The sequence below is a fragment of the Mustelus asterias genome, chromosome 1 (assembly GCF_964213995.1).
Source record: "Mustelus asterias chromosome 1, sMusAst1.hap1.1, whole genome shotgun sequence".
Lineage (NCBI taxonomy): Eukaryota > Metazoa > Chordata > Chondrichthyes > Carcharhiniformes > Triakidae > Mustelus > Mustelus asterias.
This window is the reverse complement of record NC_135801.1, coordinates 30323406-30395494: the sequence shown is the minus strand read 5'-3', so window position 1 is coordinate 30395494 and position 72089 is coordinate 30323406. Positions and strand designations below refer to the sequence as shown.

At 43.3% G+C, this 72089-nt stretch overlaps 1 protein-coding gene across 1 annotated transcript; it reads right to left on the bottom strand.

The window, feature by feature from the left end:
• Positions 1–15294: 15294 nt before the first annotated feature.
• usp38 (ubiquitin specific peptidase 38) lies at positions 15295–47069 on the bottom strand. Its single transcript, XM_078210897.1, has 11 exons — positions 46565–47069; positions 43110–43835; positions 40132–40267; positions 36779–36908; positions 35121–35222; positions 31726–31884; positions 25234–25427; positions 23622–23715; positions 22782–22888; positions 17450–18821; positions 15295–16910 (listed from the first exon to the last, which is right to left on the bottom strand). The coding sequence occupies exons 2-11, from the start codon at positions 43792–43794 to the stop codon at positions 16743–16745; spliced, it is 3147 nt and encodes a 1048-aa protein (XP_078067023.1). The 5' UTR covers positions 43795–43835; positions 46565–47069; the 3' UTR covers positions 15295–16742.
• Positions 47070–72089: the final 25020 nt, after the last annotated feature.

Here is a 72089-nt window from a genome sequence, read left to right as displayed (position 1 = left end):
ATGTGCTGGGCTGAATTTCAATTGTGTCATGTAAGTATGTGCAGTGTACCTAAATTCTCAGCATGCATTCGCATCTGTTGATGATGGAATATTTTAAATTAAGCTCTAGCACATTGTGCATGGTTGCTATTCTTCAAATGATTTTGAAAAACCAGCGAACATGTATTAAAAGGTTCATTGGTGAAATGTATATTGAGTGTTTTCAAAACTGCAGAGAGGCTGGGTTTAGAACCCACGCAAACATGGGGAGAACGTGCAAAAGACACACAGACAGTCACCAAGGCCGGAATTGAACACGAGTCCCTGGCACTGCGAGGCAGCAGTGCTAACCACTGTGCCATGACAGAGAAGGAAAGTGAGGAAAATGGCAGTCCTTTGAATACTCAGCTGCTGTAGCCTTGGTTTTGTTATTGAGAAATTTTAGAAGGTATTGAACTGAGATCAGTGGAGTGCAATCAGGAGAAGTGAGAGAAAGAGAGAAAAGGCCAGGTAAGATAGGAGGATATGGCAGAGAAAGAATTTCCATGTCTTTTAATGTTTAGAAATAAAAAATGTTGAATTTTGAAAGTAAACAATGCCTCTTTGAAGATAGTAAAGTGGCAGACGATGGGGAATGGAGAAGGGAAATGATTGAAAGGTAAGGGAACTTTTGTCTCTCACTACCTGTTCTTGGAGAAAGCTGGTGGTAGTGGCTGAAGCTACCACCTTCGTCAATTATTTCTGTCTAAATTCCTATGCCCACATTTATAATAGCTGCTGGCTATGTAAACGCCTCACTCTGATCATGTAATCTATCCACCGGCTCCTCAAAATAGGCTCAAAATGTTTTCTGGCAATGTTTTTACAGTCATGGTTAGTAACTGAAACTCTAAATTCCTATGCCCACATTTATAATAGCTGTTGGCGAAGGTGGTAGCTTCAGCCACTACCACCAGCTTTCTCCAACGCCTTGTTAAGTGGGAGGATCAACTGAGGATGCCGGGTTGAGCGGGTATTGTTCGGAATGAATGGTGGTAAGAAGGAGATTGGTGATCAGGAATGTGAAATCATAGAATCCCAACAGTGCACAAGGAGGCCTTTCGGCCCATGGAGTCTGCACCGTTTCTTATCCAGGCTTACCCCATAAACCCACATATTTAATCCGTTAACCTATATATCTTGGGGCACTAAGAGGCAATTTAGAATGGCCAATCAACCTAACTTACACATCTTTGGACTGGGGGAGGAAACTGTAACACCCAGAGGAAACCCACGCAAACATGGGGAGAACGTGCAAAAGACAGACAGACAGTCACCAAGGCTGGAATTGAACACGAGTCCCTGGCACTGCGAGGCAGCAGTGCTAACCACTGTGCCACCATACTGCCCGGGAACATGGTGGGAATGAAGGGATGAGGGGCAAATATAGGCGTCCAGTGGAGAAAGTGGAAAGTGAGCCATTGAGGGCCATATTTTCCCTGCAAGTATACCATAAATATAATTGCAGCTTTTCATCCTTTCCCAATCCACCATGCAATTATCACTCTATCACCTTCCACTTGAAAGACAAAGGTAGGACAAGAAGAAATAAGAGGAGTTAAGTACTACAGAGAGAAGTAGAAGAGAAAGAAAGAAACAAAAGTAGAGGAAGTGAGACTGAGAAGGGGACAGGTGAAAGTAAACCTATGTAACATACCACAGATCAACTAATATATAAAATAACATTAAATATACTAAAATAATACTGAGTTCTATGTCCACATTTATAATGGAAACCATCAACGTCAAATAATCACAACATAATTACACTTTCCTGCCCCTGATGATAACAGTTTGGTTTTGCACCTCCCAGTTCCTTAACTTTCACTAAAGCCTGGAACAACCTATTCTTCCTCTCAGTTTCCCAAATTACATATCTTTTGTGGAAAAGTGATAAATAATATAAAATTAAAGAACATAAAAATGAGGAAACTGTGGTAGCATGGCTGCTTTAAGAGGTGAGCCTTTGTGGGCTAAGTGACCGAGCTGGAACAAATGGAGCACGAGCGCGTGAACCTCAACTAATCAGGATTGAGGATGCGCATCCCTGGGGCTGGAAGTCGGCATGGCGAGTTGGGGAATTGTTGGGAGCAGACTTGTGTTTTTGTGTTGCAAATCCTTTAGTTGTAAATAGTTTCTTCTTGTTGAATAAATCTTCTTGTTTTAGACCTGCCATACTGAGTCACCTCGAGCAATCACAGAAACAGTGTATCAACTCAAAATGGGGAATAAATTTTATTTGCATGTCTCAGCCCAAATATCACCAACCTTTTAACCAAGTTTCATCCTAAGATTTCATTTTGCTTGAATCCACGTGCACAGCACCACTGAATATTAACTACTATTATACTAAACTTTGTATTAAGAATCTAATATCTGTGCAGATTTGCTTACTAATCTTACTTCTTGCTGCCTCTTTCTTTGATCATTTTGTCAACAGTTGCTATTATAAATTCATGTGTCCATATTTCCCATGTAAACTCTCACAACATCCCAAAAAATGTTGATGCCGCTGCATGATTCACATTGCGTGCCATCTTGTTGCTCCTTAATTGTCCCATGTCTGCTGGCACGATTGCTCTTCAAGGACTCACCCCAATATCCACTTGTACAACTCTTTTCTGAAGTGTGTAGATTGCTAGCTGACTTTAATAAACTGTCACCCACTTCAACAGCTGTTACCCTGCTATTTTATGATTAATACAAATTCTGAATATCTGCCTGCCCCACTGTTGATATAACTATATCAACGGGTGGCACGGTGGCACAGTGGTTAGCACTGCTGCCTCACAGCGCCGGGGAGCCAGGTTCGATTCCTGGCTTGGGTCACTGTTTGTGCAGAGTCTGCACATTCTCCCCGTGTCTGCGTGGGTTTCCCTTGCGTGCTCTAGTTCCCTCCCACAGTCTGAAAGATGTGCTGGTTAGGTGCATTGACCCAAACAAGTGCCGGAGTGTGACGACTAGGGGAATTTGACAGTATTCATTGCAGTATTAATGTAAGCTTTACTTGTGACGAATAAATAAACTTTACTTTACTTATGCCCGCCTGATTATTATCTCCCCGCCCTAAGTATTTTTGAATTGCGCTTGCCCATTGATTTTGTAAATTGTGCTCTGAACGCTCCAATATCTGTCTGCTCCCCTTTCTTTATATTGTGCCTCACCCACCACAATATTTGACTGCACAAACATTTTTAAGACTGTGTCCCTGCCTCAAATTTGCCTGTCACACTATTTTATAAATGTTACTATTCCACAAATGTTATTCTTCCACTGTTCATACAAAGTATATTCCATCCAACCCATTTAACCCATTAAGGGGTCACCCATCTAAGACAGAGATGAGGAGGAATTTCTTCTCTCTCAGAAGGTCGTGAATCTGTGGAATTCTTTACCACAGAGGAATGTAGAGGCTGGGTCATTAAGTATGTTCAAGGCTGAGATAGATTTTTAATCAATAGGGGAATCAAGGGTAAAAACAAAACACTGTGGATGCTGGAATCTGACACAAAAACAGAAAATGCTTGATAATCTCAGCAGGTCTGACAGCAGAGAGAATAGAGCCAACGTTTTGAGTCTGGATGACCTTTGGGTTGAAAGGTCAAAATGTTTGACCTTTGCGTCATCCAGACTCAAAATGTTGGCTCTATTCTCTCTCCACAGATGCTGTCAGACCTGCTGAGATTTTCCAGCATTTTCTGTTTTTGTAAGGGAATCAAGGGTTATGGGGATAAGGTGGGAAAGTGGAGTTGGGGATTATCACATCAGATCAGTCATGATCTCATCCAGTGGTGGAACAGACACGATGGATTAAATGGCTTACATCTCCTACATCTTATGGTCTTATCTCCCTGCCCCACTGTTTTTGAGATTTCTGCCCCACTGACCCCAATATGTCTGCCCCATTATGTTATACATCTTACCCCAGCCACCCCACTGTCTCTCTCTCTCTCTGAACTGTTGATTTATAAATTGTACTCTACTCATCCCAATACCTGCCTACCTTACTGTTTTATAAATTGTTCCCTGCCCACAATACCTAGCGACCCCACTATTTCATAATATGTGGCCCGCTGCAATATCTGCCAAGGCCGCTTGAATTCATCTAAAACTTTGCTGCTTGCACTCTTACTCACGCCAAATCTTGTTGACCCATCATTGCCCTATATTGACTCTCGGTTAAGCAGTGCCTTGTTTTAAAAATGATCATCCTTGTTTTCAAGTTCCTCTGTGGCTGCACCCCTCCTTATATCTGTAATCTACAGCCCTACAGCACTCTGTGATATCTGCACTCATCTGATCCTGGCCTCCTGAGCATCCCCAATATTAACTGGTGGCAGTAACCTCAGCTGCCGAGGGGCTAAGCTCTGGAAATTTCTTCCCAAGTCTCTCCACCTCTGCTTTCTTCCTTTACGATACTCCTTAAGACCTACTTGTTACCAAGTTTTCCTGACCATCAGGGTGTCATGGTGGCACAGTGGTTAACACTGCTGCTTCACAGCGCCACGGAACCGGCTTTGATTCTGGCCTTGGGTGACTGTCTGTGTGATGTTTACACGTTCTCCCTGCGTCTGTGTGGGTTTCCTCTGCATGCTCGAGCTTCCTCCCACAGTCTGAAGATATGCAGGCTGGGTGGAATAGCCATGCTAAATTGCCCCTTAGTGTCCCAAGATGTGTAGATTAGGGGGCTTAGCAAGGTAAATTTATGGGGTTACGGGATAGGGCAGTTTGTGGACCTTGTAAGTTGCTCCGTCGTAGAGTCGGTGCAGACCTGATGGCCTAAATGTTCTCCTTCTGCACTAAATGGATTCTAATGTGTCCTAATATTGCCTTATGTGTCTCAGAGTCAATGTTTGCTTTGTATTGCTCCTATGAAGCACCTTGGGAAGTTTTATTATGTTGAAGACATATATGAATACAGGTTCTTGTTTTTGTAAATTGTGCCTCACCCACCTCAGCATCTATCTGCCCCATTGGTTTATAAATTGCTCCCTGCCACAATACACCTGCCCACCCAATGTTTTGTAAATTGTGCTGTGACCACCCCAACATTTGCCTGCCCCACTCTTTTATAAAGTGTGCCCCTCCCTAAATCTGTCTGGCCCACACTTTTTATAATTTGCACCTCATCCACTGCACCATTTGCTTGCCACACCATTTTATAAATTTTACTATTCCTACATGTGCCTCTCCCACTAATACACAAGGTGTATCCCATTTAACCTGTCCCACTGCTTAGTGAATTGTGCCTGGTTGACTCCAATATCTCTCTTGAGTAATTGTTTTTGTTATAATGTAACAAATGATAATGTTGGATTTGTTATAATGTAACCAATGATAACATGCTTTGAGGGTCAGCTGACCAGCTGACCCAGTATAAATAAAATGCAGATGGGAATTGTGGGGAGCTTGAATGGCCCAGGGTGGGGCCTCAAGTTTTGGAGTAATGGTTACTAAACCTTTTTCTTTGATTTACTTCCTGAAGTGAGTTTTTTTATTGCTTGCAACTGAAGTATCCCGACTGCTGAATGAACAGCTTTATAAGTTGTGCACTATCCAACCCCAATATCTGAAATCAGAGCAAAATACCACGGAAACTGGAAATCTGAAATAAAAACAGAAAATGCTGGAAAAACCCAGCAGGTGTGGTGATGGTTCGCAACAGAAAAGGTGTCCATTTGACCCAAAATGTTCACTCAGTTTCTCTTTCCACAGATGCAGCCAGAGCTGTATGAGTTTTTCTTGCATGTTCTGTCTCTATATCACATCAATATCTGCCCACTCCAAAATCTGGTGGCCCCACTGTTTTTGAAATTGACCTCCCCAAATCTGCCTTACACATTATTTTTACAAATCATTCACTACCATTCCCCCATCTCCCCCCATTAAAACTAACCTGCCCCAGGGTATTTATAGATCACACCCAACCCCAATATTTAGGGTGCTTAGGTGAAGAGAGGGAGGCTGGGGAATGAGATTTCGGGTGAAAAGCTAGACTGGGGAATGGGCAGCAAGGGGAAAAGCGGAGATTGGGGAATGGTGTCTTGGGGAGAGAAAGAGAACATGGTATGGTGTTAGGAGGGTCATGGGAACCAGCACTTCCTGGAATCCAAGATTGGCAGACAAAAAAATTCAATGAACAATGGGCTGCCTTTAAAGTGGAAATAGTTTGGGTGCAGTAGAGCGATCTTCCCAAGAGGGCAGAAGTAGGGCCAAATAAGCCAGAGCGCCGTGGATGATGGAAGAGACAGAGGGTGAATTGAGACACAGTAAATGTGCAAATGACAGACATTAGGTTGATAATCTGAGTGAGAACCAGCCTACAATTAGAAAGTTCAGAGAGGGATTTAAAAAAGAAATGCAAAGCAAAGCAACAACATTAAAAAAAATGAGCAGCCAACAGAAAAGGGAATCCACAAGTCTTCTATAGACACATAAATATTACAAGGATAGGGAAAGGAGGGTTAGAGCCATTGAGAGTTGGAAACGATTTACACAGAGAAACAGAGGGCCAGGTTGAAGTACTTGCTTCTGCCTTTACCAAGGAAAATGCTGTCAAAGTTATAGTGCAAGTGGAGCTAATTGAGACACTGCATGGACTGAAAATTGATAAAGAGGTATTAGAAAGGCTGGCTGCACTGGGCACCAGGGCTGGGTCAGATACATCTGAGGATACAGAGGGAAGTAAGGGTGAAAATTGCAGAGGCAGTGGCCATAATCTTCCAATCCTTCTCAGATACAGGGGCGATGCAAAGGACTGGAGAATTGTAACTGTCACATTCTTGTTTAAACAAAGGATATAAAGATTAATCCAACAACTACAGGACAGTTAGTTTAACCTTGGTGGCTGGAAAGCTATTAGAATGATAATCCAGGACACGATTCACAATCGCTTGGACGAATGTGGATTAATTATAGAAACTCAGGATAGAATTTGTAGAATCCCATAGAATCACGACAGTGCAAAAGGGGGCCATTCGACCCATGGGGTCTGCACTGACACTCTGACAGAGCATCTTACCCAAGCCTACCCCTTGCCCTATCCCAGTAACCCCACATATTTACCTCGCTAATCCCCCTAATTTATACACCTTTGGACACGAAGGGGCAATCTAACATGGCCAATCCACCTAACCTGCGTGTCTTTATTATGTACTTAACTAACACGGTTTTTGGATGAAGTAACAGAGGTTTGATGAGGGTAATATGGTTAATGCTGAAGGGGTTAAAATCATTGAATGCGGTAGAGTTCCCCTGTGAATTGAGTACAGCAGAATTCTCCTGGGAAGCTGCTGTGAAGTAGTTTCTCTGCAGTTCCCACAGTTACAGATGTGCTGCACTAACAAGCTGAACAAGGAACAAGAGAATGGGAACTTTGATAAACTAGAAGGTGGTATCCATAAGAGCAGGCATGGATGTTTGGATGGTGTAGCTCAATAGGTTTCCTTAGTAGTTGAATATTATAATTCGTCAAGCGTTTAGAGACAGTAACTGGTTAACTATATTCATTTGTCATAAATTATGTAATTAGAACTATTAGCTGTAATTGGATATCAATGACTTCAGAACAAATGTGTACTTGTGATTGATATATGAAAATTAGTTGTAAGATAACCAAAAGTATAATTGTTCGTGCCATGGATCACTCAGGAAGTCTGTGTACGCTACCTTGTGGAAGGCAGACTTCCTTGTTGCAGCTTGAATAAAAGCCGTTTTAAAACTCTGAAAGCTTTGTCTCGTTGCTCGAGGGGAACAAAATACAAGTTCGAAGTTCCTTATCAATGTGGTGTACATGGACTTCCGAAATGTATTTTGATGAAGTGCCACATAAAAGGTTTGTAAGCAACGTTCAAGTCCATGGAATAAAAGGCACAATGGCAGCATGGATATGAAATTAGATGAGGAAACAGAGTAGTGATGAACAGTTGTTTTTCGGGCTGAAGAAAGGTATAAAGTAGGGTTCCCCAGAGGTTGATTTTAGGACCACTACTTTTCTTTATTGATATTTACAACCTAAATTTGGACACACCTTTAAAATTTGCAGATGACACAAAACTGCAATTATTGTGAATTGCGAGGAGGATAACGATATACTTCAAGAGGACACAAGCTAGTGGAATAGGACAGACATATTGTGATGACACTGTGCCTTTAAGAAATGTATTTGTGTCACGCTTCTTGTGCAGGATTTCTTTTAGGAGTCAATTCTATTATCAGTGCCGCTTTGCCTACAATCCGCAGCCCACATGTTAATGCTGCTGTAACATACTTGGTCCTAACTGCTGGAATATTTGTTTTTAATCTGGGCTAATGCAGATTTGTTATTTTAGTGTTTCCCCCCGGGGTTTTTCAGAGTGGGGTTTGATTAGGTTGATTGACAGGAACAGTCAGGCTACTGGGTGAGGCTTGGCTCACAAATTAAAACAAGCTTGGTTGCTGTAGAGAAAAGTAGCTCTTTCTCTCTCTGAAGATTGGAGACTGGGATCTGCCAGAAAATAGGTCTCCTTTTCTGAAGTTCTGCTATTTGAGAATATACCCATCTCTAGGGCTGCTGTATGGGAGTCAGAAGACAGGTGTCTTTCTGTGTCTGTCCAGAGGGGTTAAAAGCCTGGAAATCTAGCATCCATGTGACCATATCTGTTTTTGTGCTAACTAATTCTGAAGAGGGATTTATGCCTGTGGGGATATTGAGATAGATAGTTGTTAAGAATTATACCATGTCATGTTTAAATATTTCAATTGATAAAAGTTATGCTAATTCTTTTTGTTAAATTTTTTAATAAAAGCTTCAAATCATACCTGGAGCCAAACGCCTTATGCTCACCATAATGCCAAAATCAAATAATGTTGGGGTTTAGGCTAACTTCATAATACACCGTGGAGTTTCTGATCTGGTCCATGACAACTTGGTGAGTTGGGGCGACATTGAGGGAGGAGCAGCCAATAAAGGGCCAAGTGAAACCTGGGGACTTAACTTTGTGTAAATAGTGAATGATTATTTCTTTATTTTTTTGCTTAGTGCAGAAGGAGGCTATTCAGCCCATCAAATCTGCACTGACTCTCCCTGTAATCTGTGCATTTTACCATGGCTAATCTACCAAACCTGCGCATCTTTGGGCAATAAGGGGCAATCAAACATGGCAAATCTACCTAACCTGCAAATCGTTGGACTATGGGAGGAAACCGGTGCACCCAGAAGAAACCCATGCAGACACAGGAGAACATGCAAACTCCACACCGATCGTTACCCAAGGCCGGGAATCGAACCCAGGTCGATCCCTGATGCTGTGAGGCAGCAATGCTAACCATTGTGCCACCATGCTGCCATTTCTGCTGGTGAACAATGTGGAACTAGGGAATGGTAACAAAGAATTCTTACTGGAAGACACAAGTGTGGAGGGAGAAGGACGACTCTTGAACTGATAGTTATGAGACCATAGCATTCATTTGGACTGTGGCTATTGAATTAGGAACTAAAACTGGAGGAGAATGCAAAATGTATTTGAAAATAATATAAAAAAGACCTCAGGGTGGAATAGAGTTACAGGCCAAATTACCTCCTGTATTGCAATTTCTATAATATTTTGAAAACCCTTTTACTGAGTTTGAGCTCAAGGAGTGGTTTAGTAATACTAGTGTTTAATTAAATTTAAGCCAACCTACCCTGTAATAATTGCTTCAAACACTGAGCCAGCTGCAATTTGTACCATCTCTTGCTTTGGTTCAGGACAGTCTGTGAGGGCCAGCATTACCTTGTGAAATGCAAGCCTGGATCAGCTATGACTGAGGATCCAAGTTCAGAATTGTCACCTTCACATGGGACCAGAGTTCAAACCAGACTTCAAGGAGATCGGGAGAGAGATCAGACCTGCTGAAAGTGACATTGATTGGGAAGCAGAATATCCCCCATGGGCATCAGGACACATCTCAAATGGGGTCAGAAACCTGCACAATGTGGTGAAACTATTCACCTGCAATTTTCCCTGAATTAGCCAATTTAGCGCACCCAATGCACCTAAGCTGCACATCTTTGGACTGTGGAAGGAAACTGGAGCACCTGGACGAAACCCACAGACACTGGGAGAACGTACAAACTCCACACAGACAGTAACCCAGGCTGGGAATTGAACCCAATCCCTGGCGCTGTGAGGCTAACCATTGTGCCACTGGCAGTCACGGGCATTCAGCCTCTGATCTTCGGGTAAGCGTTCTCCAAGGCGGCCTTCGCAACACACAACGCAGAATTGCTGAGCAGCAACTGATAGCCAAGTTCCGCACACATGAGGACAGCCTCAACTGGGATCTTGGGTTCATGTCACACTATCTGTAACCCCCACAACTTGTCCTGGCTGGAGACAATACACACCTCTTTAACCTGTGCTTAACCCTCTCTCCACTCACATTGTCTGTGCCTTTAAGACTTGATTACCTGTAAAGACTCACATTCCAACCATTATCTTGTAAATTGAGTTTGTGTCTATATATGCCCTGTTTGTGAACACAACTCCTCCCTCACCTGAAGAAGGAGCGACATTCCGAAAGCTTGGGCTCCAAATAAACCTGTTGGACTTCAACCTGGTGTTGTGAGACTTCTTACTGTGATTGGGGAAGCCCAGCACAGGGGAGCTGTGGCTGCAGCTGAATCCAGGCAGGAAGGGAATGCCTCCAAACCTGCCTGGAGTGCTGGCCACTCTGTCTGCCCCTGCAGGGAGGCTGTGGCGTTGTACTCTGCCACTGATGGGGATATGGAGGCTGACTGGAATATCCCAACTGGCCTTTATCGACTCTTAGCCAATGAATTGGGTATGCACATCGAGTTGGCTACTCAGCTTGGGGGCAGGAGACTAGTCGCACAACTGCTTCCTAGCGCCCCCACTTCCCCAAATCCCACCTCCAGGAAAATGGCCTGGGGTGGGGAAATGTAGTGGAAATGCAGAAGTATACCGACAATGTAGAAGTGTACCGACAACTGAACAACGAGGAACACTACAGACAGTTACCCGCAGATCCGACCAAAGAACACACCCGTCAACTCAGCACTCTGATCAAGACCTTTGGTCCGAACCTCCGTGCTCTCATCCCACGTACTCCGCGCGTTGGAGATCTCTACTGCCTCCCAAAGATACACAAGGCAAACACACCCGGCCGTCCCATCGTATCGGGCAATGGGACCCTGTGCGAGAACCTCTCCGGCTATGTCGAGGGCATCCTGAAACCCATCGTACAAAGAACCCCCAGCTTTTGTCGCGACATTACGGACTTCCTACAGAAACTCAGCACACATGGAGCAGGTGAATCAGGAGAACTCCTTGTCACAATGAATGTCTCGACACTCTATGCCAGCATCCCCCACGATGATGGCATTTCTGCAACTGCCTCAGTGCTCAGCGCCGACAACTGCCAATTTCCAGATGCAATTTTACAACTCATCCGCTTCATCCTGGACCACAATGTCTTCACCTTCAACAACCAGTTCTTCATCCAGACACACGGAACAGCCATGGGGACCAAATTCGCACCTCAATATGCCAACATCTTCATGCACAGGTTCGAACAAGACTTCTTCACCGCACAGGATCTTCAACCGATGCTATACACTAGATACATCGATGACATTTTCTTCCTTTGGACTCATGGTGAACAATCACTGAAACAACTATATGATGATATCAACAAGTTCCATCCCACAATCAGACTCACCATGGACTACTCTCCGGAATCGGTTGCATTCTTGGACACACGCATCTCCATTAAGGACGGTCACCTCAGCACCTCACTGTACTGCAAGCCCACGGATAACCTCACGATGCTCCATTTCTCCAGCTTCCACCCTAAACATGTTAAAAAAGCCATCCCCTACGGACAAGCCCTCCGTATACACAGGATCTGCTCGGATGAGGAGGATCGCAACAGACACCTCCAGACACTGAAAGATGGCCTCATAAGAACAGGATATGGCGCTCGACTCATCGATCGACAGTTCCGACGCGCCACAGCGAAAAACCGCACCGACCTCCTCAGAAGACAAACACAGGACACGGTGGACAGAGTACCCTTCGTTGTCCAGTACTTCCCTGGAGCGGAGAAGCTATGACATCTCCTCCGGAGCTTTCAACATGTCATTGATGAAGACGAACATCTCGCCAAGGCCATCCTCACACCCCCAATTCTTGCCTTCAAACAACCACACAACCTCAAACAGACCATTGTCCGCAGCAAACTACCCAGCCTTCAGGAGAACAGTGACCACGACACCACACAACCCTGCCACAGCAACCGCTGACGGATCATTGACACGGATGCCATCATCTCACGTGAGAACACCATCCACCAGGTACACGGTACATACTCTTGCAACTCGGCCAACATTGTCTACCTGATACGCTGCAGGAAAGGATGTCCTGAGGCATGGTACATTGGGGAAACCATGCAGACACTACGACAACAGATGAATGAACACCGCTCAACAATCACCAGGCAAGACTGTTCTCTTCCTGTTGGGGAGCACTTCAGCTCGCCTCTGATATTCGGGTAAGCATTCTCCAAGGCAGCCTTCACAACACACGACAGCGCAGAGCCGCTGAGCAGAAACTGATAGCCAGGTTCTGCACACGAGGACGGCCTCAACCGGGATCTTGGGTTCATGTCACACTATCTGTAACTCCCACAACTTGCCCGGACTTGCAAAGTCTCACTGGCTGTCCTGTCTGGAGACAATTCACATCTCTTTAACCTGTGCTAATGCTCTCTCCATTCACATTGTCTGTACCTTTAACACTTGATTAGCTGTAAAGACTCGCATTCCAACCATTATTTTGTAAATTGAGTTTGTGTCTTTATATGCCCTGTTTGTGAACAGAACTTCCACTCACCTGACAAAGAAGCAGCGCTCCGAAAGCTAGTGGCGTTTGCTACCAAATAAACCTGTTGGACTTTAACCTGGTGTTGTTAGACTCCTTACTGTGGGGAAATGTAGCCAGGAAACCTTACCCACATCCATGCACTTCAACAGGAGCCTCCCACAGTCCAGGGAGATTCTGGCTATGGTTCCAGGGTGAATATCAATGGGTTTTGGGTTATTACTAGTTAAACGTAGGCTATCAGGACATTGTGCCTGGGAAGGAAGTGGCTTGTCACTGAAGGAGTAATCCAGAGACCGAGGGTAACACTCTGGGTATGCCTGTTCAAATACCACCAAAACAGATGGTGAAATTTGAATTTAATAAAAATCTGGAAGTAAAAGTCTAAGGATAATCACTGTTGTTGATTTTTTAAAAACCTGGTTCACAAATATCCTTTAGGGAAGGAAATCTGCCAACTTTACCTGGTTTGGCCTACATGCGACTGCAGACACACAGCAATGTGGTTGACTCTTAAACGCCTTCAGTTCAAAGGTAATTAGGGATGTACATAAATGCTGGCCCAGCCAGGGATGCCCACATCCCATGAATGAATAAAAAGATATCATCAGTTGCGTCAGCAGTGGATTATTGTATGGTATTATTGTTGGTTAGAAGGGGAATGTGGATGTTACCACTATTATTGTTTAGTTGTATAATTTCAGTGAGTTGCCATTAGTTACCAGTGGAATCAACATTCCTTTCACCTCTTCTAATCTCTCCACCTTTGAATCATTCCAGTCCATGACACAGTTTGCCCTCTCCCTTCTCCCCGACGACTTCCTACTTCTTAGAGCTTATTGCACAACAGACACGGACTCTAAACCATAAGCAGAAAAACACAACTTCAGGGACCATCAAGGTGAATGTAATTGTGTAATAGCCATTGTATCAGCTGTTTTATGGTCACATATCATGTGGTCAGACTATCCCTTGCTCAAAGCACCAGGAATGTCTCCAACCAGTGTTCATGGCCATCATTGTAGGTAATGGGTAAGTTCACATTCAGACCACAATAACTGATTCTTATTCTAAATTATAATTGTTATTCAATCTTTGTGATTTGAGAGATAATTGCGTTGACACAATTTCTTTCAGTTTGAAAATTGATTGTATATGGATGGGTGGCTCCCCCTGCTGTTTTTGGAAAATGCACACACTAGTTTTTTCTTATAAATCAATGTTTGTTATTCCTTGTATCAAACATGATCATTGAAACCAAACAGGGAAGCATTAAAATAATTTTCTATCTTGTGTATAGTTTCCCTATTTTTTGCATCTCTCAGTTACACAGGGACATTAAGATTGTCCATCTTCACCTCTGTAACATGATTGGAGTCTAACCCTGTCTCAGTTCATCTGCTGCTGAAACACTCCATCATGCTGTTGCTACCTTTTGATCCAATGCCCCCCTGGCTGGCCTCCCATCTGCTGCTCGACCTAAACTTCTGCTCATCCTAAACTTTGCTGCCTGTATTTAACTCGCACTGTGTTTTTCACCCAGCACCCATGTGTTTGCTGATCTACATTGGCTCCTAGATCTGATAAAGTCTTTATCCTTGTCTTCAAGTCTGTCTGTAGCCTCACTATTCCCAATCTCTGCAACATCTTCCAACCTAACAAGCCTTTAAAATGTTTGCATTCCTTCAGTTCTGGCTTCTTGTGCACCCAGTTTTAATTGCTGCACAATTAGGAGGCATTCTTAAGCTGCCTTTGTGTTAGGCTCTGTAATTCCCTCCCTAAACATCTACGTCATTGCTATTCAACAGCATGAACTTATACTCACTGGAGTTGAGAAGGATGAGAGGGGATCTGATGGAGGTATATAAAATTTTAAAAAGGATTGATAATCTAAATGCAGACCAAATGCTTCCTCTTATGAGGCAATCTAGAGCAAGAGGTCACAGGTATAGTTTGAGAGGTGGTAGATTTAAAACTGAGATGAGGAGGAACTACTTCTTGAAGAGGCAGGTGAATTTGTGGAACTCGCTGCCCCATAGTACGGTGGGAGTCTGAATTGTTGAATTGTTTCAAGGAGGAGATGTACATATATATTTTTTCAATAAAAATAGGGATAAAGGGACATGGGGAACAGGTGGGGAGGTGGATCTGAGACCGGGAAGAGATTAGCCAAGATCTGATTGAATGGCGGAGCAAGCTCAATAGGCTGAAATTTACCTACTTCTGCTCCTAGTTCCTATTGTTCACATGAATTGTGTGTTAATGTTATGTCACAATCAAGTGTCAATTTAATTTGGCACTTACTGAAATTAAAGATCACACAACTAGGGCGTGCGATAAATGCAGTAAGCTACCATAAAGTGTACGAAGACTTATCTATGAGAGTGATCTGAGATGAAGAAACCAAAAGAGAATGTAACAAGCAGTTCTGTTTTATTGTTCAAGGCCCTGTGATACAAAATGGGCATGACAAAATAAAAACTGCACATATTAACATTTGCAAGATAAAGATTTTACAAAAATAGCTGGGGAAAAGGAAATCAAACTGATGAAGCTATTTTTAAAATAAGCCAAAAAAAGGAGAAAAAGCCATACAAAATAGAATGAATAGTTTTGCTGCACCCGCAGTGTTTGATATTAGTTATCGACTGAATGCAAACTGGCGCAAAACAAAAATGACAATGATCAGTCACTAATCATTGCTAGTCTCTAAATGAATTTGAAAATAATTTAGAAAATTGTGTTTACATTTTTTTTCAAAAAAAGTTACATCCTAAAGTATAGCAGTGTATTTCTAAAATTAAAAAAAAACAATCAATAATTTAGTGAAAAGATGTTATTGAATAACAGGCAATACTAAGTTGTTTGTTTCCTAATCATATGTCCTATAAATTTAAATATTTATAAATATTCAGTTCTATAGTAAGTTCTGTTAGCACTGTAGTCCAAGCAATGCCGTGAACAATTCTCAACATATTGACAATGCTTGGAATTATTCAGTAGTTAAATCACTGCATCAGCCAGCAACTTCTCACAGGGGCAAACACTTGGTTAGCCTTTTATATTTAGTATATATGTGCAATTAATCTCATCTCTTCAAGTGATGGTAGGGTTTCTTAGAAACTTCAAAACGTAAACAAGATTTAAGATGTTAAGTTACATCTGTGACAACCATATAAATAATTCTCCTCCCTCTCCCAAGGATGTGCATTTTCAAATAAAAAGTTTGAAAATATAACTCTCAAATATTGTTCTTGCATCCTTGACGTGCCTCGACTATACTGACCTCAAGGCACGCATGCACAGTTGCACAAAAAAACCCCAAAATGACTATCAAATCTGTAACAAACACTGCTCCCTGAAATTGCAAGATGTTTGCACATTCAAAAATAACAAAGAAATGCAATAATAGAAAGATGGCAATTTAAAAAAATTACCAACTCCATATTTTGATTAGTTGTGGGTTTTAAAGTTCACTGAATGTATTTACAGCCTTTGTACAAATACACATTACAATGCCGAATGTCTTATTTACAAAACTCATCCAAACATGCAAATGTAGTTAGGGTGAAAGTCAGTTGCAAGGTTAAGAAACCTACAAACATTAAAAATTATTGCAATCATGAGTGTTTTTCCCGTCTTTGTCCCCACGTTAAGAACTAACAAGGAAACGGGAGTTAGTACAAGTCAATTTTTCCTCAAAACGCCAAGTGGTCCGGGAAAACAAAACAGAAACAGTTGGAGGCATCTCGAGATTTCACCAACAGATTCTGATCCATAGAGAGTGATAAGTTACATAATTTCCCCATTTATCAGCAGGAGGAAAGGGGAAAGAGAAAAACTATTGCACTGATTGGAGGAGTCTCAGAAGACAAGCCGGCTGATAGTGTTAAAGCCACCACTTCCTCCTCCACCACCTCCGCTTGGGCCGCAACTCCCTGGTGGATCACTATCATCAAAACCGCGAGGACGAAAGGAACACGTAGTCGAGGATGCTTGCAATGCTCTGGTACGGGCGTTTAGCTCTTGTTCCTGCAGGAAGCAAAGTAAAAAGTCAATTTCTTTTTTTCCCCTTGAATAGATCAACATTTATTTTGACGAACGTTCCAAAACAGTAGTCACAGCGGCAATCAGTCCCGTTGTAAGTTTAAGTTTATTTATCAGTGTCACAAGTAGGCTTATATTAACACTGCAATGGAGTTACTGTGAAAATCCCCTAATCGCCACATGCCGGTGCCTGTTCAGGTACACTGAGGAAGAACCTAGCATGGCCAATGCACCTAACCAGCACGTCTTTCGGACTGTGAGAGGAAATTGGAGCACCCGGAGGAAACCCATGCAAACACAGGGAGAATGTGCAAACTCCACAACAGTGACCCAAGCCAGGAATTCTGTCAGGCAGCTATGCTAACCACTGTGGCACCGGAAAGGGAAGGTGCTCTTCTAATGAAATTATCAAAGTAGGTGAAGTTTTGTGGTGGATCTAGTTGTGTTTGCTGCCAACACACTGCATGAAATTTGATAATATTTTGTTCCCACTTTCAAGAGCACAAAAATTCACTGAAAAATACCTGCAGGTAAAGTTTGTTGTCTTTAGTAATCGCATCCAGGAGTTCCTTCTGCAGTGGGGGCTCCCCATTTACCCACAGTCCATTTATCGTACTCGGGTAGACTCCACAATTAACACTCTGCTTCCTGTAAAACAAGACATATGCCGTGTCCTTAGGGAACCTGCTGGTGATGTTCTGGACTGACTGGAAGGACGTGAAAGTCACTCTGCTGTCATTGAACAGAAACCACTCCTTTGACGTCTCTTTGCAGTTAGGGTCGTGCCAAATGACCGACGTTTTGGAGTCATCATTATCCGCTGCACAGCCCTGAGAGGAGGCCAGACCTGCGAGGTTAGTCTTGTAGCATAACTGACCCACAGATCCGGAACTGGTGTTTCTGGCATAGCAGTAATAGTGCCCGCTCTCAGACGACATTCCGGAATGCACCACGATAGATGAGAGGAGATAAGATACGGGCTGTGAATCACTCGAGTCCACCGAACCGGAGGATTTCAATTTTTTAGGCAGGTTTTCAGGCGAGTCGGACAGCAAGGGTTGGCTGAGCGCTGGCGATTTTGAGGAAGTCTTTTCGACTGGCAACTGCAAGACCAGAGGAAGTGCCACATCATCTAGAATCTTCCGCCTGATGTGACTCTTTGAGTCATATGAAAATCTCAGGAGGGTGAGAATGAGGTATTCAGGTTCGTCGACCACCTGCATCACCTTCTGCGCATTTTGCAGCGAGGCACACTTTTCACAGTAATACTTGTTCTCTCCATTGAGAATCTCGGGGGCCAGAAAATAATTGATCAGATGGGGGACAGACTTGGTCTTGTCACTCTGCTCGATGGACTTATTGCTGTGGACCGTGACCAGTTTATCAGAGGGCACTGGCAGGCCACAGGAATCGGCAGAAGCGATGGGCGGCAATGGAAATGTTTGCAGCATGTCACCCACCATCTCCGGCCCGTGTCCAATTTCTTCCACCTGTAGGCCGTGAATTGCAGGAGGCTCGCTGCGCAGAGCATCGGCGATGACGGCGGTGCGGCAGTGAGGCACTGTGCTTTCGTAGTCCGCTGGGGCGAGCAACTGTGTGGGTCCAGCTTCTACAACATCTTCAAGGCACGGCGGGAAGGCTAGAGAAAGGTCAGTGAAAGCCTCCTGCTTCTGCGAGGTGCTCTTGCAGTTTAGACAGCGGATTGTGGTCTGCAGCTTCCCCCCAAACATTTTCTCTATCAGCGTTTTTCCATCATCGTCCCGTGACAGGTTTGCTTCAGAGACGGGTGGCGCTTCCTCGGGATGCTCTCGAGAGCTGCCATCACGTGCCGAGCTGCCGCTGCCACGGGGGGAATCCTCATGAAGAATTCGGCAAGTTTTTTCTTCTTCGTGTAGCCTGGAGGGAGGAGAACAGGAAACAAAGGGAGGTTTACTGGGCAAAACGGTGGGATTTAAAAGACACACGGTAATTTTCTACCAAACATGTTTCGGATTTGTTTACAAGTCCATCATAGAAAACTCAGGAATTAAACACTAAGATAAAGGCAAAATAATGCAGATGCCGGAATCTGACAAAAAGAGAAAAAGCTGGAAAAGCTCAGCAGGTCTGACAGCATCCGTGGTGAGAGAGAGAGACAGAGAGAGAATAGAGCTAAAGTTCCTCAGAGGAAGGCTCACCCTGACTCGAAACGTTGGCTCTATTCTCCCTCCACAGATGTGATCAGGTCTGCTGAGTTTTTCCAGCACTTTCTGTTTTCGTGTTAGAGGAATTAAAACCTCTTCTAACTCTTAGGTAACTATTGTAAAGACTCAGACCGACCTCCCCTCACCAACCCCTCAAGGAAACCCCCCCCCCACCTCCCTCTCAGACTAACCCCCTCTCAGGGTATTCCCCAACCCAACATGAGATTCCTTCCCTCCCCCACCCCCCCCCCCCCAAAAATTGCTCCACTTCCTTTTGCGTAGACTTAATGAAGGATTGCAAGGTATATACAGTTCAGCTGCAAGGAAAATTTACCTTTGTCTCTCGGCATTATGAATATATGACATTTTACAGCACAGGTCATTATTACTTGGTCCACTGTATTTGTGCAGCTCTTTTTGAAAAAGGAAATGTACAATTAATCTTTCTCTCTTGTTCTTTCTTCATAGCCCTGCATTTTGTTTGTCCCTGTTCTGGTAAATATCCAATTTTTCTTTGAAAGTTATTGTCGAATCTGTTTCCACCGCCCTTTACAATAGTGCATTCGATCGTACCACCCCAATACATAAAATTCTCCACATCCCACCCCTACTCCTTTAAGTTATCTTCAATTGGCGTCCTTTAGTTATCAGCTCTGCAGTCAGTGGAAAAGGTTTCTCCTTATTTACTCCATCAAAACACCTCATAATTTTAAATATCTCAAATAAATCTCTTACTTCCTCTCATCTGATAACAAACCCAGCTTTTCTAGTCTCTCTACATCATTCTGGCTCCTCCTTTTTATTCATTCATGGGATATCGGCGTTGCTGGCTGGCCAGCATTTATTGCCCATCCCTTGTTGCTAGGCTATCTGAGAGAGCAACTGCGAGTCAACCACCTTGCTGTGGCTCTGGAATTGCTTGTAGGCTAGACTAGGTAAGGATGGCAGATTTCCTTCCCTAAAGGACATTAGTGAACCAGATGGGTTTTTCCAACAATCGACAATGGTTTCATGGTCATCAGTAGATTCTTAATTCCAGATTCTTTTTGTAATGAATTCAAAGCCCACCAACTGCCATGGCGGGATTTGAACCTGGGTCCTCAAAACATTAGCCGAGTTTCTGGATTAATAGTCTAGTGATAATACCACTAGGCCATTGCCTCCCCAATCACCCCTGCTACTATTGTAGTCAATCACCCTTGCACCCTCTCCAAGGTCTTGACATATTTCCTAAAGTACAGTGCCCAGAATTGGACAGAATAGTCCAGCTGAGGTCTAATAAAAATATAAGAAAATAGGAGTAGGAGTAGGCCATTCAGCCTCCAACATATTCAACGACCCAGCTTCCACTATTCTCTGGGGAAGAAAACTTCAAAGAGAAACCAGTCCAGGAGAAGAAATTTCTCGATTGTCGTCTTAAATGGGAGATCCCTTATTTTTAATCTGTGCCCCCTCATTCTAAATTCCCCACAAAGTGAGAAGCATCTTCTCAGCGTCTACCCTGCAAAGTCCCCAAGCAGAGATTTGGGAAGATTAAGCACAGTTTCCTTGCTTGTGTACTCAAGAGCCCAGAGTTTGCAGTCAGTGGGGAAGCATTAGACGCTAACCTCAAACTAAAGCTAGTTTTTTTAGTGATCTCGCTGGTGAGAATTTCATCTCAATCGCTGTGCAGTGTGCAGCAACAGACTGTGGTTCTTTACTAGCCATGCACAGGGTAGAGCTGGAGTGATGGCATCAGGCTGTCCAAGCAACCGGTCACATGAAGGGACTTATCGCAGACACGCAAACAGAAAACAAAAATAAAATTGCTTTCAAAAAAGTTTTGCACAGGCGAGAATTAAAGATTGGGACATGGGATGAATGTAGGAGCTATAACATTGTGAAAAAAAATAAATTAGCTTTTAAAAATATTCCATTTAACAGTATAACATAATTAAATAAATATTCTGCCGATTGTTCATCGTATTCTGTTGATCACATTGCCGTTAAAAATCCAGTTCCACCTGACTGAATGAGGTGTAATATTTTTATGGGGTTCTAACTGCAATGTGCGGCTGTTAAAATTCTTGCTGATTTCAATGATTTGCAACTCCAGTTGTGTATGGGTGGCGTTGGAGCCTTTAGCGACAGTCTGCAACTTCAGGATTTCCACACAAATCTGCGCATGCCAGACATGCTGACGCTGCGGTCAATAATGGCAGTGAACGGTGACACTCAGCCCTCCCACAAAATCCAGCTCAAGACCTTGATTTACAAGCCAGAGATTCTGCATGTTTATAAAACAGCTTTATCAACTTGTCTTACTACCATCAGAGATTTATATACACGAATTCCTTTATTCTCTATTCCTGCGACTGCTTTAAAATTGCACGGTTTGGTTTATATTGCCAACTCTTCCCCCTCCAACCTTCCACTCGATCTGATACTACTATACCCCCACCCCCCCTCGACCAACTACACCCTGACCAAACTAAACCCCTGACCCAACTTTCCACCTGACGTGACCCAACTCAATCCGACTACCTCCCCTGCCACCCCACCCAAGTGCCCACTCACTCATCCACTCAGTAACCCGCATTCATTAAAAACTTATCTAAATATAGCAGCTTGGGGCATGTTCTCTCCTTTCAACTCCCCTGTGCTCACTGGACCTAGCCTGGAGGGGTTGCGGTGGGCCATTTCTGTGTCAGCTGGAATCAGAAGTCCCAGCTGGAAATGGATGGTTCAGTCGGGAAGTAGAAAACTTTGGGAGGGGGTGGTGTCAATTTGCCCAGCCGTTATCTGCCTTTCCTGCAGAGTGCCGTCTGGCCCGAGAAATCAGGCAGGGAAATTGCTTCCATCTTCTGCTAAGAATTCCACAACTCTCTCAGCTGACATGACCGAAATTGCTAACTCTCATATTCATTAAAACTATTCGGGCTGAACAAAAAGGTTCAATGACTGTAACCCGAACCAGAAGGCCACGGGTTCAAGCCCCAGTGCAGGACCTCAGCACATGGGCTGAATGGATTGTGTGTGTGCGAGAGAGTGGGAGACTGTCACACCTGTCAGTGGCAGCAGTGTATATCATCTGTAAGATACAGTGCAGCAACTCACCAAGGCTCCTTTGAAAGCACCTTCCAAACCCGTGACCTCTAGCACCTGAAAGGACAAGGGCAGTAGATGCATGGGAACACCATTGGCAAGTTCCCAAAAAGTTGTCTGATTTCAAGGAGAAATTAGATATAGCTCTTGGGGCTAAAGGGATCAAGGATATGGCGGGGGAAGGGGGGGAAAATCAGGGTTTCGAATTTGATGATCAGCCATGATCACAATGAATGATGGAGCAGGCTCCAAGGACTGAGTGGCCTACTCCCTGCTTCTAGTTTCTACGCAAGTCATTTTGCTGAAATAGTATCTCTCCCAACCCCTTGACATTTACCATTAAGCAATACAAGGCTGCAAGCTCATTGGACACCATCACCTCCAGGTTGCATTGGAAAAGTGCAGCATTACAATGCATTAGGATAGTGGAAGACTTGTTACTCTGCCTGACACCACATGGAACCCGATCCACCAGTAACAGTGTAGCATTCCATTCGTTTAACAGGCTTGTCACATAAAAAGGTGACAAGTGATCGAGTTTACAATGTTAATTCCAGAACCATGGTTACCAGACAAGAATACTGCTTACCTATCCAAGAGGAACCGGAGATATTCTGAACAGTCTTGCTGGGATCCAGGGGTGAACCACGGTGGTCTTGATTCTTCAAAGAAGCTCTGTGGAGCGTAGGCTGCTCTCTGTTGGTACAGTAACGGAAACAACACTGTATTTCTTTCAATTCAATCGCGGGACATGGGCGTCGCTGGCTAGCCAGCATTAATTGCCTATTCCTTGTTGCCCAACTAAGAGTCAACCACATTGCTGTGGATCTGGAGTCACATGTAGGCCTGGCCAGGTAAGGACAACAGATTTCCTTCCTTAAAAGGACATTAGTGAACCTGGCGGGTTGTTACACCATTACAGATTATTTTACATCGACTGAAATGCTTGGAAACCAAATGTCCAGAAATGTTGCTATTTTTGTCACATTTTGGTTCTTTTTAAAAAAGACAGCATGTAAATTTGCAAATACATTTTACAAATGCATAAACTCAACCACAGCAAATATGGAAATGTCAATCTTCAACATTTGGCCAACTGAAGTGTCAATTTTAAATATTTCTGTGCAAGAAGCTCCAAAGGTGAGCATCAAAACACAAAATTCAGTTCTTAATTTAACGGCAACAATTTCTACCAGTGTTTAAACAATAGTCATTTTTTTCTTTTCTGCACATCTGCAAGTTAACGGTTAAACAAAACCTTGCTCATGTCACAAAAGTTGTCATATCCATTTCCCCAGCCAAAAATGAAGAACTCATGACCACAAAGGTTTCTAAATGAGCAATCACTGGAGAAAAGCAGCCAATGCTGACCCATCAGACTGAACTGCAACGCTTCATGAAAGGGTAGTGTTTTTTTTAAGAACAGTACCTGAGTGTGAGCCAGAAAAGCGAAAAGAAGTTGCAGTTTTCTCATCAAAGAACGAGCTCCATTTAGATTCAGCGATAAAACAGATCTTCTGAAACTGAAGGAATTGAGAGATAATTTAACAAAGCTAATTGCTGAAATGTGCCCCCTACAAAAGGGCTAAGTACTACTTTTACAGAATTGTTAAAGTTTCTCATAGAGAAGCTAAAGAAAAGTTCACTGGTTCTCATGAACGTTCATCGATACCACATGCTTGCAGTTAGCAATGTCAAACCAGTGTCTTGAGAACCGGGATTCATGGTGGTGGACAGTTCAGAGTTCTAGCAGCAACTGCACGTCTTTTTAAAAAAGTAGTATCCATTCTTGGGATCCAAGCTTTGCCAGCAAAGACGACGTTTATTGCCCATGCCGAATTGCACTTGAATCGTAGAATAGAATCATGGAATCTCTACAGTGCTGAAGGAGACCATTTGGCCCATCGAGCCTGCACTAACAACAATCCCATCCAGGCCTTATCCTATAACCCCACGTATTTACCCTGCTAATCCCCCTGACACTAAGGGGCAATTTAGCATGGCCAATCAACCTAACCTGCAGGTCTTTGGAGTGTGGGAGGAAACCGGAGCACCCGGAGGAAACCCACACAGACACGGGAAGAACGTGCAGACTCCACATAGACAGCTACCCGAGACCAGAATTGAACCTGGGCTCCTGGCGCTATGAGGCAGCAGTACTAACCACTGTGCCACCCTAAAGCAGGTGGCGATGAGCTGGATACAACAGTGTGGCTTGCTCGGGATCAGAGAACAGTCAAGGCTAAATCACACAGCAGCTGGTCTGGAATCACACATAGGTGTAGGACAGCAGGTTACCTTCTCTGGAGAACATCACTGAACTAGATGGGCTTTTACAACGACCCAGTAGTTTTATGATTAGAGGGCAGCATTTTATTCCAGATTTATTAATTGAATTTAAATTCCATCAGATTGAATTTATGACTCCAGAGCATTCCTCTGGGCGTCTGGATTACTGCTAGCCCAGTAACGGCATTACTGTCCCATTAACTCAGGCTGGGATCAGCAAAGGAGGAGATCTGCATGTGCAACTGATTTTTATAAGGTAGAAAACTGCAAGGTGAGAGCATCTGCTTTCTTCTATTGCTTAAAAGGCAGTCATCTTGTGGAGCTGCCAGCATCACTCAGCCGATGAAGGATCTGCGCTCCGAAAGCTTGTGCTACCAAATAAACCTGTTGGACTTTAACCTGGTGTTGTGAGACTTCTTACTGTTAAAAAAGGCAGTGAGAACGTTCTAGAATATCTCGGAAACCGAATAGTCCTCCTGAACATTTAAAAACATTCTAATCCTGCATCCAATAGGAATCAATCTATTGCGAGATGGTCTCAAGCAAAGGATCCAACTGACTCTTCTCTAATTAGGACATGAAGACTAATCCAAAATATTTTTGCATTGTGGAAAAATGGCAATATAACTGGGTCCTTAATCTCCTCACGGAGTCCATATTATGTTAACAAGTTACAATTGGGCCAAACTTAGTACAGTTGAGTATTAAAACCTTCATTTCTATGTAACACTGAAGCAAGTTCCACGACTTACTCTGTAGCCATAAATAATGCTTGAATGACACTGTTCATATAGCACGTATTGCCCAGGTTTATCAACCCAGTTTTTCCAGTTTCAGATTTTCCTGAAAGCCTCGACAAACAAGATGCCAAAGAATTTGACTGTGATGTCCACGCACTTTGATTCAGAGTCATCTTCATCTTTTCTTCAGAAGGTTTTGGCAAATCCTACAAACACAAATTTATATTTAGTTTTCTGCCGATGTATATGTCGTCTTGTCTTTCACTATATGACCACAAAGACACAGATTCTGCACAAATGTCAATTCCTGGACAACAGATCAACACTAAAGAATACCAAATATACTGGAGTAATAGTCGACCTCTTGTAAAAGTTGACCCCCTGAACTTTTGGCTAAAAATCCAAACCCCCTTCTGCTTACCACTTACTCACCACTCAAGACAAACCCATCTTGGTGCAAACCTACTGATATGAAGGCGGATCATCAGCTGCTCACGTCCGAACAGAATTATAAAAATACCTTTTAGCTCCTTTTGAGCTGGGGGAGCGGGGTGTTTGGCGGAAATAGTCTCCGACCTGGCAATTTGGCATCAGCTGATGCACCGCCATAAACAGGTAGTGAGACGATGGGAATGGGTGGATTTAAACCGCTCAAAAACGTTACTTGTGCAATATGTTTAAGCTAAACATTTGTCTCAGAAACCCATGTATGTATAATAACAATGGCAAGAGGAACATACGGATGAAAATGAGTAAACAAAAGTTAAGCCAAGTAAATGTTTGGAAAGTGATGGCAAGGTCATAGTGTGTCAGTGCCACTCACTTTGTAGATGAAGAGTACTGATTAAAGGAGGAACATGCAGAGTGCCTGAACATATGGTGGCACAGTGGTTAGCACTGCTACCTCACAGCACCAGGGACCCAGGTTCAATTCCGGCCTCGGTCACTGTCTGTGTGGAGTTTGCACTTTCTCCCCGTGTCTGCGTGGGTTTCCTCCAGGTGCCCCGGTTTCTTCCCACAGTCCAAAGATGTGTGGGTTAGGTTGATTGGTCATGCTAAATTGACCCTACTGTGGGGTTACGGGAATAGGGTCTGGGTGGCACTGTGGTTGGTACAGACTCGATGGGCCGAAGGGCCACCTTCTATACTGCAGGGATTCTATAACTCAAAACTTAATTACAGCATCGCTAAATTTATTTATAATTAGACATACAATATGGAATATTACCTAATTTTCTGAGGAGTGATTACAGTGTCAGTGATGATTAGGTTATCATCATAGCCTAATGATCATTAGGTATAAGTATTATAATCAAGATGGTTTCTGTATTTCTTAAAAATCTTTCACGTGATGGGGGTGTTGCTGGCGAGGCCAGTATTCATCGCCACCACAAATTGCCCTCGAGAAGCTAGCAGTGGGTTTTCTTGAACTGCTGTCCTCAGTGATATAGGGACACCCAGGTGATGTTAGGAAGGGAGTTCCAGGATTTTGACCCAGCAACAGTGAAGGAATGGCAATGTCGTTCCAAGTCCGGATGGTGAGTGGGTTGGAGGGGATAAAGGTTATGAGTTTGTGAGGTTCAGTCAAAGGAGCTTTGATAAGTTGCTGCAGTGCATCTTGTATGAGGTGCCACCGTGCACTGGGAGCGAAGATAGTGAATGTTTCTGGTGGTGTATGGGTGGCCAATCAAGTGGGCTCTTTGTCTTGGATGGTGTTGAGTTTCTTGAGTGAGTGTTGTTGGAGCTGTCTTTATTTAGCTGAACACACTCCTGACTTGTGCCTTGTAGATGGTGGACAGGCTTTGGGGAGTCAGGAGGTGAGTTATTCGCCACAGAATTCCCAGCCTCTGCCCTGCTCTTGTAGCCACAGTATTTATGTGGCTGGTCCAGTTCAGTTCCTGGTCAATGCTAATCCTGTTGATAGTGAGGAACTCAGCGATGGTAATGTCACTGAATGTCAAGGGAAGATGGTTAAACTCACTCTTGTTGGAGATGCTCAATGCCTGGTCCATATAGAACCACAGAAAATTACAGCTGAGAAACAGGCCTTTTGGCCCTTCTTGTCTGTGCCGAACCATTTTATGCCTAGTCCCACTGACCTGCACTTGGACCATATCCCTCCACACCCCTCTCATCCATGAACCCATCCAAGTTTTTCTTAAATGTTAAAAGCATTTACCACTTTATCCAGCAGCTCATTCCACACTCCCACCACTCTCTGCGTGAAGAAGCCCCCCCCTAATATTCCCTTTAAACTTTTCTCCTTTTACCCTTAACCCATGCCCTCTGGTTTTTTTCTCCCCTAGCCTCAGCGGAAAAAGCCTGCTTGCATTCACTATCTATACCCATCAAAATCTTGTACACCTCTATCAAATCTCCCCTCATTCTTCTACGCTCCAGGGAATAAAGTCCCAACCTATTCAATCTCTCTCTGTAACTCATCTTCTCAAGTCCTGGCAACATCCTTGTGAACCTTCTCTGCACTCTTTCAACCTTATTTACATCCTTCCTGTAACTAGGTGACCAAAACTGTACACAATACTCTAAATTCGGCCTCACCAATGCCTTATATAACCTTGATGTGGAGATGCCGGCGTTGGACTGAGGTAAACACAGTAAGAAGTTTAACAACACCAGGTTAAAGTCCAACAGGTTTATTTGGTAGCAAAAGCCAAAAGCTTTTTTAAAGACAAAAGCTTGTGTGGCTTTTGCTACCAAATAAACCTGTTGGACTTTAACCTGGTGTTGTTAAACTTCTCATTATATAACCTTACCACAACACTCCAACTTTTATACTCGATACTCCGATTTATAAAGGCCAATGTACCAAAGGCACTCTTTACGACCCTATCCACCTGTGACGTCACTTTTAGGGAATTCTGTACCTGTATTCCCAGATCTCTCTGTTCAACTGCACTCTTCAGAGTCCTACCATTTACCCTGTAAGTTCTACTTTGGTTTGTCCTTCCAATGTGCAATATCTCACACTTGTCAGCGTTAAATTATTTTTCCCATTTTTCAGCCCATTTTTCTAGCTGGTCCAAATCCCTCTGCAAGCTTTGAAAACCTTCCTCACTGTCCGCTACACCTCCAATCTTTGTATCATCAGCAAACTTGCTGATCCAATTTACCACATCATCATCCAGATCATTGAGATAGATGACAAACAACAATGGACCCAACACCGATCCCTGCGGCACACCACTAGTCACAGGCCTCCACTCAGAAGCAATCCTCCACAACCACTCTCTGGCTTCTTCCATTGAGCCAGCGTCTAATCCAATTTACTACCTCCCCATGTATACCTAGCGACTGAACCTTCCTAACTAACCACCCATGAGGGACCTTGTCAAAGGCCTTGCTGAAATCCAGGTAGACAACATGAGGAATGAATGTTGCTTGCCACGAGACAGTGAGGTGCTGAGAGATTTGTATGGGGGTTATCACAGAACGGAATACAACTGTGTAAAGTTCTCTTTCAGGCAAATGCAGGGAATGTATGATTGTAACTATTGCATCACACAAAGAGAAAATAAATTAAACACGAGATGTGATTCTTGGATTTTAGTGAACTGCCAATTTGCAACTCAAGGAATTACATAACATCCTTTAGCTAGCCAAGCTCAACACAGTTAGAATGGATAAATGCTGGAATAACTGCCATTAATTTCCATTGCCTTTCATGAAGCTGAAAGTTGATGTGGTTATGACCTACTTTTATAAACACCAAAAAAATTAAAATCTCAAACTGAAGTCAAGGGCTAGATTTTACACTCCCCTGAACACAGTAAGAATTTTAACAACACCAGGTTAAAGTCCAACAGGTTTATTTGGTAGCAAATGCCATTCGCTTTCAGAGCGCTGCTCCTTCGTCAGATGGAGTGGAAATCTGCTCTCAAACAGGGCACAGAGACACAAAATCAAGTTACAGAATACTAATTAGAATGCGAATCTTTACAGCCAACCAGGTCTTAAAGATACAGACAATGTGAGTGGAGGGAGCATTAAGCACAGGTTAAAGAGATGTGTATTGTCTCCAGACAGGATAGCCAGTGAGATTCTGCAAGTCCAGGAGGCAAGCTGTGGGGGTTACTGATAGTGTGACAGAAACCCAACATCCTGGTTTAGACCGTCCTCGTGTGCGGAACTTGGCTATCAGTTTCTGCTCAGCGACTCTGCGCTGTCGTGTGTCGTGAAGGCCGCCTTGGAGAACGCTTACCCAAAGATCAGAGGCTGAATGCCTGTATCCGCTGAAGTGCTCCCCCACAGGAAGAGAACAGTCTTGCCTGGTGGTTGTCGAGCGGAGTTCATTCATCCGTTGTCGTAGTGTCTGCTTGTTTTCCCCAATGTACCATGCCGCGGGACATCCTTTCCTGCAGCGTATCAGGTAGACAACGTTGGCCGAGTTGCAAGAGTAGGTACCGTGTACCTGGTAGATGGTGTTCTCACGTGAGATGATGGCATCCGTGTCGATGATCCGGCACGTCTTGCAGAGGTTGCTGTGGCAGGGTTGTGTGGTGCCGTGGTCACTGTTCTCCTGAAGGCTGGGTAGTTTGCTGCGGACAATGGTCTGTTTGAGGTTGCGCGGCTGTTTGAAGGCAAGAAGTGGGGGTGTGGGGATGGCCTTGGCGAGATGTTCGTCTTCATCAATGAAATGTTGAAGACTCCAGAGGAGATGCCATAGCTTCTCCGCTCTGGGGAAGTACTGGACGACGAAGGGTACTCTGTCCACTGTGTCCCGTGTTTGTCTTCTGAGGAGGTCGGTGCGGTTTTTCGCTGTGGCGCGTCGGAACTGTCGATCGATGAGTCAAGTGCGATATCCTGTTCTTTTGAGGGCATCTTTCAGCGTCTGGAGGAAATGGCGCTCGACTCATCGATCAACAGTTCCGACGCGCCACAGCGAAAAACCGCACCGACCTCCTCAGAAGACAAACACGGGACACGGTGGACAGAGTACCCTTTGTCGTCTAGTACTTCCCCGGAGCAGAGAAGCTACGGCATCTCCTCTGGAGCCTTCAACATGTCATTGATGAAGACGAACATCTCGCCAAGGCCATCCCCAGACCCCCACTTCTTGCCTTCAAACAACCGCACAACCTCAAACAGACCATTGTCCGCAGCAAACTACCCAGCCTTCAGGAGGACAGTGACCACGACACCACACAACCCTGCCACAGCAACCTCTGCAAGACGTGCTGGATCATCGACACAGATGCCATCATCTCACGTGAGAACACCATCCACCAGGTACACGGTACCTACTCTTGCAACTCGGCCAACATTGTCTACCTGATACGCTGCAGGAAAGGATGTCCCGAGGCATGGTACATTGGGGAAACCATGCAGACGCTACGACAACGGATGAATGAACACTGCTCGACAATCACCAGGCAAGACTGTTCTCTTCCTGTGGGGGAGCACTTCAGCGGTCACGGGCATTCAGTCTCTGATCTTTGGGTAAGCGTTCTCCAAGGCAGCCTTCACGACACATGACAGCGCAGAGTCGCTGAGCAGAAACTGATAGCCAAGTTCCGCACACATGAGGACGGCCTAAACCAGGATGTTGGGTTTCTGTCACACTATCAGTAACCCCCACAGCTTGCCTCCTGGACTTGCAGAATCTCACTGGCTGTCCTGTCTGGAGACAATACACATCTCTTTAACCTGTGCTTAATGCTCCCTCCACTCACATTGTCTGTATCTTTAAGACCTGGTTGGCTGTGGAGATTCGCATTCTAATCAGTATTCTGTAACTTGATTTTGTGTCTCTGTGCCCTGTTTGAGAGCAGATTTCCACTCCATCTGACGAAGGAGCAGCGCTCTGAAAGCGAATGGCATTTGCTACCAAATAAACCTGTTGGACTTTAACCTGGTGTTGTTAAAACTCTTACTGTGTTTACCCCAGTCCAACGCCGGCATCTCCACATCATGACTACCAGGTTTGAAGGCAGGCAAAGGTGGGTGGTCATATAAAATCTAGCGTTCCTACCGCCTGCCCTGACCAGTCTTAAATTTTACGTGGGACGGCAGAGGCATCGGAGACTCACCCTTCGGCCTGTTGAGGTCCTTGAGTGACCAATTAATGGCTACTTAAGGGACTAATTCCACCATTACTGGTATTTTATCCATAGCTGGGGGAGGCCCACACTAGATGGGAAGCCTAGCAACTTTGGCTGTGCGGGCTGGTGTTTGCCAAAAGTCTTTGTGGGCCCATTGGGCTCATTGGAGGTACGTGCCCCCCCCTCCACAAAGACCATTCCTTCCCGTTAACCCTCTCCCCTGAACTCTTGAAGCCAGTATCCCCACTCGCTCCCAAAGACCCCCAACCCCGGATTTACTTGGCAGGGTGGAACTGTCTGTAGTCCCAGCAGTGGATGGCGCTCCCAATCTGATTGGCTGGAGCTTCTTTCTTAGACAGAGACGGTGGTTTTGGGGGGGGCGGGGGGTCAACCGCAGCGCCAAGTAAAATTGCACCACAAATGGTTTCCTGGAATTAGTTCTTACCTTGATGACCTCTAGAATAGGTTCATAGAGATCAGGGAACCCAGAATACTGATACATCATACAATGCACCAACTCAGTCAACTGCATCAGGAAGATTTTGCCAGTCGGCGAATCTTCATCTTTCAGGAACTGAACTAGCTTTATAATGTGGGGAACAATCTGTGGACAGATAAGTTCATGGAGTTATACACGTAAAATCTCAGATGTTTATATATATTGCTTGTTTATGGCAATATAATGTTGTCACGTTGTGGCTCGAGTCTATTATTTTCTTTCTAATTGGTTAAGTTTGTTAGTTGCTCCTTTTGTTATCCAATCATGTTACACAAAGTCCTGACTTCCAATTTAACATTTGTTATATCATCAGTGGTAGAATACTGTTCGCTTGTTAGCTGTTCACCCATCATAGTACATATATTCATAACATTAAAAAAAACTAATAAAAAGTCAAATCCATAAACTTGGCTCCAACACCTTGTCCTGCTCCGCAATGTTTCTCGTAAAGTTTGTATCTACCCTAGATTTCGATGGTATCTTGTCTGAAGGTATTCTGACACTGCTCTCCAGTTCCAAATCTCAATAGTGTTATTTGTAGATTGGAAACTGTAACTCCAAAGTAACTGGCTGAAATGTGGCCAGGATTGCCATTTCCTGGAGTTATTGTGACTTTTCCACTGCCGCTCAAAGCATTCCTGATGTGAGATCCTGTTTGCCCTTTTTTGTCTTTGGTGGCTCGTCATAACGCTTAATTCATGTCATCTCGGTTTCAAGGTTATCAGGTCCCAATCCCTACAGGCCCGCTGCTAAGCTTGGCCTTCCCCCTTTTCTCAGCTCCTGGACTTCACTGTTTCAGATCACATTGGGCCTTATTGCTTATACCCATGTTCACACTCTGCTGCACCCAGCCAGGCCTATCATCACCTACAATAAACCCAAACTTAAACATAGGGAGGAACGGAAGTGGAGAATCACATTGAGCTTGCTTCTTAGATATTGCAGCAGCAAAGGGGGAATTTCCCATGCTGACAAGGTCATAAATGTCTTGTTTCTAACAGTCAGCCTGGAGACCTTTCTTTTTTATGACGACGGGATAGCACTGAAATGGAACACCATCCACTCCAAGAATATTAAGCTGCATTCAACTCAGAGTGGAACTGATATTTTTTCTTAGAATCCTTTCAGTGCAGAAGGAAGCCATTCGGCCCATCAATTCGGCACCAACTCTCCAACCCATCCCACCCAAGCCCTATCTCCTTAACCCCCATGCATTTAGCCCTCTGATTTCCACCCCCCCAACATACACATCCCGAGACTCTAAGGGGCAACCTAGCATGGCCAATCCACCCAACCTACATATCCCTGGACACCAAGCGGCAATCTATTATGGCCAATCCATCCAACCTGCACATCTTTGGAGTGTGGGAGGAAACCCACTCAGACACAGGGAGAATATGCAAATTCCACACACAGACAGTCACCAAGGTCGGAATTGAACCCGGGTCCCTGGTGGTGTGAGGCAGCAGTGCTAACCACTGTGCCGCCTAAACTTTCTTTGGGAGTTTGCCGCAATGTAATTTCATTAATAGAGGGTGAATTGTAAACATGAAGCAATTCATTGACTGCAAATCTGGGATCAATTTATTCACAGCTATTTAGCACTGTCTTTGCGTCATGCTGGTGCAGAACAATTACCGACAAAATAGTCACTGTACTCAAAAACCTGGCAACTTTAACAAGTCAAACATTGACAAACTCTAAAGTGAGAAGCCATATATTATTTTTACTTATTATTTCAAATAGGAGAATATTTAGAGAAAGAAGCAAATAGTTTTAAGAAGTTAAAATTTTGACAAAGGATCACAACCAAAGGGTTAACCTGATTTTTTTTCTCTTTACAAATACTGAAGCGCCTGCTCTGTTTCTCCATAAGTCGTTCTTATTGCATAATTTTGTAAGGTGACTTTTTGAAGAGTACAGTGAACAGCAACAAGTTTAAAAAAATGAAATAAGGCCATTCAGCCCACTCATACTCATCTTTCATATACTAGCACTTCAATTACAGCATTCAACCATATTTTGGCACCTCGCTGATGTCTTTGGTTCTACGATTTGATATGGCTGATTATTCCAAATATACATCACTGAATAAATCCCTCCTCAAAACTGGTTTTTAAATTTACTTTTCACTCATTTTAATGATGTCCTTTAGTCTGACACTCCTGATTACCCCGAGGTAGCACTCACGTTTTGTTGTTTCTGCACTATTTAATATTTCATGTAGTTCAACAAAGTTTCCCTTTAACCACCTCCCTTCTAGAAGGTAGAACCTGGCCATGTCTAATCTTTCCAGAATGCTCATCTCCTTTGTATTTGGAGTCAATCTTGTTATTTGCCACTTCGCACTCAGTAATATCTGTCATTGTATCCCAAATGTCTCCCAAGTTGAAAGTGGTATTTTTCTTTTGTGGTATCAACGACCAGAACATAGCACAATGTCAAAAACGTGGTCAGAGATCTCGCTATAGTCTTGTAGCATAATCTCCAAAGATCCATATTTTATTGCTCTTGCTATATATATTCTAGCGCTTTGAAAATAAAATTGCTTCAGTATCTTGACAATCAGATTATTTGGGGTGACACGGTGGCACAGCGGTTAGCATTGCTGCCTCACAGCACCAGGGGCCTGGGTTCAATTCCAACCTTGGGTGATGGTCTGTGCGGAGTTTGCACGTTCTCCTCGTGTCTGCATGGGTTTCCTCCGGGTGCTCTGGTTTTCTCCCACACTCCAAAAGACGTGCAGGTTGAGTGGATTGGCCATGCTAAATTGTCCCTTTTTGTCCCAAGATGTGTAGGTTAGATGGGTTTAGCCATGGTAAATATGTGGAGTTACGGGGATAGGGCCTGGGTAAGATATTCTGTCAAATAGATGGTGCAGACTCGATGGGCCTAATGGCCTCCTTGCACTGTAGCTATTCTATGATTCTACTCTCTGTCTCCTTCACTGTATCCTCTGCACCCACTTGCAATACATTTAGCAATGTCAAATTTAAATTGTATTTAACTTGCTCAATTACTTAACATTAATAAACCCTTCGACAAATCTTTCTTCGTATTCTTTCGACTGCTCCTTATTTAGTGTACCAAGTTTCAGAATCTTGCATTTAGTTTTGATAGAACATTAACTCAAAGAAACAAGAATGGTTAATGTTCATAATGAAGCCAGTAAAGAAATAGCAAATGTCCTTCATTTTGACTAGTTTAATGTTTGTTATATTTCTTACTTGCTGCTCACATAAATAATCTTATAAATATTTTCTAAAGTTTTACAGAAAGCAAAGGTATTAACCAGCACGGAAAATGTTTCTATTCTGAACAGTGCAAGTAGAATAACTTACCAAATGAAAGGCTTCAGGAGAATGCTGAAAACTGAGCAGCATGTGGGAAAGTACCGTCAAAGCACCAGGCCGCACAATTGGATACCAGAGACGATGGAATACCTAACACAGAAAATATATTCATCATTAAGTAGCTATGAAATAATGATTTTCCCACTAATTTGTTACTCTGGACACACTTCTGTGGACCTTGAATCTTTGCTTGGATCCGTGGGGTGTCAAGTCATCTTTCAGAATGTCAGCAAGTAGTCATTACTCATGTGCAAGTTTGCACAGTAGGCACAGCTGAACCAGATAAGCCCTCAGGTCCTCTCACACTTGCACTTTTAGAAGATGACATCTGTAGCAATCAAGAGCAAAAGCTCTAGTCAATCAGCATTTTCATGATCCAGGGACACTGAGGCCGAGTAAAGAGTCTCTACCACTGCCCAGCCCAGATCAGCCACCTCATTTGCAGACCAAAGATTGAATCTCAGTATGAGAGATCGGCCAGTGCACATGGTGTTTTATCACCACCCCATCCTCAACCAAAGTTACCCATGTTAACTTTAACTTGCAATTGGCGAGCTCAATTCCATAACTGATGTATTTTTTTGTTACATTCACTGTCTCGGGAGATGCTGTTCTACAAATTATTATTTTTTTAAAAAGTAATTGGAAAGGAAAAAAAAAATCAAAGTGGGCAATCATCTTTGGAAATTTTCCCAGTTCTTTTAATGCCGAGACCTTGATCTGACGCACTTTTGGGACAAAGAAATAAAGCAAAAACGTAAATAAATTTTAGTGTTGCCCAATTAAATCCTTAAGCTACTGTTACTGCAATGCCTCGTTTTTAAATACACAAGCCTTCTACCAAACAGCTACGAGCTTGGTGATTTGCAAATAAAGCAGTGTTTCAGGATCGCAACCAAGACAAGACAATTTATTCATATCATCAGCAGCCGAAGGCACAGAATGAGCAGCGCAACAAATTCTGACCCTGAAGCAAACAAACAAACAAATGCAAGGTTAAAAAGGATATTAGATAGTGTGTCCTTTCAGGGCAAATAGATTACAACTGACACACTCCTGCTGCTATCATGCGTGCTTAATGGTCGTGCGGCTTCACAATTGTTTGAAATGACGCTGAAGTTAGAAAGTGGTTTAACTCACTGAGTAGTGTGGGGGAAACCGCTTTCAATGATATGAGATGGACTCGGGTATCAGTAGATTAGGGTTGGGGAGGGGGGAGTATAAAGTACTTCAACTGCTATGTGGCAACACTCATCATTCTGCTTTTACTGAAATCTTGGCAACACTATATTTCATCTTCTTTCACGTTTTCTGTATTACCCTAAATGTTGATACCGTTAATACTGTAATCTTCCATGTAATTAATGTAACAGGTGGTTTTAACAGCGAAAAGTGTTTCCCATGCTGAGATTTCAACAAGGCAGTTTCCTCTGAAGTGATCTTTAAATCTGAAGATTTATTATTTTCATTGGAGGTGTGAAAGTGTGAGAGACATAATTTACTCTTAAACATGCTGTTCTGTATAAATAGCTGTCTAACATTAGCATTCATGCAGTCACGTCCTGGAACTGTCATTTCCACGTTCTGTTCTTTATATGGAATAGCTGCACTTGGTTCATCCCCCCCTCCGCCCCCACCCAATTTACCTGTTCGATCTTAAGCAATGTGACATCTATGAGGATAGTGAACTTCTGGACTGAAGCCAATCCTTTGAGCAGCGCAATCACCCATGTCTCGACGTGCTGAGCTAACGGCCAGGACAGCCAATCAATCATCCTTCAGGAGACCAGAAAATATAGAATCAGAAACATTTAACTTCTCTCCATGGTTTCTGTATACAGATGTTTCAAATACTTCCTTCTCTGCTACATAGTGAAGTAAACATTTATTTATTTGTCCCAGTGTTGTCAATAAGCATCCTAGAATTTCTTTCCTAAACAAAAGCTTCCGACAGTGCTTTTTTTACTGTCAGGCCTCTAAATTTTTCACAAGGCCAATTTCCATTTGCTTAATATTTTTGTCACATTAAATATTAGACCACCATAAGGGACTGCCCCCCCACTCCCCGACACACACCCCTGGAGGCAGAGGCACAGTGGTATTGGGGAGGTGGTGGTTCAATGGCATTGTCGCCGGACGAGTAATCCAGCGACCCAGGGCAATGCTCTGGGGACCTGGGTTCAAATCCCACCACAGCAAGTGGTAGAATTTAAACTCAGTAAAACACCTGGAATTAAAAGTCTAATGATGACCATGAAACGATTGTTGAACCGTCTGTCTTTATCCAGTCTGGCCTACATGCGAGTCCCAACCCACAGCTATATGGTTGGCTCTGAAATGGCTAGCAAGCCACTCTCAAGGGCATCTAGGGATGGGCGATAAATGCTGGCCTAGCCAAGACAAAAATGAATGTTAAAAAGTCTGCTTTGCTATTCAATATCATAACTGATCTTTTGTCTCCACTTTACTTTTGCACCTTTTCCTCAAGATATCCATTGGTTCCTTAGCAGATCAGTAAGTTGTCTAGCCCAGCCTTAAATATAGTCAATAATGGAGTATCCACAACCCCCGAGGTAGAGAATTCCAAAGATTCACAATCTTCGGAGTGAAGATGTTTCTCCTTATCACAGTCCTAAATGACTGGCACTTTACCCAGAGACTGTGCCCAAGTGTTTCAGATTCAGTAAAGGGAAAACAAACACTCAGTGTCTACCCTGTCAAGTCTCTTCAGAATCTTGTACATCTCAATGAGATCACATCTCATTCTTCTAAACTCAATGTACTCAGCCTCTCATCCTAAAACAACCCTCCAAATGCACGAACTAAACTTTAAGCTAAAACAGCTGGCAGGACACCAGTACTCCAAAGTGACATGGTTTGGACTGCAAGAAAGAGGAAAAAAAAACTCCCGCAATTACTTTGCATCGTTTTGCCTTCAGTTGACGCATGTGTCTGTGCCTCCTGCTGCCTTGCCAACAACTGGGTTCCCAACTCCTCCCACTGTCTCCCCCCAAATGATTGGTGCTCATCACTGTTTCTGTCATAGTCTGTTTATCATCTCCAACATTCATATCTTCAAGGTTGAGACAGATTTTTAACCAGTAAGGGAATTAATGGTGGGAAAGTGGAGTTGAGGATTACATTGGATCAGCCATGATCGTATTGAATGGAGGAGCAGACTCGATGGGCTGAATAGCCTCTTACATCTTATGGTCTTATCGAGATCGAGAACATTTGTGGTGGAAAGATTGTAAACAGGACTAGATTTTACTTTGGTAGGATTTAGGTTGCCTGCTTAACTTGATTGTTTTTACAGGTTTTGACAAACACAATGGGTGGGATTCTCCAGCTGTTCACGCCCTGCCGTCCCTGCCAGCAAGAACAGGGAATTTGGCCCTCAGCCAAATCTCCACTCACTGCAGTGGGATCAAAGAATCCTGGAAAAGAATCCCTATCCTCACTCTCTGTTCCTGCCCATTAGTAAATTTTCTATCCTTGCCAATATACTACCTCAAACACCATGGGCTCTTTTCGTATGGTTTAACTTTTTGTGAGGTATGTTGGCGAATGGATTCTTGAAGTCCAAATAGAGCACATCTACTGGTTCCCCTCTATCCACTCTGGTTGAGACTTCCTCGAAAAATTCTAACAAATTAGTCAGACACAATTTCTCTTTCATGAAGCCTTGTTGACTCTGCTTGATTCGATTATGATTTTCCAAATGTGCTGCTATCATTGCCTTAATAATTGATTCCAACATTTTTACAACAATAGATGTTAAGCTAATTGGCCTATAATTACCCACTTTTTGCCTCCCTTTATGATGAGGGGTGTCACATCGGCAGTTTTCTAATCCTCCGGTACTTCTCCAGAATCAAAGGACTTTTGGAAAATTATAACCAATGCATCCACTATCCCTGTAGCTACTTCTTTTAGGATCCTAGCATGCAAGCCAACAGGGCCAGGGGACCTATCTGCCTTTAGCCCTATTAGTTTGCCTAATACTACTTCTCTCGTGATGGTGATACTTAATTCTTTAATATTAATGACATTACGATGCTTTCTTTGGTGGTCTTGGAAAACATATAATGAAGCATATTTCAACAAAGATCAGTGTACAGGTCTCCCTTTCAGCAACTCAAGTCCGTCATATCCAATGTTCCGATCGATGAGAAGGACTTTTTCTTCTATGAGTGAGGTCTTGGATCATTTTCTCCCAGTTTATATTCATATCTTACAATAATAGTTAGCTTCACGTCATTGGAAAAGGAGTGGACCATTCAGCCCCTTCGTAAGCATGTGCTTTGTCTGCCTCATGTCGTCTCTAGAATGGGAAGTCTTTTAAGTCTTAAGTCTAATTTAGCACCTTCAGCCTGTTCTGCCATTCAATGACATAATAGCTGACCTATACCTTGCGCCTGAGTTCCCTATCATTTGATACTCTTAACCATTAAAAATCTGCTTATCTTAGCCTTGAAAGGTTAAGTTGACCCAGCATCTAGTCTTTTTTGGGGAAACAATGTCACATTTCCACTACCCTATATTTGGACAAAATGCTTCCAGATTTCACTCCTCAATGTCCTGTCTCTAATTTTGAGATGGTACCACTTCTTCTATAACCACTTACGCACAGGGACAATCACAAAAACCACCTTCTCATAATAGACTCAAAGGGGGGATTTTCTGGCCGTGCTCACCCCAAGACCAGAAAATCCCACCAAGGTCAACGGACCTTTACATGGTCCTGTCCCACCCGCTACAATTCCTGTGGCGGATGGGATGGGAAAATTCTGCCCAACATCCCCCCCGCCCAGCGAATTGTGCTACCACTTCATTTTTAATCATTACATGGACTTTAAACAGTATCTGCTCAAAGAGGTGGCCGCGTTTGCCCACATGAGTGACTGAAAAATCAACAAACAATTCAGTAGCTCAGAAGTGCTTTGGGATTTTCTGGAGGATGTGACAGGTGCTACATAGATGCATGTTTCTTCCTTACCTGCAGAGAGCACAAGTCATGCTGGCATCTTTGACGTTTTGATCTGTGATCAGGCTTCGAATGAGAACTGTAATCATTTGTAGTGGGATGTGCTGAACAAGACTTGCGAGGGCAATAGATGGTTCAAAGATGGAATCTGGAAAGCAAGCACACACAGGACTTAAATGTAGAACTTGGGCATCATCGTAATTTCAAACCATAACAGGAAGCAGGAAAGCATTCAATAACTGATCTAGACACAAGAGATGATTAAGAATTAAACTCAAGAATTCATCTGTTTGTTGATTCACTTTGTTTAGAATTCTAAACATTACTGTCACTCATTTTTAAAAGGGAAGGAACATACACGGAGAAGAATTTTGAAAAGATATGGGGTGGGATTCCCTGCCCAAGAAATTCTAAGTGCTGATTTTGCATTAAAAACTGGAGTAAATCCCGCTGATTTTTTTCAGCAGGATTTTCAAAATGGATCTCCCACACTCTGTGCATCACAGAATGCACTGGCATGAATCAAGCTAAAAATCAGTGGGCACAGCCTACTCTCGCTGGAGAGGCTGACAGCTTGGCACTGAGCGGACCAGTGCGCACGCGCCAATCTGTCAGCGCCGAGATCGGCACATACGCAGTAGCCCCGTACAGCTAGCCTCCCGACTGCTGGCCAGTCCCACAAACCCACACCGCTGGCCGTGCGAACCCCCACACCCTGATCGCTAGCCTTTTGGACGTGTCCGGGCCAGCCCTGACCCCACCCCCCCCCAACCCCCGGGCTCACCTCGATCCCGCAGACAGTCCCGATCTCTTGACCTGTCACCCCCTAGCCCGATCGCTGGCCTCCCTCCCTCTGTCTACGATACCAAATGCAGAATGGCAGCGGGATACCCCCACCCCCTTGGCACTGCCCGATGCCTGGTGGGCAGTGCCAAGGTGCCCCCAGACATTGTCACTTTCCCCCTTGGGCAATGCCAGGGGGCCAGGCTGGCAATGCCCAGGGGCACCCCCTTACTGCCGATCTCCTGGGGGGCCTTCATGGACCCCCTTTACTCCATCGGGCCGCCAGCTCCCCACTAGTCGGGAGTTGTTGTAAACCCTGCTGGAGTGAAGCATAACGTGGGATGGATGGGGAAGGGGAGAGGCTAGCGGGCCCCAAGACTTCAGTCCCGGGTCCGCTAATGAAATGTAAATGAGGATCAACATAATTTATTCAGCTCCGTGCTGGAAATCCGGCTGTCGGAGACACGTGCAGGTCGTTGCGCCAGTGGGAAGCCTGCTAAATGGCTTCCACTTAAATCTCGCAGCCCGTTGCGCTGCGGGAGAATCGTCCCCCTGATCTTCTACAGAAGCACCATTGAAAACATCATTTCTGATTGTAACATAACTGGGTATGGCTCCTGCTCTGACTAAGACCTCAAGAAACGACAAAGGGCCATGAATAAAGTCCAGTCCATCACTCAAACCAGCATAGACTCTACACTTCCTGCTGCCCTGGAAAAGCAGCCGGCATCATCAAGGATCCCATGCACCCTGGACATATTCTTCTCTTGGGAAAAAGATACAAAAGTCTGAGATCACGTCCCGATCCACTCAAAAACAGCTTCTTCCCTGCTGCCATCAGATTTTTGAATGGACCTATCTTTCTCTACACCCTCGCTGTGACTGTAGCACTATAGTCTGCACCCTCTCCTTTCCTTCTCTATGTATGGTATGCTTTGTCTGTATAGGTGCAATAAACACTTTTCACTGTACACGAATATATGTGACAATAATAAATTAAATCTTTACTGTATTTATTTATGCTTGAAAATTTCCACTTATTTGAGTTCAGTAGAGGGCAGAGTGGATAGTGAACCCTGACCACCACAAGGGAAGGTGGTGGTTTGATCAGCATCTCAACCCCTGGGCAGAGAGCTTTGGAAGGGGAGAATCAAGCGTCAAAAATTTGCCCCTCACTTCAAAATAGGCAAAAGAAAACCCTGCACAAATGTGCCCTCGTACGTGGGCTGCCTGTATGTTCGTCTGCTCCTGGTCGGAGAATAGTCTGTGGAAGAGAGAATTGTAGACGCCAAAGGAAAACTTCTCTTTGTAAAGAAAAAAAAGAGAAAAACATTGAATAAATAGCTTTAAATAAAATTGCTGGGTGTGAAACTAAACTATAAAGACCAACAAGATCCCAGATTTGTTCTGCAGAGATTAGAGTTAGCTGCTCTTAGCTAGGATAATGACAATGGTGTTTCAACTGGCTTCACTGCCTACGGTGCAGATAATTTCTTTTATTCTTTCATGGGATGTAGGCATCATTGGCTGTAGGCATCATTGGCTGAGCCAGCATTTGCTGCCCATGCTTAGTTGCCCTTGAACTGAGTGGCTTGCTAAGCCATTTCAGAGGGCATTCAAGAGTCAACCACATTGCTGTGGCTCTGAAGTCACATGTAGGCCAGACAAGGATGGCAGATTTCCTTCCCTAAATGACAGTAGTGAACCAGATGGGTCTTCCGACAATCGACAATGGTTTCATGGTCATCAGTAGGTTATTAATTTCAGATTTTTTATTAAATTCAAATTCCACCATCTGCCGTGGCAGGATTCGAACCAGGGTCCCCAAAACATTAGCTGAGTTTCTGGATTAATAGTCTAGCGATAATACCACCAGGCCATCACCTCCTTGATAATGAGAAAATTAGCCTAAATTCCAGCGGCTGATGCTAATTTTTGTGACTCCCTGTAGATCACGCATGAGCGTGACTGTCAAGTGGTAATCAGATCAGACTTGATTTTGATGCTACAAACAGTTGATTAGCTTACTAATACAAAGAGTGACTGTGAGGTATACAGTACAGTCTTTATCTTGAGTAGGAGAATAGAAAATTGGGGAAAGGGACAATCGCCTTTTGAAAGATTTGAAAGTGAACACCAAAATAGGTCTGCAAAAATAACCACTTTTCATTGAAAAAACAAACTTCTTCTTTTAACGTGTCCCTTACCTGTAGCAGAGATTATTACGAATACCTCTTGTAGAGAAGGCAGAAGTGCACCAGGTTCGGCTTTCCAAATGCTTTGTAGCAAATTGCTTACTTTGTTCACCTGAGAAATAAATCCACGAATCTCTTCCTCCTGTGTTGCGTTGCATTGGAACTGAGTTATAGTCCTTACCAGCTGCTGGCAAAACAGCACTGCTGATTTACCCCTTGGGATGCAGTGTACAAAGTCGGACAACAGCTCACTCAACCTAGCACACAGCAAAGGCTCTGGTCTCTCGCAAACTAATCGCAGCACCTCGGTGTGCATGCAGCCAAAGATTTCAAGCACAGAAGGGCAGCTCATAATAAGTTTAAGTCCCATGTGGATATAGTCAATGATGGCAACATCTTTCTTATCTAATGATCCATAACCTTGCTGCAAAAGATTTAGAATAAAGCCCTTGTTAAAGAACTCTTCAAATTCACAACGATGGTACCTGGCGTAGGCATCAAGTACCTGATGACCCACTTGTTTCTGGAAATTGTCCTCCCCAATTAAAATTAACCGCGTGGTCAGATCAAACATGGCCTTGCATTGCTCTCGGTCAACTGAGTTCTCAGCTGCATCCACCACTTTCTTCACAATCCCCTTCTTCACTGGTAGGGGGTGTGAAGAAGTGATGAGGGCTTCCAGTATTTTATCCATCATTGATTACTGTACCATAGGGTTACACTGGAGGTGGCCAGAGCCTGAGAGAAGAAAGAGGAAAAAATAAAGTCAAATGGGAAATTACAATTTCCCAATTACATTTTCTTTTTATTAAAAATTAATCTCATCCCTATTTTCAAACTCCTCCACGGCATCACCAGTTTCTACCGCCTCATGTCCTACAATCCCCAAAGATCTCTTCTGCTCTTTTGTGCCTCCCCAATTTTCTTCACTCTGTGGCTGGAGTTTTATCGGCACACCTGCCCCGATTCCAGGGGCGGGTGAAGCTCGGAGGACAGCATTCTCCGTTGGCCTCGGGTGGGATCGTACGAACCTTGGGCGGATGTGCCGGTAAAAGTCTGCCCTGTGTGTGGCGGTTGTGCCTTCAGCTGCCTACACCTTAATCTCTAAAATTCTCTCCCTAAACCTCACTGCCTCTTATTCCTTTAAGGCACTCTTTAAACTTGGACGGAGTTTTTGATCACCTGGCCCAATATCTCTTCTGTGGTTCTGGGTTAAATTTTATCTGCAGTGTATTGTGATATTTTCCAAGGCGCTATATAAATGCAAATCATTCTGTTTTTGCTTTTGGTAGTGGGTTAGTGTGTTTCATAAGTTTGGACACACTAGGTGTTTCTGGAAGTCTGTGCACATTTGCAGGGAACACAAAGGAATACATCCACGTCCAAGAAGTTTTATAATTTACTGTGCGGTAAAGTCATGCGAAAATAAAAGGATTTGAATTGTAAAACCATGAACTGTTCAGTCCTGCAAAGACCTGGAAGGATGAAAAGGCTCGAGAGGTTTGCTGTATGATACTGAATTCTTCACACCAGAAGGATCCTTGCTCTTAGTCAGTCTCAGCTGGATAGTGGTGGGAAACGAGAATAAAAATTCTGATAGGAAGGAATTTTTTTGGGAACTAGAATGGCTCCTTTAGTGATCAGTACTCTAAGTGCTGTAAAGGGCACATGTGGAATTAAACAAGGAGGTAACTGACTTTCACTCTTCCCAGAGTTGAATTTCTTAAAACATGAAAATGGTTGTTTAGGTAAGGTACCAAAAGATTACTGATGTTCGCAATCCACCAATAGCCACTGCTTTCAAAAGATGAGCAAAGTGTCGTAAGAATATTTAGATTTTTTATAACTACTTTCTCCTTTTAGTTGCCACTGAATTTCTAGTTTGTCACAGACCATACTTTTATTTTTTTTTAAATGCAGAAGATTTTATCTTATATTAAAGTGTAATTAAGTTTCCAAACAATAAACATTTACATTCAACTACCAGCTATTCAAAAAGTGAACCAGGCTTAAAAGAAATCTAAACAAGTCAAGAGGGCACTCAGTAGAGCACATACTTCTGCTGTGCTTTGTGAATTCAACATTATTACAATTACGCAGCTCTTCCTTAGCTTTCCCCTGCCTGTTTGATGCACTGTAACTGCAAAGCTGAGAAAATAAATCTTTTTATGAAGAGCGTCAGTCTCTCTCGAGGCAGCTTCGGACCAACCCACATCCAACAATCTGCTCTGACAACTCTGCTCACATTTTGACATCTATGACACATTGCACCACAGAAGCTATGATAATCCACAACATTCAAAAATAAAGTTTACTCTATGTGAGCCTTTAAAATTTTTTATATAGGATCCAGATCCATATCTTTGCTAAAAACATATCAGTACTTCCTTGGGCCATATCCTACATGTGTATTAAGTTTCATGGAAATTTGTCCATTAGTCTTTGAGATATATTGTTTACAGCCAAACAGACTAACAAACTGGTGAAAACATTATCTCCACCCACCTTCAGTGGCCATAATTAAATTAAATTCTGAAGGTCAACGACTTGAAATGAAACATTAACTCTGTCCCTCTCTCTCTCTACAGATCTGAGCATTTCCAACATTTTCTGTTTTTATTTCAGCTTTTCCAGTACCCGCAGTGTTTTTGCTCCGGTCTAAATTAAAACCAGCGGGCGGCGTTACTTCTGAAAGCAAATTAAAGGGGCAACACAACTGGTAATGTTTATCTCACTTAACCTGAACGGATCCTCTTTGCGCAAGACAACAGCTACAAGTTAGATGGAGAACATAGGCGGAGAGGCATAAAAAGTCAGTTTGGAAAATTGCAAAAAAATATGTTGGAGTGGATTCGAATTCGTCCGAATATCACAAGAAGCTAAAACCAGACGACAACCCCCCCCCCCCGCCTCCAAAATTTTTTAAATAAAACAGATTGATAATTCCAGTTGGTTTAATAAATAGAGCAACAACTTCTCTCGGAGTCGAAACGGTCCAAAGATGTGCAGGTTAGGTTGATTGGCCAGGTTAAAAATTGCCCCTTAGAGTCCTGAGATGCGTAGGTTAGAGGGATCAGCGGGTAAAATATGTGGGGGTAGGGCCTGGGTGGGATTGTGGTCGGTGCAGACTCGATGGGCCGAATGGCCTCCTTCTGCACTGTAGTGATTCTATGATCTATGGCCTAGCTGCATGACACCATGACAGTGTAATTTTGGCCACACCAATTAAAATAAATCTTTTAAAATGAAAAAAAAAATCGGGGCCCATGGTAGTGCGAGGGGAACCGTACGGTGCATAAAAAGGCCATTTAAAAAAAACCACACAAAGCAACGCCGACAGAAGAGGGAATAAGCAAAGTTCACAAAGTGATCATGTTGCAAGTCACAGGGTGAAGGCCAGAGACAATCGCGGCTCCAGGTCAGCGGTGTCTCAACGTTCCAAAAAGGAATGCTGTGTCACAACTTACCCGGGGAAACCATGGCAGCCGCCCGTCCTCGCGCTCACACACTGCAACACAACGTTCCAAACGCTGCCTCCGCGCCCCCGCTCAGCATCAGCGGCCCGACCATCGAGGCCGGTTCATCCGAGCAGACAACCCTCCTTTCCTCTCCTCTCCCGGCACCTCACTCACAAACGTCAGCGCGACAACAGCAGGCAGGACCCTGCACCGCTTCATTTTAGTCGGTCAATGAAGCGCCGCCGCTGCTGCCATTTGTTGAACGAGGGCTTGGGAAGAAGGGGTAAAAGGGGAAAGAGAGAGAGAGAGAGAGAGAAAAAGGGGAAGGAAGACTTTTTTTTTAAAAACAAAAAAGACTACATTTTATGTTTTGGTCGGCGCCACCTCAGAGAGAGAGTTATTGATACCAAGGCTTCCCTCCTCCTACCCAGGCACATTTTGAGGCTACCTCAAGCTCTTGAGAATAGGGTGGTTAACAAATCCGTTCAGCACATGTTTATCGCGTCACCAACATGATGTATATTTTAATCTTTCGTGTCTATGACGCTACAATCAAGCTTTCAAGTGTCATTTAGTAGGAGTCACTGCCCATATCCAGTTTTTAACGTGTGACCTCTTTTCATAACGTTTCACTGAAGGATGGACACAGCTTTGTGTGTGTGGTTGCAATCTCTGTCACTATTGGTCATGTTCGCTCTGCTGTGTTATTATAGTGACAGGAGCAAAAGTGGTGCAGTGATTCCTATTGAAAATGTAATCTCAACTTTTGTAACTATATGTGTGGCAGAAATATAAAATAGGGTAAAGGGCTACAGGGGCCAATAGCACAGAGATAATACTGATGAAGGAACCTACTAGTTCATCTTTCTGTAGGTAAAAACTTGTGGCTTTCTCTGGCATTCTTAAAGGTTAGGCTTGCAGGCCACAGAGGTACAATCAAGCAAGAGCTTTATTGGACAGGTGTTCACTGTGCAGACTGTTAGGATAGACTGTCCTTTTGTCCGCACAACGGCCGATGACGTCACCAATATATCATGTGATTGACTCTTAAATTGTTCCAAATAGTGAATACACAACACTCTTCTCCCCCTTTACACTGGAGGTTCCTGCAATGAAACACAATATAACGTTAACAATCAAAATTTACAATATCAACAATTAATAAACATAGCAGTCAATAAGTTAGATTTATGTGTAGTTGTCAACAAACCTCAGGCATCTGATTTTTCATGTTGATTGCAACCTTTTGGGTTGAGTTTGGACGCCGTCTCAACTGGAGTCGATGTAGGATTTGGACGTTTACTCAGCGTTCAAGTGTTCTCAGCTGAGGTAATGTCTTCCACAGTTGTTTCTGATATTGTCAAGTTCTCAGGAAGGTCCAGGTCTTCACTTGACAGTTTATTGTGGACTCTCAGTTGACTCTGTCTTTGGAAACTACTTACATTTGCTAAAGGTTGATCAGCGTGTCTTCTGCAAACTACGTCGTCCTGAGTTTGAATGGTGTAGGAGACCGGTCCTGCTACTAATCAAATTGCTGCTCCGCTGTCCACCTCCATTTTCACTGATTGTCTGTTCAGTAAAGGAGTGACCCAGTCATGGTTTGTTGCCCCCACAAAAGCCAGTATGCTCATTGACAGTTCATCATCTGGTCCTCTGGTCCTTTCTTCCAGCGTTTTTGTATTCCGTAGATCCTTTTCCCTCCATTCAGTTTTCCATTTGATAAACGTGGTTCTTGTTTTTTATAATTCTTGTTTGGAGCTCCTTGTTTCTTTTTTATTTGATGTGCCCCTTTTTACCATAATTCCTGAGTTTTGCATCTTTGTATCAGCAGTCAGTTACTGTGCCCAGGTTTTGTGCATTGGTGGCAATTTTGAACCTTTGTCTGTGTTCAGGTTTCATTGACACCTTATGGACTTTAGTGCTCAAGCTTAATTGTTGGGCTTCCTTAGCTGCTAATTCCATAGCGATCAGACTTCAAAAGCTTTCTTTAGGTTTAAGTTGCTTTCTGGCTAACAGCATTTGCTGGGTAGCTTCACTTCTTAACCCACACACTAGTCTGTCAAATGGTGTCATTTAAGACATTATTCAGCTAATATCTTTAAAGCAGCTATGAACTCTGATTGATTCACCTTCTTGGTGGTTACAATTAGTGAACCTGAACCTCTTGGCTATGACCAAAGGTTTAGGTGAGAAGTGGCCCTGCAATATTCCCACTATCTCATCATAGGTTTCGAGCCTAGTTTTTCTGGCTGCCCCGGACTTCACAGGAGGTTGAATGTTTTACCCCACTTGATGCTCCAGAAAGTTGGGACTACTATGTCAGCCACAATTCGTTCACTTGGACAAAATATTCAAATCTTTCAGTGTATGAGCTCCACCAGTCAATGTTCTCATCATATGGTCCCACACTGCCAATAACTCCCATCATTTTTACTATGGGAATGGCTTGTGTAAGCACAAAGTGCCACAAGGTTCTTGGCACTACCTCGCTTCTTTTTCTTTCAAACAGGGTAACCCTAAGCTCACCCTGTTTCCTTCAGAGGTTTGCATCACCCACATCTCTAAGTTATTGTTGCAGGGTAATTTATTCTTACTCACAATGCTCCCCGTACTGTTCCAAGTCTCTTCGGGGCAGAGCACGTTGCAAGATTCTTTCCAGAGTTGTTTCTTTTCCTGAAATCTTCATATCAAATTTTGGTTCCTTCGATGGCTGCTACCAATATTTGGCACCCATCTGTCACTACTTTGGTGTAGCAATGTTTTTATCTTCTTAGTCTTTTCTGGATGTCTGCAGTATGGATTGACAATTTTTCTATTTATTCTATTTATCTCCGGGAGTGTGGTTCTGACGTCCTCGTTGGCAGGAATCCAGGCATGAGGTCATTAAAAGAATGTTGGAGTGTCACTTAGCCAAAAATGGAAGGACTCTGGAAAATCTTGTACCTTGGAGAATAGCTGTAACACTGAAGAGAAATCAGAGTGAATTCCGGAGAATGGTGATATACCTTTTGAATTACCATTCGGCCCATCGAGTCTACACTGACAACAATCCCATCCAACCCCTATCCCTGTAACCCACATATTTACCCTGCTAATCCCCCTGACACTAAGGGGCAATTTAGCATGGCCAGTCAACCTAACCTGCACATCTTTGAACTGTGGGAGGAAACTGGAGCACCCGGAGAAAGCCCCCTGGGCAAGTTGAATAACCCTTGAAGATTTTATAAAATAAGGAAACTCTTGGGGAGGGAAGTAAAAAGGAGAACTGAGTTTATAGTATAAGATTTTATCAACCACTGTGTTCAAGAAATAGTGCTCACTTTGTTTAATTCTTTTTGATATACAATAAAATTTGTTTTTATTGAAAAACGTGAAATCTTGTGGCTTCGTTCTGTTGGTTAATTGATGAGTGTTCGGACTTCTTCTTTAAAAGTTAGCAGCCCCTAATTAGATTGTAAGTTACCTGCTCTCAGTGTTTTGTCTGGTCTGCTCTGAAATAGCTGATATGAGGCTCAAGATAGCCTCATGATAACCTTTCCTCAGTTACTCAGCTGAAACTGAAAAGTCAGTATTAATAAATTGCACCTCAAATGCATATAGAAGTCACAGAATCCCTACAGTGCAGAAGGAGGCCATTCGGCCCATTGAGTCTACACCAACAACAATCCCATCCAAGCCCTATCCCTGTAACCCACGTATTTACCCTGCTAATACCCCTGACACTAAGGGGCAATTTAGCATGGCCAATCAACCTAACCTGCACATCTTTGAACTGTGGGAGGAAACTGGAGCACTGGGAGAAAAGCTACGCAGACACGAGGAGAACGTGCAAACTCCACACAGTCACCCAAGGCCGGAATTGAACCCGCGTTCCTGGCACTGTGAGGCAGCAGTGCTAACCACTGTGCCACCATGCCACCCCTCATATCATAAATGTTTGCCACTCTCACATTGAAAACTTTTTTGAAATAAGAAGGAACACAAAACAAGATGAAAGAAATCCCTCACACTGGTGAAGGATACAACAAAAGAAACAAGTTCTACGGATTTTTATTTTTTAAGCTAGGCTGATTTGTCAGTTACCTTGTTCCTTTTGATTATGTGTTTGCTTCACCATGGCAACTGAATCATGGCCAAAGAATGTCTACTGCATTGTTTCTGGCAAAGCTACTTTTGAACCGAACACAGTGAGTCTTGTTGGAAAGATTAACTTGCATGGCAGGGAGCACATAGCTTTAAATATGTAAGAACATTTAAAAGAACATTTTTAATGAAATAAAAAATATTTAGGATAATGCAGTCTGTAATAAAATGCATTAACCCTTTATTAATATTCAAAATATTTTGTGAGTTAGTGGATTATGAAAATTAAATTATTGCCAAATAATATAGCAAAATGAATGGTTTTATTGTCCTCCATAGTGAAACACAAAAATGATTTATATTTTCACTCAAATCTATAATCAAAAAATCTCACTGGAAATAAACAATACTTGGTACAGATGTGCATTTATATCCAGATGTCTACATCGCTGCCCTACATGGACCTTATCGAATGCTTAAGTGTTGGTTTATGGAAACATAGAAGATAAGAGCAGGAGGAGGTCATTTGGTGGAGCCTGCTCCACCATTCATTACGATCAGGGCTGATGATCCAACTCAATAGCCTAATCCTACTTTTTCTCATAACCTTTGATCCCATTTGCCTCAAGTGCTACATCCAGCCGCCTCTTGAATGCATTCAATGTTTTGGCATCAACTACTTCCTGTGGTAATGAATTCCACAGGCTCACCTGGGTGAAGAAATGGCTCCTCATCTCTGTCCTAAATGGCCTACCCAGAATCTTCAGCCTGTGACCACTGGTTCTGGACTCCCCCACCATCGGAAATATCCTCCCTGCATCTACCCTGTCTAATCTTGTTAGAATTTTATAAGACTCTATGAGATCCCCACTTATTCATCTGAACTCCAGCGAAAACAATTCTAACCTAGCCAATCTCTCCTCATACATCAGTCCTGCCATCCCCGGAATCAGCCTGGTAAACCTTCGCTGCACTCCCTCGAGAGCAAGAACATCTTTCGTCAGAAAAGGAGACCAAAACTGCACACAATACTCTAGGTGTGGCCTCACCAAGGCCCTGTATAATTGCAACAACACATCCCTGCTTGAAACTTGAAACCTCTCGCAAAGAAGGCCAACATGCCATTTGCCTTCTTTACCGCCTGCTGCACCTGCATGCTTACCTTCAGTGAGTGACTGGTGCACAAGGACACCCAGGTCCCGCTGCACACTCCCCTCTCCCAATTTACAGCCATTCAGGTAGTAATCTGCCCTCTTGTTTTGCTTCCAAAGTGAAAAATCTCACATTTATCCAAATTATACTGCATCTGCCATTGATTTGCCCACTCATCCAACCTGTCCAGATCATTCTGAAGGATCTCTGCATCCTCGTCACAGTTCACCCTCCCACCCAACTTGGTATCATCTGCAAACTTTGAGATGTTACATTTTGTTCCCTCATCCAAATCATGAATATATATTGTGAACAGCTGGGGTCCCAGCACCAATCCCTGTGGCACCCCACTAGTTACTGCCTGCCAATTTGAAAAGCACCCATTAATTCTGTCTGATCCTGCCACTGTTTTCTAAATGCTCTGCTATAAAGTCCTTGATAGTGGATTCGAGAATTTTCCCCACTACCGATGTTAAGCTTACTGGTCCATACTTCCCTGTTTTCTCTCTACCTCTCTTTTTGAATATTGGAGTGACATTAGCTACCCTCCAATCTGCAGGGACTGTTCCAGAGTCTATAGAATTCTGGAAGATGACCACCAAAGCATCCACTATTTCTAGAGCCACTTCCTTAAGTATTCTGCGATGTAGATTATCAGGCCCTGGGGATTTATCCGCCTTCAATGCCATCAATTTTCCCAAAAATAATTTCTCTACTAATATTGATCTCCCTCAGTTTTACCCCCTCACTAAATCTTGTATTCTTCAACATTTCTGGCATTTGATTTGTGCCCTCTTTTGTGAAGACAGAACCAAAGTATGTATTCAGTTGCTCGCCCATTTCTTTGTCCCCTATTTTACATTCCCCCGTTTCTGTCCGAAGGGGACCTTCATTTGTCTTCACCAACCTCTTTCTCTTCACGTATCTGTAGAAAATCCTCGTGTCAGTCTTTATGTTTCCTGCAAGCTTACTTTCGTACTGTATTTTCCAGATCTTTTGCCAAATTCTAAACTGCTCTCAATCCTCAGATCTATTATTTTTCTTGGCCAATTTGATTGGATACTCTCTCTTATTTCCTTTGTAAGCCATGGATTGGCCCTCCTACCCATTTTGCTTTTGTGCCAGACAGGAATAAACAGTTGCTGCAGTTCCCCCATGCCTTCCTTGAATGTTTGCCGCTGCCTATCCACTGTCATCCCTTTAAATAACTCTCCCCAATCTATCAAGGTCAACTCATACCTCATATCCTCAAAGTTTCCTTTATTAAGATTCAGCACCCTGGTCTCCGAATCAACTACTTCACTCTCCATCTTGATAAAAAATTCTACCATGTTATGGTCACTCATCCCCAAGGGGTCTCCTACAGCTAGATTGGCTATGAGTCCCTTCTCATTATACAGTAGCGTAAATTTATAAGTTTTTTTATGTACAATTCCCGATGTGGTGGATCCCTAATGAACAGATTTGAGTGATTGAAAAGTATTTCTCTACATTAGGAGAAAGAAGGTGGAAGCCAAATTGGGATGGTTTTGTCACAGATGCTAATAGAATGGGAAATGTTGCCTGGTATGAAGGAGAGACATAAAGAGGAAGATACCAAATTTTGTCTCCCTAAAGTATGTTGTGACGGCCCATGTACTTTTGGGAGGAAAAACCATGCTCTATGTTGGGATGATGGTCCTTTTAAGTGCTTGGTTTCTGTGAAAGAATTTTTGTGAGGCACCTGCCTTCTGTAACTAATCATGTGACCAAATTGCCTGGGAGATAATAGAGAAAAGGTCAACAAAAAGTTAATATAGCAGTGAGTTAATGGCGGAGGGCAGGGGTGTGACTCTGGTCTCAAGGGAGGTTTTAGTTTTTAGTTTAGAACAATGTGACTACAGAACAGGGAACATTTCTTTTCAGCAGAGTTCAGTTGAAATTCTGTGCACTGGCTAAAAGAGTTAACACACTTGTTAATTGAATTATTCAAACAGTGAGTTGGATTTCTGTGGATAGCCAAGTTGTGAAGGGAAAGAGAGAGAGAGAAACAGTTTTAGATGCAAAACTTCAGAGCTAAAGATAATAAGAACCAGACATGTTCTGAACTGACATGACTACACTTAAGATGTCTTGAATTGGGCATCTACAACCAAGGAATGGTTGGAGGAGATTTGAAGGAACATAATTGCCAGAAGTAAGCTGAAGGCCGAACAAATTTGAACACTTCTGTAAATCTTTGAAACAATACTCAGACTGAATGGTTAGTTTTCCAACTTTTGATATGTATCTGACTTGAGTTTTGGGGCACAAGTCAAATGGGTGTAGAATGAAATTTGAGTTAAGGGGCCCAATTATACCATCAAGTTGTGCCCGTTTTCAGGCGCGAAAACTTGGTAAAGTCGGGCATGAGGCGAGTAGTGCGATCCGCGACCGTTTCCCTTTACCAAGTGCCTAAAATGGCCTCAAATGCCACACCCACATTTGAATTGACTGAATGGGCTGGACACCCAAACCTACCAGCATTTCCCCCTTTACCACCGTGTTCGCCCATCCAGATTCGGGCAAAACAGGCATGGCCTGCGAAAGTCCGACTTGGGCGCTCCAGCTCTCCAGCTCTCCAGCTCTCCAGCTTCTGAGGAGGTAAGTTCAGAGCTTCTGCAGCTCTGTGACTCAGATCGGTGGTGGTGGGGGGGGGAGGCGGGTCAGATCGCTCTCTGGTTGGGAGGGGAGGGAGACGGGTCAGATCGCTCTCCATTGGGGGGGTGGGGAGGAGGGAGGCAGGTCAGATGGCTCTCTGATGGAGGGAGAGGAGGGAGGCGGGGGAGATGGCTCTCTGGTGGAGGGGGAGGAGAGAGGTGGGTCAGATCGCTCTCTGGTCGAGGAGGGGAGGCGGGTCTTCTGCCACTCTATGTGCAATCAGTGGGGGGAAGGGGGCAGGGGTAGGGGGGGTGTGGGGGGATAAGGGGGAACAGTAATGTTGTGGGGTGGGGCAATGTCTGTGAGGGCCGGGGGGAGGCATTATCAGGCCCGGGACTAATGTGGCAGGGGAGCGTTTTAAATTTTTTTTTACTGCGCGTGCACAGTTGAAGGCGCCGATTGGAGCAGCAGCGTTTCGGGTGCGATAAGCCCTGCTTACAGGCTTCTGCAGCGCGATTCAGAATCACTGCTATTTTTTCAGGCAGCGTGCGTATGGGAGCACCTGAGAACGAGTCTAAAAGTCGGATCTGAAATACTCCCAGATTCAGCACTTAGAATCAAAATGGTAAAATTGGGCTCAAGAAATTCAATTTAGAGAATAAATAACTGTTCATTGTACTTTTAATATCTTTAATATAACTCTATAGTTATTAGTATTCATGTTCTTTGATTTTTGTTCAGTAAAATTCTTTTGGTTTAAACCGTGAACTTTGCGGCTTCATTCTTTTAGTAAATGCCTGTTGTTGGTTTCTACTGAGATCATATAAATATGAAAACAAAATTAAAGCTTTTCTCAGTTTAAACACCATTTACTCTATCTCTCTGCCATTGCTTATGGTATTCTGGTTTCTAGAGTGGAGTTGTGATGTTTAGCTGCTGAAATAGGCCCGTTTACAATCTGTTTGTGCTTTGTTTTTGATTCTCAAAGAAGCATACACATTAACATGGCTATTATATCTTTGAATGCCCGTTCATATTTTTGCTATGATGGCCTATAAAAGTACTGTTTTGATACTCCTTGCATGAATATGGTATAAATAGGCATAGACCATGTATGGTTGACTGACATTTATGCAGCTTGCCAACTGTTTATGAATCCGTAGCTTTTGCCCCTGGGTAGAGGTCAAATAATTAAAGTCAGAAAAGCTTCCAGGAAAAGATGACTAGTTCTCTATCTTTTTTTATATCCCTGATGCTCAAAAGTGAATGTCTAGATTTATTTTGGAATGTTCCTGTGCAAACTGAAATTATGCCTTCCCACCAATATTGACATTATTGCACTTCAGTTTGGGATCTTCCTACTCTTCAGCTGTACAACCAATAAACACGTCCACTTGAACCAATTTGCCTTCTCTGCTTTCTAAATTGTAATGGACCTACTATTCAACTAAATGAAAATACAATGTAAAGGCAACTATTTGACTCTAAAAGGGGGTGTAAATTCATCTCTATGCCCTGTTCTAATTTGTCATCTTCTCATTCTGCTTCAGCTGAAGACTATGTTTTGTCTTGATTCGCTTGAAACCGAATCCTAGGAGATTGCCAAAAAATGTATGGCCTGTACTTGGTGTTTAAAAATCCTTGCTTCCTGTGTTATAATTTCACATTATAAAATGCTATGTAAACATTTTGAACATGAATTTCTGTGATAAAATGTTATCCCCAATGTGTTATATTTACATAATTTATGACTTACTTGCAACCATTTTTGATGATGCCCTTGTGGAACTTCTGGCATCTCCCTCTTATCTCAAATGGCACTGTAGAACCTCTGTAATTCCATACACAGATACCAATATTTTGCTCCCCAGCCTCTTTAGCTGAGAGTGTTTTCCCACTTTCTGCTGCCCATGACACTGTTCAAACTTTCATGCCTGCTCAATCTGACCTTGCCCAAAAATAGCAACTAAAAATAATTGGTCTATTAACTCCTCATGTTTCTTATCCTCTGCGGCAATTATTTGTCTCCTTCCACTTTCTGCACTGTTCCATAGCCTACAAGAACTAATAAATAATGGGACCACTTCCTGGCAAGCAACCCAGGAGAAAAAAACATTGGGGCATTCTGGATATATCCATTTCTTTCATTTCCTTTGAACATAATAGTTTAATAGTTATAAAAATATTTCAAATGGGGAAACATGGCTTGTTTGACTTGGTGAGGCAGTTGGAAGCATTGAAGTCTTTCCTTCTATATGTTATTTATGGCCCCATTAAAACAATTTTGAAGACAATTTTTTTAAGGCTGAAAATATAAAATTGTCTTTGTGACATGACTTTGTCGTTGTGTCACTGTTGAAATGGTCATGTAGTTTCTAGAAACCGATGAGCACTAGTTATTGCAAATGAGCCATAGAATAACTTTTTAGTCACAGTTACTATTTTGGACATTCTCACCAGCCAGACACCAATGTGCTGTGATGGCCATGGAAGCAGAAATTATAAAAGATCAAGGAATCACGACTGTATCAAAAGCAGAAAATGTTGGAAAATCTCAGCAGATCTGACAACATCTGTGTTGAGAGAATAGAGTCAATGTTTTGAGACTGGATGACCCTTCGCCAGAGCAACTACTGTATCAACTTTGGAGAAAGAGTCAACAATGACCTGGAGCTCAGTTTCTGAATGAATGAACGCGCAAGTGTCATCTGCATACTGAAACTCAATGATTGAGATTGGAGTGATTTTGGACTGATGGTGGCATAGGTTGGTCAGTTTCGCATCTATACTGTTGATTATCTCCATGCCTGGTAGTAGTTAGCTGGACAAGACATGTGATATTGCAGCGAGGAAAAATGCAGAAGATTGTGGCCTTCACAGAAATAGGGTCTGTGATGGTTCTGTTGAATGAGGATTGCAGCTTACATATCATTGTTGAGTAGGCGAAACATGGTGAAAAACTTCTAAGGGCAGTCAAATTTGAGGAGGTTGCTCTGTAAGCATTTGCAGTTGGCAAGAGTCAAATTTTCCATGCATGGTGGGGCAGCGGGAATGGAAAATGGCGTTTTCTCTGCCAGCCATAATGGTGTGTTTTCGTGCCCTATCAGAGCGAATTGAATATTCATCCACATGAATGTGGATGAATCAGGCGGGCGACCCCTGATTTGCCCGTTCCAATGTGACCTCAGAGCTTCCTCACTCTGGACGCCATATTGAAAGTGCATCAGAGCACAGCAGGCAAGAGAGGCCCAGAAAATAAATAACAAAATCAGCTTCCAAATTTAATGGCGTCTTGCTAGGTCACCTGCTGAACACTGTGGATGAGTGCCACAATGTCTTCCACCCTGTGATGGCTGGAGGTCCAGTAACCTCACCGTTCCAGCTTGGGGGGTGGTAGCAAAAGCATAAAAATAGAAACATAGAAATTATAAGCAGGAGTAGGCCATTCGGCCCTTCAAGCCTGCTCTGCCATTCATCTTGATCATGGCTGACCATTGAATTCAATATCCTGATCCCCTCCTTCTCCCATATCCCTTGATCTCTTTAGTCTCAAGAGCTATATCTAATTTCCTATTGAAATCAGACAATGTTTCTGCCTCAACTATATTCAGTGGTAGTGAATTCCACACATTCACTACTCTCTGGGTGAAGAAATTTCTCCTCACCTCAGTTCTAAAAGGTTTACCCCTTATCCTCAAGCTAGGATCCATAGTTCTGGACTCCCCCACCATTGGGAACATTCTTTCTGAATCTACCCTGTCTAACCCTGTTAGAATTTTATAAGTTTCTATGAGATCCCCTTTCACTCTTCTAAACTCCAGTGAATATAATCCTAACCGACTTAGTCTCTTCTCATATGACAGACTTGCCATCACAGGAATCAGCCTGGTAAACCTTTGTTGTACTCCCACTATAGCAAGGACATCCTTCCACAGATAAGGACACCAAAACTGCACACAATACTCCAGGTGTGGCCTCACCAATGCCCTATAGAATTGCAGCAAAACATCCCTATCCCTATACTCAAATCCTCTCGCTAACATACCATTTGCCTTCTTTACTGCCCGTTGTACCTGTGCGCTTACTTTCAGCGACTGGTGCACAAGGACTCCAAGGTCTTGTTGGATATCCACCTCTCCCAGTTTACACCCATTCAAGATAGTGGGAACGGGGCAAGTAATGCAAGTCAAACCTTAAGGCTTTGTGCCATAACATGCAGAGCATTAACAACAAAGTGGATGAATTAATCGCACAAATAGATGTAAACGGGTATAGTATAGTTGGGATAACAGAGACCTGGTTGCAGGGTGACCAGGGATGGGAATTGAGCATCCAGGGCTATTCAGCATTTAAGAAGGATAGACAATAAGGAAAAGGCGGTGGAGTTGCATTGCTGGTTAAAGAGGAAATTAACACAATAGTGAGGAAAGATGTCAGCTTCAACAATGTAAAATCTGTGTGGGTAGAGCTGAGAAATATGAAGAGGCGAAAATCAGTAGTAGGGGTTGTATATAGACCCTCAAACTGTAGTGTTGATGTTGGAAATATCATTAAACAGGAAATTAGAGTTGCATGTGATAATGGAACTTCTGTAATTATGGGTGACTTTAATCTGTATATTGATTGGCTAAATCAAATTAGTCACAATACCGTAGAGGAGGAATTCCTGGACTGTACGGAATGGTTTTCTGGATAAATATGTTGAGGAAGCAATTAGAGAACAGGCCTATGAGGCCACCTGTAAAGTGAGCCTTCAGTTCAAGTCCTGAACACAGCTCAGATGAGAAACCTGAAGCCAGCACTTTGAAAGACTCATCACAGCTCTCACACACATGCTCCAATAGTCTAGAGACACACACCGCTGTGGCACGTAGATCTATCAGACACATGTTCACAATCTGGTGAGAACAGCATACATTCTGGTCCACAGCTGGGGGAGGTAAGTGTGAAGTTATTCACTTTGGAAGCAAAAACAAGAAGGCAGATTACTACCTGAATGGCTGTAAATTGGAAGAGGCGAATGTGCAGCGGGACCTGGGTGTCCTTGTGCACCAGTCACTGAAGGTAAGCATGCAGGTGCAGCAGGCGGTAAAGAAGGCAAATGGCATGTTGGCCTTCATTGTGAGAGGTTTCGAGTACAGGAGCAGGGATGTGTTGTTGCAACTATACAGGACCTTGGTGAGGTCACACCTAGAGTATTGTGTGCAGTTTTGGTCTCCTTTTCTGAATAAGGATGTTCTTCCTCTCGAGGGAGTGCAGCGAATGTTTACCAGGCTGATTCCGGGGTTGGCGGGACTGATGTATGAGGAGAGATTGACTAGGTTAGGATTGTTTTTGCTGGAGTTCAGACGAATGAGGAGGGATCTCATAGAGACTTATAAAATTCTAACAGGTCTAGATGCAGGGAGGATGTTCTCGATGGTGGGGGAGTCCAGAACCAGGGGTCACAGTCTGAGGATTTAGGACAGAGGTGAGGAGACATGTCTTCACCCAGAGTGGGTGAGCCTGTGGAATTCATTATCACAGGAAGTAGTTGATGCCAAAACATTGAATGCATTCAGGAGGCAGCTGGAGATAGCACTTGGGGCAAATGGGATCAAAGGTTCTGGGGGAAAAGCAGGATTAGGCTATTGAGTTGGATGATCAGCCATGACCTTAATGAATGGCGGAGCAGGCTCAAAGGGCCAAATGGCCTCTTCCTGCTCCTATCTTCTGTGTTTCTATGGAAGGACATCAGAGATCACTAGTACCCAGGAGACTGATGGAAGCCACGATTTTGCTGAATCTGAGTCGGATGATGAGCTTCTGGACTTGGTTCTAAATCAGTTGCTGGAAACGCAGCAACAATCACGGAAACACCAGGAGTAATGTCAGCTGCATTCCTCGGATTTCAACATATGATGGAGGAATCTGTCTGCGTTCAGTCTGAGGTGATACTGCTGGCGTGTAAATGCATCAAGTTCAACACTGGCAGGTTGGTGGCTGTTGTGAAGACCTTGGTCTAGGACATCGCTGTAGGAGATGTGCTTCCTTGCTGTAGCCCTTTTAGGCATCCATCAGTGGCTCCACAAGATATGGGGTGGGGCAGCACTATTTCACTGGTTGCCCCTTCTGTTCAAGGGGTCAGCCATGGGCCCTCAGGCACCCTTATAGAGGAGGATCTTAGGTTCAGACCCTGGGTCCATCATTATTGTGGGGAATTTTTAAAAGGTGGCCAATTTATGTCTAAAAACTTAGACTCCATTCAAAAACTTGCAAAAGGCAATGTCTCTGTTTAAAAGACATTACAAAATTTATCTAAAACACAAAAAAATCAAACAGGACAAACAGTACATAAATGTACAGCTGTTCAGAGGTCTCCAAAGGGTTAAACAGCTCAGGTTCAGAGCTGTAAAACCTCTCAAGATCTGAGGCACTCAGCCAAAATACAGAATGATTATACCTTTTGTTAGCTAAGATACACTTCTTCATTAGCATAAAATCAATTTCATTTGGTGTTCACATGTCAGTCCAGTTTTTGACAAAGTATCTCAGTCAATTGCAATCTGCCACTCAGTACAATGATTCCTTATTGGCCCATTCAATCTGGACATCCTCCCATTTTGGCTGAACCCATTTCCTGGTTGCTGTGTAACTATGGACGCTTTCCATAGATGAATCTTTTGCTCAGGCACATTGCCAAGACAGTAAGTTACGTGATTTTGTGCATTATCTTATGTCTGGACAACGTATGCTGCTATAAAGTACCAACATTTGTCCCAAAAACTTGAGAAAGTTTCTAATACTTACTTTTGCTAACTAATGGATTTCCAGCTTTAATCTCTAACCTTCTGACCTTATCATTACACTTTGCAGCATTTGCTCTTTTTGACTGAGACAAACAAGACATTTTATATCCTAAAATACATTCAATATTTTGATATATATACTTTAAAATCATATTCATTTGTTTTAATGCTGTTATTGCATTCACATATGAACAAACTGTCATATTAACTTGTTTTCAAGAATAATTAAACCCCTTCTTGCTATCCAGTCTCCTAAAAAGACCACATCTGTCTGTGAATTTCACTAGCTGATTTAAAATTCCCTTCTACAATGATGCAGGTAATTCCCTGAGTGTACAGCTGGCCCTAACCTCCTTATTCTGTGACCTCATCAACTCCAGCTCTCCAGGCTAAGGAGGGTGCACCTCCTCATAGCAAGACCCTGATAGGCAGGCAGCCTCTGGAGGGTCCTGCGGACGCCTGCCAAAGTCAGACAACAGGGTGTAACAGTCAGCAGACTGCTTCCGCCTCCACTGTGGATGTTGGGGAAACACCTAGATGTAATGGGAGGGTTAGGAAATCTAAGAAATATTAGGAGGACAATGGTGGCACGGATGTTTATAATGTTCACCAATATAAATGCAATTGAACATATTTCACAACTACTTTTGTGCATACCTCCTTCTTATAATAAGCTATGTTGCTGTCAATCAGGTATTGATACCATAATGTCAACTTCCACTTATTGTAGATGTCACTAACTGATGCCTCTTGTCTATGAAGTCTGTTTCCATCATGCAACAGTGTGTCTATACTCCTCCGATCATTCCTGACGTTAATTCATGTAAAGTGTGTTTTCAGGAAAACCTTTGCAAGGTCATATAATTGTATTTCTTGACAGTGTAAGATTGAGGCTGAGGTGTACTCCCAGCTTGACTGCTTTAAAGAAAGGTCATGGTCTAGCGTAGAAGCAGAGATATTTGAAGACTTGCTATATTTAGGGCAGCACAGTGGTTAGCACTGCTGCCTCTTAGCGCCAGGGACCCAGGTTTGATTCTGGCTTCTGGATTCTGGCTTCTGTCTGTGTGAGTTTGCTCGTTCTCCTCGTGCCTGTGTGGGTTTCCTCTGGGTGCTCCGGTTTCGTACTACAGTCCAAAGATGTGTAGATTAGGTGGATTGGCCTTGCTAAATTGCCCTTTAGTGTCAGGGAGGATTACCAGCGTAAATATGTAAAGTTATGGGAATAGGGCCTGGGTGGGATTGTTATCAGTGCAGGTTCGATGGGCCAAATGGCACTGTACGGATTTTATAAATAGAGAAGGGTCATGTGTCCTGAAACTCAATGTACTCTTTGTTATCCAGCAGGGTTTTCATGCTATGAGTTCCTCCTCATAGGTCATTTTAAAAATTCATTCACGGGATGTGAGCATTGCTGGCAAGGCCAGGATTTATTGTCCATCCCTAATTGCTCTTGAGAAGCTGGTGGTGAGCTGCCTTCTTGAATTGCTACAGTTCATGTGGTGTAGGTATACCCACAGTGTTGCCAGGGAGGGGGTTCCTATTTTATTGTGTGCTTTTTTGACTCACAAAAGCCTTTAGCTGGGATTTTCCCGTTCGCGGTGGGTGTCATGGTAGGTGGGAACAGAAAATATCGCAAGAGAGAGTGAAAATCAGCTTTATGATGCCGTAAAATCAATTTGCGATAGAGCCGTCATGCCTCCAATGACGGGTAGCGTATATTTTAATGTCATGCATACTCATCAAATGCGGTGTCCACTGGAATCAGCCCCATGCTGGATCAATGGCATGTCAGCATGCAATTAGGTCAACGTGTTTCACAACATATTATTGTCTGTCAAATTCTCACCCTGGCCTCCCCTGTTCTGACCAGCATTAATCTAGAAACCTGTCAATCAGACAGAATCAGGGCAGTAACACGCTTACCACCAATTAATGAGATTCTTGGAGAGTAATATGAACGGTACAGTCTTTCAATTAACACTCTCCATTTGGATTTTTAGAAAATGACACTGATAATTACTCAATTCCTATTGATCGAGGAGACTGTTCAAAATAGACAATGCAGCTCTTTCATCATGCACCAACTTCCTACTTTTCACAGAAATCACTAAATCATAAGGCAACACTAACAAGAGAGTGTTTCAGAAATCACTTGCTAACAATTAAAAATATTCATTGAACTCACGAGGAGCTGGCTTCATACTGTTTCAGCTGTGCATGGGAGAAGTCAGAGTACTTACAAATTACTTTGCTATCAATCTCATCTTTCAACTAATTAACTCTCAGCTCCAGATTTTGCTGTGAAAATAATGGTGGGACTAATAGCCCTCACTGTTAACGATGCCGAAATTGGAAAACAATTTTCAGTAGGTATATATCTTTGGTTTAATGCAGAAATTCAGTAGTTGGCACCCAAAGTGCATGGGTTTAAAGCTGGGCAAAAAGAGCATTTGCCATCTGTACCATCCCCCCCACCCAACCGCCCCCCCCCCCCCCACACGCACACACAATAAATGCATTGGCCAGCATGATGTTATGGTGTTCCTCTACAATGTCATAGATCTAGACTACATGTGTCGCAAAGAGTTATGGTTTGTTCATTCCAGTTTAAGTACCCTTTTAACACTGTCGTGTAAGTCTTAATTAATGCCAACCAATTTCTCTGACATCGGAAATTGACTTTTTCAAGTACAAACTCTCACTCCTTCAGTTTTTAATTATTCATGGAGATTTTAAAATGTTTTTACTTGTTTTGCAATTCTGTCTTTTTTAATCTAATCTTTCTTCCCCTTTATATTATGCACTAATTTTGACTTCCTTCTCTCATAATGGGATGTAGGTTGATAATTGCACAGTGTTCAGTTACATTTACAACTCTTCAGATACTAAAGCAGTCCATGCCGACAGAGAACAAGACTTGGAAACATTCAGATTACAGGTGAGAAGTGGCAAATAACATTCACAGCATGCAAGTGCCAGGTAATAATCTTCTCCAACAAGAGAGAATCTAACAATCTCCTTTTGACATTCAATGACCTGAATCCTCCACCATTGACCAGATATTTAACTGAACCAGCCATATAAATACTGTCACTACAAGAGTAAGTGACTAAGGTGTCCAATGCTGACCTACAGTCTCTGTCACTGGTAGGGTAGACGGTTGGAGGAACAGGTGGGTGGGGGTGCCCCAGTTGCCATATATTTATTTTGCTGTCGACACTTACCATCAGCTTGCTCTCAGCGATGAAGCATGAGGTGTTCATCTCTTTCCTGGATGCTTTTTCTCTACTTCAGGCAGTCTTGGGCTCGGGGTTCCCAGGTGTCGGTGGGGGTGACCTCTACCACATAAAAGGACAGGGCAGCAGATCCATGGAAACATCCTCACCATAAGTTCCTCTCTAAGTTGCACTCCAACCTGGCATAGAACTATAGCATTGTTCCTCCACTGTCACTGGATGAATCTCCTGGAACTCTCTTCCCAACAGAAGTGAGGGTGTAATACAAAACGTGGATTACAGTGATTCAAGAAGGCAGCTCACCACTACCTTTGAGAGATCAGGGATGGACAACAAATGCTGGCCTTGCCAGCGACTCTCATATCCAAGCAAGGAATTAAATAAATCTTGGTTCAGAGCCTGTGCTGCTCATTTCTGGTACTTTAAATATTTAAATCTGAATTTTAATATTATTAGTGAGCCTGGGGCAGAATCGTCCAGGCTCACTTGGCTTAATGGTCTTACCGGTGGAGGTCTTCATGGGCAAGGATCACGTATGGTCCTCACCAACGGGGACCAAACGCGATGGCCTCCTTGCCAGTGGGATCGGAGGCCATTGAGGCCCCAAGGGTGGTTAGGGGCAGGAGTGGCAGTACCTCTTGGTCAGTGCCAGCCTGGCACTGCCAGCCTGGCACCCTGGCAGTGCCCACCAGGCACCCTGGCAATGCCCACTAAGCCTAAGGGGAGGGGGCAGGGCATGAAGGGGTGGCTGCACATGGGGGGCTGAGCACTCTGCAATCAGGGATCACCAGGGCAGCAATCTGCCGGGGCAGGGGGGGCAATCTGCCGGGGCGGGGTCAATCAACGGGGTGGGGGTTGTAATCAGCTAGGGTGTGGCTGCAAGCGGGGGTGGGGGGGTGATGTGATAGGCTGGGGGGGGGGGGGGGCTGTGATCTGGAGGGGTGTGATTAGGGGGGAGTGAGATATCTCCCAGTGCACTAATTGTGTACACTTTACACAGTGCACTGGAAAATCATGCACGTGCACAATGATACCCTCTAACAGTTATCAACTGGTTCCCTGGCATGAATAGATTCCATCCACTACCCCTGCTGGCATGAATCACATTTTGACTCATTTTTTCTCTAAGTAGCAGAAGATTTGAATTTTTCTTTCGCCGAAAATGGGCAGGAAGCTGAATGTGTTGGTAAGATTGCGAGAGGCAAGAAATTGGGTGTGAACCTAATTTATTGGCTCTCTTGTGATTTTATTGGCTCGCCCTGCCTATTGATGGGCGGAGCAAAGTGGTAAAATCACCCCCATTGTCTTTTTAGCCAATGTAATTAACTTTATTTTAAAGGTCTGAGCATTAACTTAATGGTTTCCATTCTCCAAAATTTAAGGAGATAAGAAGGAACTATTCACACCTCTATGGAAGCCACAACGAGTTCCTGTCTACCCTGGTAGAAATATGACTTGAATTTCAAATGTCTTTATATGACTGAATATGTCTACCTGCAATCCACTTGGAGCTTTCTGGAAGCTTACCACATAGGTCAGGTGACTTGTGGCAGCCATCAATAAGGCTTCTTGTATCCATTTAAAAAATAAGATTGGCTTATTTACAAAATCAGAATCTATAATAGCACAATTAAATGTTTGTGTCACCCTTTTTCAAATTAGAAGACAAAACTGTACACAGTACTCCAGATGTGGTCTCTCCAAGGCCCTATACTGTGAGAGTAAAACTTGCCTGATTTTATATTCCATTCCCCTTGCAATAAGTGCCAACATTTCATATAACTTCCTAATCACTTGCTGAACATGCATATTAACGCATTGTGATTCATGTGCCAGTCACCCAGAACTATCTGGGCCACCAAGTTCTGCAACCTCTCTCTATTTAGATAGTCTACTGCCTTTCTATTCTTCTTGCCAAAGTGGAAAAGTTCTCATTTTCCCACACCATACTCCACCTGCTAGTTTTTTGCCCATTCACTTAACCTATTCCGGCAATAACTGTTGTGGCATGTGTAGGAGAGATGCCGGCATTGACCGGGTGGTGGGGTAGTGAAACCTCTGTGGGGAAGTGGGGGGGGGAAGTCATTTCTTGGAAGAGCACCCCAATCTCAGTGCAGCCAGTGTAATGGCACATTTAGACCCGGCCCCCAAAATGACGGTGTGAAACAAAGCATCCCCCCCCTTTTTGTTTGACAAAGTGTCATAAGATCTGGTGAGAAAGCCTGCCTGTTTCCTTGGAGAGAAACATCCCGGTGTTCTGTCAGATCCTGACACTTTGCATTTTTTGGGAAGATTCTGCCCATTTTTGGGGATTTTTCTTCATAATGTGTATGCTACTGTTGTCAGGGAGTAATGATGATCTGTTTTGTAAATACCATTTTAGGTTATTGAGTCAGATACTGGGATCATGGAAGGACTGGAATTGATACAGTTAATGTTGAATGATTCAAATTTAGTAAATGATGAACCCAAGCATGGATTCCCATTGAAAATATGATATTTTAAAAATTAATTGAATGAATTCCAAGCATTTTCTCAGGTAAAATGCCAAATAAAAATTATTCCTTTGGCTTCACAGGTGCACACACACATCATAATCATCCCCTCTCCCCCATCAACATACACACACTTGTCGATCTTCCCCTTCCACCGCACTCACTCAGCAGCCATGTGACCCAGTGCTGATCTGCCCTTGAGCTGAGCCTCACACGCAGACAGCACCACTATCACCTCTCCCCAAAAGAGACTTGAACCCAGCCATTCAATGCTGGCCAAGACTCAGACATAGCCAGCACCCCATCCTCGGTTGAAACTCAGGCAAGAGAATGTACATACACTCTTCCACCTTCTTCCGTTGGGAACAAGGTACAAAAGTCTGAGGTCACATACCAACTGACTCAAGAACAGCTTCTTCCCTGCTGCCATCAGACTTTTGAATGGATCTACCTTATGTTAAGTTGATCTTTCTCTACACCTTAGCTATGACTGTAACACTGCATTCTGCACCCTCTCCTTTCCTTCTCTCTATGAATGGTATGTTTTGTCTATATGCTGTGCAAGAAACAATACTTTTCACTGTATATCAATACATGAGACAATAATAAATCAAATCAGTCAAGAACTGATTGATGACAGTACAGCCAAAAATCTTCTGTCTGGCAGCAGTGGGACCGGCCAGAAAAATTCTGCCAGCTCCTCCAATCATAGAATCACTCTCTCCCACTTCTACTGCTCCTCCAGTCTTAGGCTCTATCTCATGAAGGGCAGCAAGAGTGGGAGAGAGCAAACTTTTGATTGGCGGAGCTGGAGCAGTGAGAATTGGGGGGGGACAGAATCTGTGATTGAAGGAGCCGCTTGGCACGTATTCTGTCTCTCCCATGTACAGAAGTCATTTCTCTCTCACATGCAGGCCCCGTGATTGCTTTGTTGGGAACCTTTGAACGTAAATTTGCCTGCCACACCTGTGTATTTTTTAACCCTGACTAAAACTTGGCAACAAATTGTATAGGATAGTGTGGTCATTTGTGGTAATGGTCCCTTTAAGGGCAACATAGTAGATTAAGGGTCTCACCACATGGGTGACAAATTGGGACTCGGAGTGGGTAATCACTCCAAGGGATGGAGCTCCCTCAGGCAGAGAAACATGCAGGGACTTAGGTGCAGCCGTGCAGCTGCTGAACAATTCTTATTAATATTCTTTGTTTTCAGAAGTGGGGTCTCTGAAGGTGCATCATTACAGACTGGAAGATAAGTATTCCAGTTTATAAGGTCTTTAGAAAGGACAGCAAAACTGGAAAAGAAGGAGGATCAATACCGACACGAGACACTATTACAGTATGAAAAAGAAGGTATATCAGTAAATGTGAGCAGGCAGTAGAAATGTCAAGGGTAGAATTGAGGAATAGAAAAGGATGCTAGAGTTTGGGAGTTGTTTATAGGCCACCAGATGGCAGTATTGAAGTTCTGGCACAAATATGTGTAGAAATCAGAGGTTTGTGGCAAAAACAGAATTGTTATAGTAGAAGACTTTGGGGGGAATCGTAGCGGATGGGGGGGGGAACGGGGGACACGGGTGGATGGGGTGAGGGATCATGGGCAGGATTTTCTCTTTCTTTTGGGGTGAGCATGGCCAAAAAATGCTACCCTTTAAATTTTTCCCATAGATTTGGGAAAGCAGAACAGCTCAAGTCTCAAAGGCAACAAATTTCTTGAACGTATGCTGGATAGATTAAATCTTATGCGTAGACATGTGCTTTTCCTCTTTCTGAGTGCAAGGAAAGCAGTTTAAAAATGCCAGCTTGCAATGCTTTTAAAGTTATGCTGTGTAAAATAGTAGCTGAAATATAATTTCCCCACATACCTCGCTTTCATCTTAACTTTAAGAAAATAATATTGTTCAATTTTCACATATGGACCAAACTGCGAAAAAGATCAAGCAGCTTTTTCATCTTCTGATCTATTACCTTGTAAAATTGCTATACTATCAAGCAATCGGGGATATTTAACCCTATTAATGCAATAAATAAACTGAACTGCAGAGTAAAAATAAACATTTACTTGAAGTAAAGTAGAGAGATTCTTTTTTTATATTTATTATATATAAGAACACTTATTGCACTCTTAATGCTAAGGGAAAACATGCAAAACACTGTTGTGTGCGGCACCACTGGAATTTCAGTTCTCTACCTACACCCAGCTAGTTATTCCTGGAACAGGTTGCTCATCTGTCACCAGGAGCTTATAGCTTGAGGGGCGCCATTCCACATCAAGCATGGTTGACCAGGAGTCTCTCTGTTAGCCATTGGCATGTTGGAAGAATTTGTTGGTTGACACACTCAATCTGTTTGGCTGCGTTACAAACACACCTTCCTTGGCCATCAGGTGCTGGGGTGGATTTGAACCCAGAGCTTCTGGCCCAGAGACAGGGATGCTACCGATTGTGTCACAAGGTCTCCACACTACTAGAAGATTGACTGTTACAATATGAGAACCTAAACATCTTCACATGGAATGTTACGCAATACACATATTGTATTTAATTTAGAAACAGTTAATATTTTGGTGATTTTCTGATTTTTTAAAAAGTAAGTTCATCAAGAGCAGTTTAACTTATCCACATCAATATTTAAATTCTAGATGCCTGCATTGATCTAGATGCTAAATGAAGAGATTGAATATTAATATGCTGATTAAGCAAAGCTTATCCAATTTGTGAAGATTTAGTCTCCACATAATTGCAATGGAAATCGAAGGTTACTGGATTGACATGCATTAAGAACACACACTTTTACCGTCTTGGTCCTGTAGTCTGTAGAAGTTCATTACTGATTATTTTAAATGAAGGAGAGCTGATGTGACTTTTTTTAAAAAGGGACTCAGTTGCGTAGAATCTATTTATTAATAAATCAAAACATTGTGGAAGGATTCCACTTTTCAGAAAATGAACTATTGACTAATGTGTGTCAGCTTCATTAAGTTTAATGCCTTGTTTATGTTGTCATTGAAAATTGCTTTCCATCTCTTGCACCGTAGATTCAAAAGGACAATTTAATGAGTGTTTCAGAAATCGGTGATATAGATTGTAGCAAACTTGTAATCATTAGTGATTTGCAATAAGTTATTTTTGGGTGGAAGCACGAAATTACCAAAGCCATCTGCAGTAATGGCTTTGTTTCTTCTGGACATGACGATTTCATCACAATCCTGACCGACCTTTCAACCCTCCATATAGTTAAACTTGTTAAAATTCTAAACTCAGAACCAAGTCCCACGGTGCAAGTATAAGGACAGCAGTCTTCATTAGTGTGTTTCTGTGAGAGCTTTTATTGATCTGATATTAAGATGTCTTTGTAAGTGGCAGACTGCTCATGACAGAGTCACATGACTATGGCAGGCCAGTTAGTTAGTACAGCATTGCATTTCCAAAACCCAAACCCCAATAAGTTGCACTAAGTCCCGTTCACTCTTCATTCCTGTGCTTACTAACTAGCATTGGCTCTCGGTTAAGCAACGCCATGATTTTAAAGTGTTCATCTTTGTTTTCAAATCCCTCCCTATTTCTGTATCCTTTCTCAAAATGCCCTACAACCCACCTCAATTCCGGTCTCTTACGCATTCCTGATTTTAATCACTTCACCGTTGGTGACCGAGGCCTTGCATTTTGGATTTCCCTCCCTACATCTTCCCACTTCTTCACCTCGTGTTCTTCCTTTAAGAAATTCTTTAAAACCTACTTCTTTGACCAAACTTTTGGCCATCAGCCATTGTATGCTCTTATGTGGTGATGCGCGATTAATTCACTCGAGAGGCTAGATCGTACTCGGGAAATAAAGGCTCTTATTCGCAACAAGAATAGAGCATACTGCTTAACAATACTATCCCAGACTGAGGGTCACTAGGAAGTGCAGTGACCTTTATACTCCTATAGGAAGGCGGAGCCAAACGGAGTGTACCACAGAACAATGCTAACAGGTGGAACACCCCAACCCTAGCCCCAACAGTAACAAGAGTAACATATGTACAAGTACCCATAGTGGTAACCATCTATGGTTCACCACATGTGGCTTGGTGCCAAATTTTGTTTGATAACTTTCCTGGGAAGCCTTTCAAGGGCAGTTAGGGACGGACAACAGAAGCTGGCCCTGCCAGCGAAACCACATCCCATGAGTGAATTAAAAACAAAGACAAAATATTTGATTTATTTGAAAACATTGAATTGAAAATTGAAGTAATGTTTTGAGATTAAACATTTTTATTAGAAATTGAGATCTGAAAGCAATGTTTCTGCAATAGATTACATAATATTACATTATATGGTATTTGCTGCATAGATACAGACCATTAGTCCAACATGTCCTTGCTAATGTTTATGCTCCACATGTGCTTCCCCCCACCCTTCCTCATTTAGTTTCAATAACATGGGCGGAATTTTCGCAGAAAAATTCTAAGTGTAAAACAGGTGAGAAAACAAAAGTTTTCTTTCTTGTTTTTTCAGCGAGGTAAGTCTTGGTAATTTACAGAGGCCGTAATGTGATTCTCCCCAGTGGGAGGCCGGAGTCTCAGCACACCCATAAGGTCAGCTGTTGAGCTCCAGGGGTGCCATTGCGCAGGTGCCCCGATCTCCGAATATACTGGGCCCTATTTTACCATTTTGATCCTAAGTGCTGGGCAGACTTGAAACTGGGAGTGTTTCAGATCCGACTTTTAGACCTGTTCTCAGGCACCTCAAATACGCACTCTGCCTGCAAAAATATCAGCCATTCTGAATCGCGCTGCACAAGCCTGTGGGCGGGGCTTAACGCGCCCGAAATCCTGCAGCTCCGGTCGGCCTCCAACTGCGCATGCACAGACAAAAAAAAATTGAAAGAATGCTGCTCCCCTCCCACATCCCTCCTGGGCCAGATAATTCCTCCCCCTGGCCCTCACAGACATTGCCCCACTCCCACAACATTACTGACCCCCTTATCCCTCCAACTCCCGCCACCCAGACTGATCGCGGTCCCCTTCCTCCCCACTGATCTTAGGTAGACTGGCAGCTGTCCCCCCCTTACCCCTCCCACTGATCTCAGGCAGAGTGGCAGCAAGACCCCCCTTCCCCTCCACCGATCTCAAGCAGAGAGCCATCGGACGCTCGGCACTTACCGCTTCACTAACTGG

Bases quoted from the DNA above. Each gene is read 5' to 3' on its own strand.
- usp38 (XM_078210897.1), bottom strand. From the start codon at position 43,794: ATGATGGATAAAATACTGGAAGCCCTCATCACTTCTTCACACCCCCTA. The intron at 36,909-40,131 runs GTAAGGAAGAAA...GGTCTCCTGAAG, and splicing joins ATGACTTGTGCTCTCTGCAG to GATGATTGATTGGCTGTCCT. The intron at 18,822-22,781 runs GTAAGCAGTATT...TCCTCCCTCCAG, and splicing joins CTCCGGTTCCTCTTGGATAG to GCTACACGAAGAAGAAAAAA.